Here is a 72,089-nt window from a genome sequence, read left to right as displayed (position 1 = left end):
TAGTACTAAAGAAATAATTTGTATATTTTTAACCAATTAAACTGATAGCATTTATGGTAAAATTACAAGGGTAATGCGAATGCCATTTTTTTGTGATATTTTAGTTATCCAGTATCTTAGATAATCACGCCTGCACAATCAAAGGAATGCCCAGGTCCTCACTGAAAGATGTGATGTGATTTTATTTATTCATTAGCAACAAGGAAACTCAATAAAACAACACTAAATGTTTAAACTGGTCTTAACCGTTACAAGAAATGTCCATAGAGTCAAATAGCCAAAATGTATTTTAAAAGCTAATGTGTGGAGTCTGCCAAAATCTACCCTATGGGTAAAAGAACACAATACCACAGCACTTTTTCAGCCAACTAAAGAAAATACAAAGTCGGGATGTTCTCCTTTGTTACTAACAGGCGTTTTGGCTCCCATCTCTGTGTCAGTTTTATAAAGCAACAAACAAGTGCTTCTTTAGGTAGAGTGAGTGTTGGCAGGGCCTCTAAAACATCCTGTTTTCAGCCAAGTTTGAGACCTGCAGGAAACTATTCTTGTCCTTTTCTTTTACCTCGGAAATTGCTGTTTCACTCTCAGCTAAGTGGATATGAAACACCCTGCTTTCACCTCGATGATCCGAGTTTGACTCTAATAAACAAGAGTCTAATAAACTCTAATAAACAAGACTCTAATAAACAAGAGTCAGATGAAAACCTGGCCAAGGCCAGGTTTTCATCTGACTCATTTTCTTCCCAAACAGACATTATAAGACCCACAATGCTCTACTGGTTGAAGGATAGGAATTAGGAATAAGCCACAATCCGCTTTCTAGGACTTCTAAATGCAAATAATTTAAATGGACCAGGCTTTAATCATTTTTGTTTAGACAATAGAAGTGTTCTTTGACCTTCCTCAAATCTTTCAAAACTGTGATGTTTTCTCTTTAAGGCTATATTATACTTCTATTTTTCTGAGGACATCAAAGTACATTTTTACAGTTCTTATTTTAAGAATTCAATTTAAATTATAAAATGACTCATGTGTTCTTTACAAATTTTGCCTATAAACATCCTTTGTATGAAAGGAAGTAAGATTTTATTTACAGTGCTGATTCTGTCTAAAAGCTTAATTGTTTTTCTTAAATACATAAATAAACACTTTTTAAATTGAAATAAACATATTCTGGAGTTTATATTAGAAAAAACTTACCACTTGAAATATCGAATTTATAATCCTAACTCAACCACAAAGTTTCCTTTACTTTAATGTAGCTTTCTGCATTTTTTCTACAGTAAATAGTGCTGGATTGCAAAGTGAAATAACAGAAACAATGGGTTCAAAACTTTGCAGGTTTAAAATCTGCAGTGTGCATTTGTATTCAGACCTTCCATATTTAACAGAAGCTGCAATGACAGATGCAAGGTGTTGGTCTCTATAGGATATCTACAGACAAAGCATTTTGGCAGTTCTTTTGCGAAGCAGCTCAAGCTCACTGAGAAGTTTGAACACCATGTGTGGATATCAACTTTAAATTCTTAACCAAGATTCCTTTTTCTTTCTCCATGCTAGTCTTGACTTTGAAGGGGCCTTTCTAACTCATAAATATCCTTTGATCTAAACGTCTGACTTGTAGCTCTGACTGTATATTAAAGGTTGCTCTCCTGCTGAAAGGTAAACCAGTCCTTTGGAGCCTCTATTTAATTTCCCTTCTTTTTTTTAGGTCATTCTTATATTGAGCTTCTTTCATTTTCCCATAATCTCTGCCCACCTTCCCTCTTTTTGCTAATGAAAAATGACCCCTCAGCCTAATGATGCCACCACTATACTTCATTAAGAGGACAATTAGTGCAATGTCAGTTTTTTGCCACAGGTTGTGTTTTTAATGTTGGCAATAAGCACATCTAAAGTTTTCTGCTTGTCATTCCGTTTGTGTGTTTGTTTTTTTGTAAAAAGAGTGTACCGTTTGATCTGATGGTTTTTTCGCAGCCCCTCCAGAATGATTATTGGTGTTTTGGTTGCTTCTCTTACATATTCTAACATATTATTCATAGAGTACTCCTTGAAATTCCACCTTACTTTGAGTTCCTCTGCAAAGTCATGGTTTGTTCCTTGGTTTTCATAATGCTCAGCTCAAATTTCAAGTAAGATCCTGAGAGCATTTATGAACATAAATGCACTTGAATTTGAAACAACTTGTATTTGTGGACATGCAAATATTTGTAATCTGAATGAAGATATATCATATAAATAGAAAATGTGCATGAAATTCTCAGCAAGATGCTTCATTCTGATGAAAGTGATCAACAGGCGCACTCTGACATTTTGTTTTGTGGTGAAAAGCTCAGGAAGTTGCAGCCCACTTTCTCAGCCTAGCTGCTGCAGGAGCTGCTATGCCTCTCCCCATCCATTCCATCCATCATGTGAAAATGAGTTCACATGCATCACTGCTAACATAATGTTCTTTAGAGGCTGAGAGAAAAGGCTCACCTAACATGCAGGGATGGCACAATAATAAAGAACCAACTGACATTAATGAAAATGTATACCATTAAAAACTAGCAGAAGAAATAGCTGAAAGGAAGATGGAGTATTATTTATTGATAGTCCGTGACTAAGTGAGTGGCTGTTGATGGTATGGGCTATTTTCATCACCTCTCCATATACTCGTTCTTTATTTTATAAATTTAAAATAAGATGTGGTGTTACATTCACATTAAATGTAGGTATTCTTAGCTACTTTTGTGGTCGGATTTGAATACTAATAGAATTAACAGAAATTTATTTTCTGTCATATTCCAAAGTACCAAAACAAACAGATTTTTTAATGTATTAATGGAAATGTTGTTAGAAAATGATTATAAAATCAGCTGACATGTCTCCCAAAGCTGTGCTGTTTAATAACTGTTAGAGACACATTTACATATGTTTGGCTCTTTTAGATGTCTTATAATGAGTAGAAGTTTAGATACAAAAAACATCACTCTGTCAAACTTAGAACAGTTCATCAGCTAGTAGAATAATCTGTGTACCAACACAGACTGATCTTCTTCTAAAGTTACCTTAAACAATTTTTTTTGTTTGTCAGTTTCTATACATAGAAACACTGAGGGCTTACTTAATTTTATTTTATAAACTTTTTTGTAAACTTTTTTGTTAATGAGTTGACAGAATTCCCAGATTGCTGCTTTTACTGCCCAAATATTAGTGTCAAGGTTTAGTTTTTTTGTTTATTATAAAAAAAGACAAAATCTTTACATACAAAAATGCAGAATAAAGCATAAAAGATAAGTAAGTGCAGTATTACATTGCTAAATTGACTCAGACTTAATGTGTCACATCTACTCCAGTGAGAGAAATATACTATGCTGCATGCCTTTTCTTTATCCTACCTCCTTATCTTCCTTCTCTGTTTTCCTTTCTCCTCATCCCCCTTAGTTTGTAACCTGAATACAGTAGCACAGTGGACCAATCGATCACAGGGAGTCCTCTTTTTTTTACATCCTCGCAATTTTCCGCAGAGGAAAGGAGGAATAATGTGAGCTAACAGTGTGGAAAATCAATGCTCCACTGGCATAGAATAACTTGGTGTCTGGCTAGCAGAGAACTGGGCTCCATGAAGCCAGTTTGGGTTATAAAGCCACCCCACGTCCAGCTTCTCATCCTGTATTATATGCAGCTGCGCCTGCAGATTTGCTCCTACTGTAACAAGAAGGTTAAGAGATTTATTCCTGAAATAAAAGGTGTACTCTCATACTATGAGTCCTCGATTTCATAAGTTTCACAAGTGAGAGTCTGTGTACTTGTTTGTGTTAGAATAAACATTGACTAGACTTAAGTTAATATATATAGATATGAATGCAAAACCATTACCATATGAAAATGGGTGTAATTGGGGCTCCTCAAATGCATTTAAAGCATTGTTGTTTAGGTGAGGAAGGAGTTTATTTATTCTGTGAACATAAAAATTCAGACAAAATGTGGAGGACTATGAAGCAGTAGAAGAGGATTTATATATCTCTACCCTCATCACTTTGAATGGGTATAAGATTTGAGCTGAGCACAAAAAGAAAGATAGTTGGTCTTTGTTTTGTTGTTTACCGCATTCTCGACAACAACTTTAGAATGTTGTACAGTCTGGTTATTTTTGAAGATTTGTTAGAAAAAATATTCATGAGCTGAGCAGCAGGGGGCAGTATGTGAGTTTTTCCTGAGGAAAGCTGGCACATTTTTCTCTGCTGATGCAAATTAACTTATTCTGTTTTTTTAGAGTAGCTATCGTATGGAACATTTGAAACTTGACGAAAATACACATGGGCGATTAATTTATTTTATTGAATCCATTTAACAACCTTAAACCTCAGCAATGCGAGGAGAATCAAACAGAAGGAGAATCGTACTTTCCTTGATAGTTTTATACTTTGGGTACCAGTACTGTTGGATGACATTCCTTTCTTCAAACAGCTTTCATTATAAATGTGCTAAAAAGGCTGTGCTAGTCACCAGCGTAAAACACCTAAGCTTACTTAACAAATCTTTTATGGGGCTGATATCAGTACTGCTGGTCCAATCCCAGTCCATCACATCCTTAAGCTAGTCTCTGAAAAAGTGTTTTCTGCAGGTAAAAGTACCAGAGTATAGTATACCAGAGTTTGTACAAGAGTGAAAAGATATGTGACTGATACCAATTTACGAATATTATCTAAATATCTGTCTGCAATGAGATTGCCTCTAATATAGACCAATCCTGTTTTCAACCTCATTAGAAGAATATTCAAAAGATATCCAAAAAAAGATAAAGACGAGGAGTACACTCAAATTACTTTATTCTTGTGCTTGCACAGAAAGAGTCTCACAATACTAAATATAGCAGTGTTTACTTGAATGAAATAATTAAATCTGATTAATAAGTTTTGGAGTTTGAAAAATGACTTAATTTGGAAAGCAAATTGACTTCTTGTTGCTTACTGATGTGCATAATAAGTTGGTTGTCATTTTGTCTTTATAATCAATACTTGCTGCATAGTGACGCAGTTTGTAGCACTGCTGCCTTGCAGCAAGAAAGTTCTGTGCTGTCATCCGGGTTCTGGGAACTAATTAACAGCGCAAACACTATCAGAAAGAGCTAGTGTTCAGAGTACTTCAGAGAGCGGTGAAGTGTACCCAGGATATACATCAGTACTGTAGCAGCTGCTGTATGGCAGCGCTGCAGGACACCTATACCTGCTGTGCTGCCACTAAGTGAACTATTCTCCTACACAGTAGGTCTCTGTTAAGTGGTCACAGTGTGTTGGACCAGGTCATTACTAAGGCCCTTGTCTCCTCCATGCTGTTACAGGTGAGTTCAACATGCCAGGCCCTGGCAGACTTCCTGTTTAGTGGTAAAGCCTCAGACATTAGCTGGTGGGTAGACAGTGGCTCAAAAGTTAGACACTTGCCTTGTTATCGATGGGTTGCCAGTTCAAGGCCCTGCTTCAAATATTTTAGTTGTTGTGTCCTTGGGAAAGCCACTTCACTTGCCTTGCCTGCCTTCGGTGGTCAGAGGGCCCAGTGGCATTGTTGTTTGGCCGCCTAATTTCTTTCAGCCTGCATCGGGACACCATGTAGCTACCATGTTGGGTTGCTACCATCAGCATGTGAATATATTTGGTTCAATGACTTAATGTAGCGTAAAGTGCCTTTGATTCTTCAGACTTAATGTATAAAAGGGTTATACAAGTACAGGCGGTTTCTAGTTTTCCTTGTGAGGTGGCTTTAAATCTTCAACCAGATTTAAAAGTCTTCATAACGTTACGTCATAGGTGTCTGCCATTTTTTTTTTCCATTATGATCCTGTTTGTATTTAGAGAAATAACACAAAATAACACAGAATATGGAAGAAAATAAAATACAAAAGAAACTAATATCTCTTAAGTAGAGACATGCAGATTGTTTCTATAGCATGTAAAAGGTAATAGCAAGCATATGCAGATGGACTGTTAGAAATTAAAAGAAAAAAAGTCTTTGCAAAATGAACAAAATTAAAACAGAAGTAGCCATGCTTTAAAAACTATTTTACTACTTGTTAAAAATAACACTAAATAAATAATAATAAAAAAAGAAGAGTAATGCAGAGGAGGTGATCTCAAGAAATGATCTCAAGAAATTTCCAGAGGATCCAAGACAAAGTTGTTGCTACTCATCAAAGCATCATTTACTAAATAGAAGATGTCAAAATAGTAGAATCATTGTAAAAAGATATAAACATATATATATATATATATATATATATATATATATATATATATATATATATATATATATATATATATATATATATATATATATATATATATATATATATATATAGATAGATATGTCTCTATATATATATATATATATATATATATATAGACAGATAGATAAATACATAGAGTTTAAAGCTCAGATAGCCTAAAATATATTAATTGAAATACTTATGCCATATCACTTTTAGAAAGAAGCCTGTCTTATTTACTAGGTTAAGCATATCTGTTGAATAAAATACAATACACAGTCAGATGTGTGAACAATTTTATATTTAGCTATAATACGTCTGTAGTTGTTGTTTGGGGTTTTAGCATAGCAAAATGTGAAAAAATTCCAGAGGAAGACTGAGAACAGAGAACAGACCAAATACTGTTGTTAGAATAGCCCACTGTACTGTAGAAAGTGTTGCAGAAGTGTGTCACTAAAGCACAAAAACAGCTGAGTATCAGCTTGAACTGTGAAAAGTGACACCAAGTAACAGTCCTGCCTCTTGAAGTATGGATATGCAAACTCTGGTCTCATACATTATTGTTTCCGTTTCTATAAAAGGTTTCACAATCAACAAGAAACAGTTCGAAACCCTTTTGTCTTTCATAACAGTTATGTTGCAGGTACAACCGCAAGCTGTGCTTGTCTGCAAATGTGTATGGGCCTTTTGAGCAGCATATAATCCATTCTTCCCACACTGACCCAGCCAGCTCAGACCCAATGATATTGGCTGTAAAGTTATTTCAAAGCAGAAGCTTAAAATATATGTGAATAATAACTTATGTAGTAATTTAACTGACTTGTACAGTCAGGCACTCAAGCATATGTTTTTTTTCTTTCTTCCAGTTGAAAATTATCAAGCAAGCTGTCGGTCTATTCATTAAGAACTGCATGTCGTAACAAAAGAGGGATCCACTAGGGAGACACCAGTCACATCTTGTCTTGCCAATTACACTTTGTATGATTCCTCCCCGAAATTAGGCAGAGCCAAGCTGGAAAATTATTCCTGGCATGTCGTGGGCTCTAATTATCCATTGAAAAAAAAGAAATATCATTGATGCAGTGTACTTAATACATCTAATGACAAAGAGCAAACAAAAGAGTCCTGACAGCTTTTTGGCTTATGGGACAAAATGTAAGTAAAATAGTTTGTAAGGATGAGTTTGTTCAAGCGCAAATTTAGCTATTAAGGGTCATTTAGGGCTGAAGTTTTCTTTATTTTCTTCCCTTTTCTTCCTGATTTAACTACATGATAATGACCTATAAAAAACAACAAAGACATCTGAGAGACTTAGTACCTCGATTATCTTTAGCAACAAAACAAGTAGTCATTTAAGGCAGGGCATTCTCAACTGTCCTCTTGTAATTGAAGAGTACAGCTTGAATCACAAGAACACACTCAGTGTGAATGAAGGAAAAACACAGCCTCTCAAAGCCAGAATGGAAGGAGAAAATATCAGCTATCCAATTTTCGAGCATCGCTTATGGAGCGAGAGACAAACAGATCTCTGGAGCACGTCTCCAAAGCATTTCACAAACACACATCACCAACGAGACAAATATTATTTCAAAAAGAAAACTTTTAGATATGTTGTGCATCTGCAAATTTGACTTTATAGGGGTAGCAGAGAAATAACATTACCATAAGCTTGGTGCAATGCATGCATAATAGATTGTTGTTTTCACTCTGCATATGGTAGGAGCTGGATTCGCTTCAAAGTGCACCAAATTTGCATGATTCGATGTGAGGGATTCTGGGATTAGTGAACCCCCCCCCACCCCACTACCCTCCTTACACCCCCCTTTTTTCACTCAGCTATAGAAAGGTATCACATTCCCACAGATGGCGGGTTACATTGTGAGAATTATGTTGTTTACAACTCAAAAACAGTAAGCACAGGGAAATTAAGAGAAATAAATGCAGCAAGATGTATTTCCAGATTTATTCTGATATATCATTTTAAATACAAAATTGCTTTACTAGGACTATATATATATTGATTAAAAGCATTCTGTATGAGACTGAGTTTAGATGCAAAGCATTATGTAAAAGCTCGTAGTCCTGCCAGGGGCCAGCATCAGCAGACGACACATACATTTCCTTGATTCTGTCATTCTTCACCCTTGTCTTCAATCACTAAAATATGACAGGACGAAAGAAAACAGCCTGTCTGACTGGAGCCCTAGAGGCTGCTACTGAACAATGTCTGGCAAACAAGAACAAAGCGATTCACAAACTATCAGCAGCCTTCTGAGCTGTTGTATTTATGAAAATTACAAAAAGTCCTTTTGACTTTGTTCTCCTTCTTTCCCTTTTTTTCTGCTTGTTGTATTGTCACTCTATGATTTTTCACTGCAAATTACTAAATAATGTGAACCAAGGACATATGTCACACGCAGAAGAGGATGGTGGAGTTCAAGTTAAAATGTACTTTTATTCAAATCACATTCCAATCAATGATGAGCTGTCTTTTTTTCCCCCTCACTAGATAACCTGATTATAATTTACATCAGGATGTCCATCTGTTACATGAACACCCACGCATGCCATCATGCATATAGAATGGATTTAATGTCTGCATGCTTTTCTTTCCCACAAAGCATGTTAGAGAATGCTATCAATAAGAATGTTTTTTTTATAACAGTTTCCTACAGTTTTACCATCTATTACTATTCATCTGTGACGTTTTGGCCCAGTCTGAATAGACTTGCACTGTTATGACATGGGGTTAAAGTAGCAGGCTGAGACAATTTAGTCAGACCTCAACAAGGAGATATTCAGGTCCTGAAGGAATAAAAGCAAGGTTCAAGGTTCAGGAAGTTCAAATGTGTTTAAATTCATGAATGTGAATGAAAAACTATAATCGAATTTTGTCTAAATATGCTTGTAACAATGTGGTGGTTCTCGAAGATTTATTGTACAACTTAAATTTTTTGAGAGAAAATGACTTATTTTTTACAATTGTTTTAGGGTCTAAAGCAGGTACGGATCATGATGGATTTATTTAAATTAATTTTGTGTCTGTTTAGTGCAATTCAGTTCCACTCAATTGAATTTGATTTAGTTCAGTTCAATTTAATTGAAATAATAAAAATAGATGCCCATGTTATCTCTACATAGCAGGGCGAAGACAAGCGCAGCAACGGTGGTGAATTTAGGCAGGAGAACTGCACGATTTTGGTGACATTGGTGACATTTGATAGTTCCTCGCTTGCAAATGCATTTGAAAATTGGGATTTTTGTTTAAATTCGCTCCCGAAATCTAATCAGGGACTAGATATGGTTGTGAGCTAAAGCTTACTTTATTAAAAAACAAAGATTGAGAAAATATTCTTGACAAAGGATGAAGCAGTATTGTATTAAGAGGATTAAAGGTGTCTTTTAAAAAAAAAAAAAACTTTTTAATTTCATTCTAGAAAGATTGTTCAATCATATGATGCCTTCTAATCCCGGGTTAGTGATGTTAGGCTTGAATCATTCTGCTTGACACAGCTTAGATCTTTTTGAAGCGGAAATTTCAAGTGCACCCTAGTCACGTGACCGCTGCTAGCTAGGCCTCACTTAACATCACACTTTGTTTCAAGCTTCACAGTAAACCTTTCAATACTTCTGAAGTATTTAAATGCATCAGTATCGGGTCTCAAATGATGGGTTTTCCCTTTTACACATTTATTCAAAGACGTGGAAAGAAATGTTATATTTAGGTCTAGTTTAGAATTGATTCAGAATAATTCACCTTATGCACATACTGTAGATCTAAAATAGACAGAGATACACAAATATTACAGACACACAGCTATATCCACCACAGTCATCTATTGATTCATTTATAACAGATAATTATTCACACGGCTTACCTTCACAGTCATTGATGCTTCTCCTTTAATATGAACATCTTCATCTGTCAGAACTGCTGCAGAAACGTGGAGAATTCTGGGCAGCAGAGTTGGTTTGAATCATTTAACTATCAGAACTAATTAAAATGATCATTAATTAATGTGTTTATATAGCTGTAGGTGCAGCCCACTCATATAATTTGCCACATGAGCCGAAAGGTGTCCCAATTAACATAAATTAGCAAATAAATCTATAAATATATACAAATACGCAATAGAGGAACAAAATTGGAGTCCATCCCAGTATCCCTCAGCTGTGAAGCATGCATGTTAACCCGGCCACCAAGCGGATATATATGTAGCTTGGAAACCAGGATGGATTAGATCTCTGAGCCATAGTTACAGGAGCACACCGTGATCTGACTGTTATGCATCAGAAGGGCTGTTTATCATACTGCAATTTCACAGGACAGATATTAGTTATTTTTATTATTTATTTATATAACTAGTATTAATATAATTATTAACCTCTTACACCCTAAGGGGGTATAAATAAATTTCTGCCTGACAAAAACACACAAAAGTAAATAACTTATAGCCTCAAAGCTATTAGATTTAAGAAGAAACTTTTGGTACCTCTGTAAAGGTAAGATGTCATAGAATGGTTTTCTGGTGTCAGCACCATTGTAGCTTTGACCCTGCCTGAAATATTAGGGACAAAATATTTTGCATTTTTTGAACCTCGCCAAAATTTTCTTTGAAATAAACATTGCAAAACACTACCAAAATATTATTTATAGCACAAAAAAGTAGTACAGACTTTCAAATCTAAATGTTGTGTAAAAATATACCAAATTTGGACTCAATCAGATGAATCATATTTATTTTAGAATGGTATTAGTGAGAAATTTCTTAGGCGGAGAGGCCATTTTGGCACAGTTATCCATAAATGTCACCAAACTGTGCCAAATATGTTTTTTACATCAATACTGGGGGTTTGGTAAAATTACGAGGTCACGTAGCAGCTGGACCCACCGGTGGGTCCGTAGGGTTCAAGGGGTTAAGGAACAAACCAAGTGTTAAATAATTCACACATTAGGATAATCACTAAATTGGATTTGTGATAGCATCCAGCAGATGCTGGCATTTAAAACTGTTTCTTTTGTTTCGAGCATGCTGTCGAGTGTTGGTCAACTGTGTCATATTGGTTCATTTGTTCATGAACGTTCGAAATTGCCATCACTACCCCAGGCCTGCCAGTGTCTGCAAGCTTTGCTGGTCCTCCGTGATACTCCTTTCATCTCCATTCCTTTCATTTAACCCAGAGGCTAGTTCCCGCCAGCCGTAGCCTCTCGCTCAACTTAATTAATGGAAGGGTATGTAAACTTTCAAGCACAACTGTATGTTTATTACTGCCATCTGAATACTGACCTGTGATGCACTGGCCTATGCATCTCAACGAAGCAGATTTCTTCCACCAATGGGCTCTATGTGCAGCTTCAATACTTCCTGAACTTCAGCCTGCTCATTTGTTTCCTGTCTTTCATTACTGGATAATGTAACGCTTAGGATCGTGTTTAAGGGACAAAAGGTGGTGGCAGACTTGTCAGGATGGTCAGAAACTCCCAACCACACTGGTACTGGGAATTCCACAGTGTTGTCCTTTACTAAACACACTTTTTACAAACCTTACAAACCGCTCAACGGTTGATTGGCTGCTATATTCTCAAACATTAAAAATGAGCAGAGTCAAAACAACCCGTAACATTAATAAACAGTAGGGAATTAACATGTCCATCTGAGTCCCTGTATCGATCTGCATCTCATGTCTCCCACGCTCTCTACTGGGAAGCAGTGGTGCATAGCAATAGCAGAGTATCTTAAAGAGACACTACACAATTACAATTGTTACAATAAGCTGATTAATCCAGGTGTGTCTGACTGGTTACTGAGGTTAATTTCCTTCTAGCTCTCTTCTGACTTCTGACTGCTTTCTGCTTTACTTTTAGATAGTGAGATTAAAGCAAGGGTAGTAAGGTAGTAAAGCTTAAAAAGTAAAGTAACCTTTACTCTTTCTCAATTAGATTTTTCTCCATTCTCTTCAACAGTTCTTTCCATCAGAGTTACTATTTTCCTTCACTCTCATATAATCTTCTTTCTATCAGTCTTCCTATCTTCTTCCTCTCTCCTCATCTATCAATTTTCCTCTATTCACACACGCCAACATAATATAATCCCAATCCCTTCCAAAGTTGGAAGTTTGTTCTTTTAGATGAGGAATCTCAAACATATTATTACTCTTGTTATTATTGTTGTCAATTCAATTAAAATATACTTTATTAATCCCCAAAGGGAAATTCAGTTTCCCCACAGGGGAAACACAAAATTTGCCAATTACCACACAATATTCGGAGCTACAGGCAAAAACAACATTTCATTTTCATTAAACATGATCTCTTCCTTCATCACTCTCAGATCATATAGATCTTGTCTAATTCAGTTTTGTCATGATGAAATTTCATATATCCAAACTGAGTAGTAGAAAAGGACACCGAACTTCTGCATCTTCTTCTTCCTCTGTTTTAAAAGTGGTGCGCTGCTGTTTCGTCATCTATACAGCAGCACAACCAGCTCCTGTAACAGCTTTTTTTGCACACAACTAGCTCACATGCTCTTTCTACTGTGATAACAGTCTATATGCTACATTTCCCCCTCATTCATAAAACGGTAAAATCAGGGACATTTCCGGGGACGGCTTTAGCCATGGACATGGGGTCCAAAACAGGGACTGTCCCTGGAAATTGGGTATGTCTGGTCACCACCTTCTAATAGCGTTTGGCTTGTTTCTTAGTGTTTAGTCCTATTTTTCTCCAAGACAAAGCTATGGACTCAGCTTTTACTGTAACTGACTGCACAATCTCTTTTTTATCCTTAACATGACACAGGCTCAGAGCATGTCTACTCAATTTTTTCATTCCAGACAAAACCACCTCCGGAGATAGTTTACAGTTATCTGCCTTAACATAGAATTATTTATAGATCAGTGCTTCTATGTTTTTGTCTTTTTGTATATTTCCCTCTGTCTCCTTGAACCCCAGTCGGCCTCGGCAGATGCCCGCTCACACTGAGCCTGGTTCTGCTGGAGGATTCTTCCTGTTAGAAGCACTGTTTTGACTAACTTGTTATTAAGTAACATGTTAAATTAAATGTTATTTTTACAGTAACTTGCACTGTAACTAATTGCTTTGTAAAAGTCAATAACATGTTAGTCATTACTATGCTTTCAATTCATTGATTTGTTATATGCAACTTCATTATTATAAGTAAGGACTGCACTTTCCTAGGGAAGCAGAATGTGAAAGCAATTCTGACTGACATGTTCTTTGCTTTCTCAGTACTATAGCAATTTTACTTGCAGGATTAATGTTTTTCATAATTTATGTTTTTTTTTTTTTTGCAACTGTCCTGCCATTGCAAATTTTTTTTGTTTAATTGCTTGAAAAGCATTATTTTTCATCTTCATATCTATTTTATTGCCAATTGTGTAAAATATAGAAATAATCATATTTTTCTTTTATTATAAACAAGAGACATGATTACATCTTGGTTTTCAGATATCTAGACCTCTGAAATAATTATTTAACTTATTAATTAATAACACCTTATATTCCATAATTGAACCTCTTGTTCTATTTAACATTTCAAGAAGAAGAAAGTTTTCAGCATTCTTCAACATTTTAAAGGAAAAAGTAACTGCATTTCAATCTGAAAAACTCACATAAAGAAAAGACATTTAGAAGAAATTTATTTACAATTACTTGGTCTTTGGCGCTCAGACCTTGGCAGGAAACAAATTTTGATAGATGATAGATGAAGATGGTCAGTCTGTAGACTGCTGTTAGCGAGACGGTTTGCTGAGCTTTATGGGGAGATCCAGTGGACCGCGTGAGCTGGTACTAGAGCTTCACTCAGGGTCCTGGAAAATGGAAGTCCAGTTGGATAACACAAGTTGAGAGAAGCTGTCCATAAAGAGCAAGCATGAAGCGACAGTGGAGAGGAAAAACTACCCATTGGGAAGAAACCTCTGGAAGATCCAGGCTCAACATGGCGGTCTTCCGCTGGACCGTTTGAAATGAGATGCGGAATGAAGTAATAGTCCAGGAGGAATGGCACTCTGATGAAGTTTTAGCTACGATGGTGGAGGAGGGGCTGGAGGTGGGTTGAAATGGGGTCATCTGAATGAAGACACATGGACACATGGCCTGTGCACTAGGTAGCAGAAGAGTTGCGGATTGGATGTCTTTTAAGATAAACTTTGGATCCTGATTGGCTTTCGTGGAGGCGTGGTTCAAAGCTGATTGGCTGTGTCATAGGCGAATGAAGGCGAATAATCAGTTTATTCTGTTGAACTTCGCCTAGGCTCCATATTTACTTTGGCTGGTATTTAGTTACTTTTATGAGAAGTGATTAGGTAGTTTTTTATAACAACAATTGAACTTTATTGACCTCACATTGGAGAAATTTATCTCTGCATTTAACCCATCCCCTTAGGGACCAGTGGGCTTCCATTTTGTAGCAGCCGGGGAGCAGTGTAGGGTTAAGGGTTTTGCTCATGAACCCAGAGTGGAGGCTGTAAGGATTGAACAGGGTACTTGCAAAATACTAGAAGTGCACTGCTCTAAACAACAAGGCCAAAACTCCCTCTAACACAGGTAAAGGGAAGTTTCCTCTCCACTGTTGCTGTATGCATGCTCGGTGTGAGGAATATCTGTCGGGTTAATGAGTCAAAGCAATCAGGTGGTTTTCCTTTGAAAACCTTGAACCAATTTGATTGTATGATCTGATTGAAATGTCTCTGTAAAGTGCATAGAGATGACATGGGTTGTAAATTGATGTTATAAATATATAAACTGAATCATTACAAAATAGTTTTTTTTTTCTTTGGGAAACACTTTTTGACTGGCTTTTGGTGAGTCCGCCCCTTGAAGCAAGCAGTTTGAACAGTTAAGACTCCATCCCTCTGAGCTCAACAAAACATCCAACAACCTCTAAAATTAAACGGGGTGAAACAAATTGAGCACGGAAAGATTGTTTTTTAATATAACTGCTCAAATACCTCTGCTTACTATCCATGCTTCAATGAGGCAAAGTTAAGCTATGCTAGGCTAAATTAACTGCAACTTTCTCTCATGCTGACCACACCCCAACTCATCCCCACTGCCTATCCACACTAATTTCTGCCCCCAGGATTTGTTGTCATCAATTAGGTATTAAAAAACTTAAATGATAGCATCTATTAAACACCTCAAGACCTGCAGCTGTTTTGCAAAACAGCTGCAGGTTGCTCCTATACAGCAAACAGACTTAGCAGCTTTACTTCTTTTTTCAAGAAATCAGTTCAAGATTCAGCACCATAATAATTTTAGAGTTATATTTTTGTTTAAGTCAGTAGGACCTCAGCACATCACCCATCACTTTTTAGGATAACCTTTTCTGTTAAGCTAGTTTAGTCAAAGAAGATAATGATGAGAATCCATTGGAGACAGAAAGATGCCCTTCCTGCAGGTGGTGAGTCAGGGGTGATGTGGGGGTTTGGGGGAAATGGGTCTTGTGATGCCCCTGCCTGACCTTATAAGGCCATGTTTGCTCTATCAGCTGAGAATCAGGTGGTTTGTGAAAATACGAAAGAATGAAGTTTTCCTTGCTGGGAAAGACATTAGCAAGGCCAAATCTTAGATATTCATATATTTGCTCTATCTCATTCATTCCCAGTGGCTCAAAAGCTCTGTTTACATGCAAAAATGGTCAAAATGAGATCAATTGTGTTTGAATTACATTTACACAATGTACATTAGTAATCAGAATACAACTGCATGTCAGATCTGTGACATAAACCTGTGAATCATAATATTCCAATAGCGTCTAGCTACTCAAAGCAGAATTAAATCCCGTTGACGCCAGATGCACATGCGCAGTCTGAGACCTATCTTTAAAAACAACAAGACAAGGGATTAAGTCAAGATTTCACAGTAATCAGAAACAATGAGTCAGTTTGTTTTTGTTTCTTAGTGTTTTTTTGTTGTTTTTTTTCCCCGAACTTTCTTTAAGAACTAACAGCAAATTCCTATTTACTTATGTTGGCTATTACCGGTATAAAAATTTAATTAATGAACTTTTTTAAATTTCTTAGTCAACATTGTTAGAATTTAAGTGATTTAGAAGACTGTTGTTTTTCCAAGTTTGATGAAAGGCCTTTAAAGGGCTGTGTTGTGTTAATGGACTACAGAAAGGGCTAATAAAGAATGAAAAATGTGTTTTCCATAAAGTCAGACCATAAAGTAGCTCCTGACACATGTGTCCTGACACATGTGTCTTCCTTCATAATAACATGCCCAAATTTGAATTTTTCACAACCCTTACCTGCACAAGTGTCTTTACATTTTTAGGAATGGCATTTTCTACCTGTGCAGACTGCCCAGTCTCAAGTACAGACTACCTAGTCTCTAGAACATGGCTTTGCTGTTGCAGCGATGATTTGTTTTTGGCTCAGATTTTTTGCTAGTGCTATGTTCCTATCTAGTAGGAGATGCTGAAAATCTTAGGAAAGCCACTATTGATTGTACCATCAGAAGTGGTTCTCTGGTTACAGAAAAATTAACTACATCAAGGAGGGATTGTACTGCATTGCAGGTAATATGATTTTGGCTACACATCACAAAAGAAACTTTAGAACAGGTAGACAGTTTTTTTCATTTTTATCAGTGGAATCTCTAATACTATTGGTGTGCTGGACTGCCCACATTAAGATAAAACAACTCTCTTTAGCACATGAAGGGGATTTTTTTTTTAGGTTTAATGCTCAGATTATCTTGTCAGGGGCTTAAGTGCCCATCGTAGGGTCCCACCTGACTAATTGGCAAGCCCTTGTGATGAAACCGAGTCACCACCATGAAACTGAGGCAAGCGACTTTGACAGGTAAAGAGGAGCCGGGACCTCACCCTCGAGCCCAGCCTGGGGTTGGGATTCATCAGCACGTGCCCAGTGATTTGATTCCTCCTCTGGGGGAGTAGAATATCCCCTCACTGAGGGGCCGGAGACTGAGCTTGTGTGGGAGGTAATAGAAATTACAGAAAAATGCAATTAAGAAAATGGAATCAATGACAAAACTCATTGATTTCTGATCAGTGTGACTGCTTATTGAAAAGATAAAGCAGCAGGATTAATTAAGCCTGGCTTTAGCCTGGTCTGGAGCAGGCTAGCTGTACAGAATAAATCACCATGGCAACTATGCCTTACTGCTTTTTTGAAACTAAGTGAAAGACCTAATTAACCCGGAGTATCTAAAAAAATCCCTGCTTAAATCAACACTAAGTAACTTTTCAACCTTCATAAGTATTTTTCATAACTTTCATGATTACCGTAGATGTCAACTTCTAACTAGTAAAATGACACCTCTGTCATGGCCTGAGGGGGTCTGTATCACTTTCACCGTCACTAAGCAACTTTGAGAAGGGTGGCAGTAACCCTGCCACACAAAACAACTATGTGCAAACTTCTTTATGGTTCGTCATTTCCCCCTTTCCCCATTCCTTATAAAGATGGAAGTTGATGTGACTAAACTTCCCTGAGAGACTCTATATTAATGTAAATTGTACAGGGTCGGTATTAAGGGATGAGGCCTCTTCCTGCTGGGATCCATACATGTGTTTATCAAAACATAAAATTAGATTTCAAGGTTGTTTCAAGGCTCTAAAAAAAGCATCAGAGACTGACGAGTCAGGTGAGGTGGGGGGAGTGTCGGCAGCGGTGCAGTAATAGGGTAAAAAAAAAAAAAAAAAAAAAAAAAATTTTCTTTATTTTTAACATCCTCCTATGACATTGTTTCTGTTACATTTAGATCCATCACCTCCCTATTCATCATTCAGGCAGTCACTGGAAACAGAAATGTAGTTCAGTCCAACTGCAGGCAACCAGGAGATCAGGATTTTACTAAACTATGCACTGGTCCTCATGGCCAGAACTGAAACTTTTTTAGAACTACTTTAATGCCTTATCGTGTTTTTGTGTGTGTGTTTTGTTTTTTTGCAAGATGACAATGATGCAATTATCTTTTTTTTTGTTTTTTGTTTTTTTGCAAATGATGATTTCTTATTATTGTTTCAATTAACCATTTGGTGCTGACAAACAGATATCTAATCTTTGAGCTGATCATTGATATTTAGATGACATTGCATTGACTTTGACGTGGATGCTAAACTTTCACCTCTGACATAGTAAATGCTTATATATATTTTTAGAAAAATAATTGCGTGCGAATAATTAACTGAATAATTAACTGAATAAAGAGCTAAAATCTCAGTACTTAACTTCAGGGGTAAATTCTCATCAAATGTTGGTCTAATGTCAGTCAAATATATAATGTATAATGTAATGTGTAATGTAATGGAAATTGTCTTTTTTCTGCTCCTCCTTCCTACAATTGTAATAGGAATCCTTTAAAAAAAACATATCAGGTGTCCTAAATAAAGCAGACATGAAGATGATATATGATCAACTAATTGATACCAACAAAGAGCTTTTCAATACATGTACTCAATATCATCTGGTCCTCTTTGTGTTAAGGAATAAATTATTAATATGCAAAAGGCTTTCGTTGATTTTTACTTCAAATGGAAACTAAACAACTACTGTGGGCATGGGATATTAAAGGTTTACTGGAAAAAAGCAACCCTTTAAAAATAACAACCCGAATATAGTTTCCTTTTTTAGAGGAAACTTTTCAACTTTTTAACATTGTGAAATTGAAGCATAAATTGTTATATTGATCAGCCGCCGAATTTCATGCTATCACATTTCAGGCTTTGTGGTTCAGTGGTAATTATTCATAATTCACCTTTGCAGCATCCTCAGTACTACAAAAGAAACAGAGAATACTGAATACAATTTTATGGATTACCATTTTTTATGTGCCTTATGACACAATTACCTTAAAGCTTATTTTCAGGGCGGGCTAAAGAGGATTTGGTGACAAAAAATAAGGCGGATAATGTTCTCCTTTGTATTTAACTTTGACAAACTTACAGGCTCAAGGTGTTAACCATTTCCTGCTCCATTCTTTCTCTCTGTCTCCTTCAGTCATGCTACATCTAAAAGGAGGGGCCATTTGTGGTGGAGCTACAGGTTACTACTAGGCTACAGTTGAAGGGAGTGACAATAATTGAGTTAAGAGGGGAAACAAATGATTTCATCAGTGCATATACTGAAAAGAGTGGACTGATTTATTTAGCAAAAATAATACATGCCAAAGAGAATACATTTTTTTAGGAGCAGGGGTGGGGGGTGTAAATCAAACATGTAGCTCTAGCTTTCATTGCATTACCATGGCTGGTGTTGGTAATGCTGGTGAAGACAGATTTTGTGTTGAATTTTTATTTGCATATGTATTAGCAGCACGGTAAGTTTTTGTTATTCCTTACAACAGTTATCTAAACAGACCTGCAGTTGTTGTCAATTCCTTAAAATCATGTTAGTTCAACTTAAATGTATCAAATTTAAAGTCAAGTACTTTGTAACCAGTGAAGCATTTATTTTGTCATAATCACAGGGCAAATTAGAAAGTATCTATTCATTTCAATTCTGCTGTACCAAAATGGATTTATGAAAATTGCATCATATATATTTAATGCTCCGAACTTCCATATCAATGCATTTTTTTTTGCAACATGTTTTTTTCCCCACTCTGTGTACATTTGATCACTGCTGCACTTGATCACAAAACGAAATTTCATTTTGTATACACTCTGTGTATACAACATGACAATAAAAGTTGTTTAAGTCATGTAAGCGACAAACCTTGTTCATAACAAACCTTTTTAATCATATTAAAACATCAATTATAACTATATTCCCACAGATTTAAGTAACACAAGTGCATAGTTTTGGGTCTGGGTGACTAAGCGGTACGGGTGTGCAGCTCCTTTGGGTGGGGCTGCCTGTGCACTAGGTCAGGATGTGCCCTCTCTGTTTCCCTAGCAAGATGGGGCCATGGTGGCTGGAGCTCTGTTGACTAGAAGTCTAGGGCAACTTGTGGGTCAGAATATGGGGACTGGAAAAATATCTGTGCTCCTGGCTGGGTCCCTGGATCTCAGTGTCCTGGGCTGTCAGCAGTGGGCTTTCTTCTCTTGGCTGGCCCTCATTCTGCCAGACTTGTCCTACTTGTGAGGAGGGTGCCTAGCCTTCATTGCCCCTTGATGGGTGTTGAAGCAAGGGCGACAGGGGCGTGGTGTTGTTTCACACTCATGGTTCTGGTCAAATTACCTGTACTTGTTCTGCTAGCTGGCTTATGTGTTGCGCTGTCAAGGGTGTGGAGTATGGCTATGGTTGTCAATATTCCCGCTTGACCTCTCAGGGCTGCCCCACCAATGTTGAATTTGACATACCCAACTCACATTAAGGCTGATTTATACTCAGAAACCAGGCCGTCAGCGTGTGTGTTGCAGTCAATGCAAATATGTGCCCGCCCCTTTCCGCAGACACTCTGGTGCACCTCTCCAAAATTATAGCTGACCACAGACAGGAGGCCCTTTGATTGGTCAAATCTACATCCGCTCTACACTATGTGTATTTCCTGTTTAGTACCTTAGCGGTTTGTTTGTTTGTATGACCGCTATTGTGGAAAACGGCTCGTTAAGTTAGACCAGCTAGAAGAGCGAGGTGCGCAAGAATGCTGGGACCCTTTTTCCACCTGGATCCCCACTCTTTTTCGCCCTCATGTCCCTCCATTGACGCACAAACCTGCCCCGACTTCCTCACTGCCTCAGCCGTATCTAGACCCACAGCTAGTTCGTGGTTGAGCCTCTTGGGTTGGGGGGGTGGCAAATTGGTGCCCCTCATCTTCCTTTGTGCCACTTTAGTGTGTAGGCTGCTGCTCTGTTGCCTTGCTAATGGCTAACCTATGTGCGAGTGGCATGGCTGCCCTTCAGTAATTCTTTGACAATGGTTGTATGGAGTTGTTGTGGATTTTGGAGCTGAGTCTATTTATCTGATGCTGCTCTTAAACGCTGGATCATATACAGTCCATTTACCTTCTTTATCACACTATGGATGTACACCTCCAAATAAAAAAAAAACTGGCAATGACATGTACTCATTTAAAATACACTTACCTACAATCATACAGATATTCCAGGTAGCAACCTGGTAATCTAGGGTACCATGATATCAAGATGGTCTGCCTGCTTTAATGGTGGATTTAATCTGGATTCGACAAACCCGGTGAAATAATAACAATATATCTTGTAATATATTTTTTGTGGAGTAAAACAGTTATAGACACACGTATTAATAAAGTATGGATTTAGATGCGAATTACATGTATGCCTGAAAGGTTTTTTTTTTTTTTCCAAGGATACAGCACACTATGTGAAGCCATTGCAACCTAAAGATAAGTATTTGTGATTTTAATCAGGTCAAAATAACATGTTGATCTTCTGACATTTATCTAAAAGAGACTCATTATGGAATGCTTTTACTGGTAAGTGATTTCTTTGCTGTTAACCTTTATAGTTCTCACAACTTTATGAAAAAATACTAAGTGCATGCAGAATGAATTGGCTTGCAATTATTCCCTTGTAGTCTGTTAGCACAGGTGTGTCTAGCCCGAAGCTTGAAATGCAATTTCCGTACGTCAAACTGTAACATTCAAAACCATTAGGCGTTTATGAATTATTGTTTTATACTGTGTCCGTGACAATAAAAAAAGCATTAAATGAAATTGTATTAAAATCAGTCACAGATATAAACATTATGCCCGACTGGAGTTCACAAAGATGTTATCAAACATAAAAGGTCAACAGCCTCTTTCTCACAGCCAACCCCATTTTTTATTTAATCCGATCTGAAATCTGGTCTATTGCCCTATCACGAGGAGTGATCGTCCAATGTTTTTAGTGAGATTCACTCTCTGGTGGTAGCTGCTGTGAAAAGTTTCCCTGATGTCTGTAGGTGTGTGGTAAAGCAGGGGCTCTTGCTGTGATCAGGTAGAAAATGACTCATAATCCCAGATGAGTCATGTGGCAAGTTAAAGTCAAACAGATTCTAATCATAAAGACTGCTTGTCATACTGATAGTGGACGACTACATCCTTGAGAGAGTAGAGCCTTCCCAACAATACATTTTTACTCTTTAGGGGGTTAGTGTTGTGAAGGACTTCTTTGGTTTAAAATTCACTTTTTATGACAAAACAGGAAAAATTATTATCTCAAACAGAGCCCGTGAGCAATGCGTGTAGCTGCTATTAAGAAGCTCTATTTAGCAAGTAAGGTCAGAGTTTAAAATAAGAAAAAGGGAAAAAATCAAACTTGATTATATTAATACGCAAAACATTTGAAATTTATTAACAAATAAAACAAAAAAAAAGTGTATAACAGTCCAACAGGGCACCATCATTTAATCATAAAGCCTTTGTATCCAACAAGGCTAAACTATTTCCTTAAATATTCCTTAAGTCATAGAACCCCTCTTGACCAATTTAAAAGGAAGTAGTCTTCTTTACTGTCGGCACATGTTTCATGTAGATGAGTGTTTGCTTAGTGGTGGGCTCTACGTCCTTAGATATTCACTTACACATTTTACTGAGGTTGACTGTGGTACCAGTCATGAGTTTTCTTTTTGAGATTTCATAGGTTTTATTTCCATTTTGTAATATTATAATTGTTTTTGGTTGTATTTGAGTTCTTATTTCTTGTTTACCCTCTGTTGGCCTCTTGTGTCAGTCTCCTTCTCCTAGCTCCGTTGTACATTGTTCTGTCCTAGGGTGGCCAGATGTCCGGCTTTAGGGCGGACAGTCCGGATTTTCATTGCACTGTCCGGCGTCCGGCGCCGCATCCATCCTTTTTGGCTCCGCTCCCGTCAGTCCAGATCAAGACCCGCAATTGCAATCGCACCAAACAGGATAAAGAATGTAGAGAAGACCCGGTTTGTCAAATTAAATTATAGTAAAAACAGGTCGGTTACTAGAAATTAGAGCATAGTTCGTATATATTCCCAAAATTAAGAGCAATTAATTAAATAACTGGATGCAGACTATTGGTGCTTCAACAGACCAAAAAATTCTTATTGCAGGAATGGATGAAGAGATGATGAGTTTGGAAGCGGAGAACAAACATAGTTCATACAAACTATGGATGATCCTGTTTATTCCTGTTACAAAAATCCACAACAGAAAGAAAATATTTGGGCAGAAACTGAACATCTGCAGGATGATGATGGGGATTTTTTTTAATATGTCATATTAAATTAAACGTTCACAGGGTTTATACCGGAATGAGGAACTCTAATTTAATGCTCTTTTAATGCTATTAGAAATAATTTTAATTTAATCAACAAGTATCATGTACACAAGTTATTAGTATACATGAAATATGAAGGAGCTGTAAGCACAGTTCCATGACTCAAGTTTGTGTATATATATCTATATATATATATAGATATATATAGATATATATAGATAGATAGATAACATGGTGAAATCATCTTTACTCTCGACAGGCTGCAGCCATGTCACGAATTCCTCTTTTCCAGCCACTTTTTGACATTTGTATTGTCCTATTCTCTAGCTCTCTCTCCGCCTCAAGCTTATTTTCCAAACAACTGCTTTATGATCAATTGCAGCAGTTCTGCTCAAATTAATCGTGTCAAAAAATAGTCACTTTTTAAACACCACAATGTATTAAATAAATACAAATGCTGGGAACCAATTCTTTTTTTACATCTCTTTAATATTTTGTTCTATTCAACTACACAAGCATCATCTTTAAACTACTAAGAATTGTACTATAAATGTGACTTTACCCGATTCTTATGTACACCGTAGTAATTTATTGATATGCCGCACAATGTCCTCCTTTTTGGTGCTATAGAAATGGCCACCCTACTCTGTCCGCACCTGCTCCCAATCTGCTGATTAGCCTAGTCTTTATTCAGTTTGCCAGTTCCTCTTTGTTTCTTTGCCCCTCATACGCGTTTTCCCCTGAGATCCTGGATTTTGGCTTTCTGTATTTTGTTTCTGGACTTTTGCTTCTCTTGCCCTTTGGAACATTATTAAATCAGCAAAATCTCCTCCTCCTTCTGTCCCTGCCTTTGGGCTTTCAATTAGCTTTCACCAAACCTGACAGTACCATAATTTTGCATATATTTTAACTGCATGTTTTTGGATCTGAATCTAACTAAGATATTAACTGAATTAATAACAATGAAGACATCAACTGAGGTGGCATACTCTTTGACTTGTTTCTGTAAAGATGCGGTTTCTTAGACAATATATTTAGGCTTATGAAAGTTCTTATATGTTGGTTTGATGGGCTAATATTACCATACAATATTATGTGTAATTCAGCCTTTCGATATATATTTTTTAGTTTTATCTTAAATTCATTATTTTTTCCAAGACAAGTTCTTATTCCCCAATCAGATTGCTTTTTTCATTCCTCCAATAATAACTGTTAATAATTTGATAATTATGCAATTTGAATAACAGCAGTAGTTCTGTTTTCATCGGCATAAGTGGAAAAGACATCACACCATTGTATTGTCACTAACGTCATCCATTTATATTTTCTGGTAATGTGCAAAAGGATTAATATATACAATGTTACCTCCACGTCTAAAGGACCTCATTCCCTCTGCTTTTTCAGGTCAGTGGCTTTCATCTGATGTAATGGTGGGGGTGTCAGTAAATTATGAATGAAGAACCACTTTGTGGACTAAGGGGATGATGCAGATTAGTCATCCCTGCTTCCTTCAGTAGAACTTCTTTAGCACACAGGTTTTACTCCACATGGTTGAAGAGAACCGTATTACTCAATCGTACATAGATAGCTTAAAGGTGAATTTAGGTAAATGCTTTCCATTTTTGGGAAGAAAAAACTAGATCTTTGTTGTTTTAGTTTGAAACAGTGAACAAGAAAAAAGAAAAAATTAAGAAAAAAAGAAATGTTTTATGTAGTTATATTTAATTATTGCATGTGCTTATATATATATAACTGAGTTAATTGTCTCATTTGTATCAAAAATCAATCAGCAACATAAAAAAACTATAATTCTTAACTTATATCCTAATAAACACTTGTTAGTAAACCCAGGAAGGTCTTTATCATATAATAAATTGACTGAACTTATATAGCACCTTTCTAGTTATATTGATCAGCTAAAATGCTTTTACATGTAAGAAAAAATATTAATGTTGCAGTAAGAAAGTCGCAGACATTCATAAACAGATGTGTTGGCACCTTGAGGTTAAGTGCCTCTATAGAGGAATGTAAATATGTGACAGAGAAGTAAGATGGACTTGCACCCACAGCTTTCTCATCCCATCACAAATATCCTTCCCACCAAGCCACACTCACCTCATGTAAATTATGGGGAAAGAGAAATAGAACAGTTGACAAAAAAGAACTAACAGTAATTCTATAGATTACACTTTCGGAAGAGAGGCTAAAACCAATACTCTTTATTTTCACTCGCACTTATAGAAATTCTTGATTATGGGCCTTCAGTCTTATTGCATATTTATGTCACTATTATAAGCAGGCTTTTTAGCCACAGAATAAATGTTTTTAATTTATTTTCGAAAACATGTCTGGCAATTCACGCTCAGAGGGGCGATATCATTGATGTGGCCTGGAAAAATGATCGCTGCTGATCACAATGTCTGTCAGCTACTGATGTGAGGAACAGATCCAGTTATAGATGATTCATTTTGATCCTACAGCATTGCTCACCATTTGACTTAGTAAACACCTACTGTACCTTACCTTATTGTTCATCAGTTGGTGGAATAAAATATGCTTTAGCAGGAAAGATACATGAGGATCCACTTTACCCAATTTTAAATTCATCCTCATTTCACTCCAGTTGGTGGCTAATAATCTCCATGAAGGTGCTGCATTTTATTTTTACTTTTTTACCAAGTTACCAAGGCATAGAATATCCCGCCTGTTTTTGTTTAAGTTTATAAACTTATAAATAAAGAATTTATCTTTGAGCAGCCAACTGCACAGGAAAAGTGATTGGTATATGTTCATTTCTGAAATGATCCACTATCCTGTCCTGTCCGTTGTCTGGTCGAGGTGCAGGAGCTGACAGAAAAAAGCGTCGGGAGAAACCAAGAGAAGAGGAGGTCTGATGAAGAAAAATAAAGAAGGAGGGGTGGGGTTGAAGGGAGTGAGAGACGGGGGTGAAAATAGGGGTGAGAAAGGTAATGTGGGGAGGGGAGGAAAAAAAAAGAGGTTCTGAGAGAGGGATCTAACTCTAGCATAAAAGTAAATTCAAATGCATTATTCATGGATCTCTATGTCAAAATATCATTTACGTGTGCTGTGTTGACTCATGGTTCGTAAAATGAGAAGGACATGAAAAGAAAGACAGGATGAAGGGAATAAACAACTCAGGAGGCTTCTCCTCTATTCTTGACCAGAAAATAAAAAAGAACCCTGGTGTTCTCTACCCTGACTTATTAGGCATCAATTATTTATCGTGGCCCCTGTTTATTATTCTTTATTCACCCAATAAGCAGCTACAGTACCTTGTCAGGGAAAGTCTATCATCTCAGTTTGCATATTTAAAAAGAGACCAAGGGAGTCTTGGTTTTATTTCATGAAAAAAAATACCTGAAGACTTAAAGCTCCCAGCTTCAGATTTTATTGATGAAATATTTCAAATAAGCTATAATTACATTTGATTGATGAAGTCTTCAAGTCCCTGCTTAAAAAATAGGCCAAGCAACCTGCAGTTTGTGAGACTTTCGGCTGTTCTAATCTTCCTGGATTTAATGCACAATGAGTGAAGCCACTACTGTACTGAAATGAGCCTCCTTGTCTCTCTGACAAATATAAAAACACCACAGCAGCCCCCACAGGTACATAGCTGTACTACCGACACAATCTGCTTTAGTCATGTTTAATTACAGTAATAGTTGTTTCCAAATTACAGGCCAGTAGCAGGATAAAGCCGAAAGGTCAAGAGACGATTAACTGGACAGAAATAGACCTCACTGTTCCAGTACATGAAAACAGAATGCATATTTTAAAAAGTCACCAAAATGTCAATTAGTAAAATAAAGTAAAGCATAAAAGAGAACCTTATAGGGTATCTATGTGCATATATGTAGAGGATAACCAGTACATGTGACCTGCTCCACTTTTATTTTGATTTATAGGTCTGCTGGAGAGCCTCATCACAGAATCGCTTCATCTTCTCTCCTTTATTACACCACATTTGTTTTCATTTTCCTCCCAAGTTGGGGGTGAATAAATTACAGATTTCCCATGGGGCTGCCGAACGGCCAGCTTTTCCACCACGGTAACACAGCAGGATTACAGGGAGGGATTTCTTGATGTGTTTTATCATTAGAAGCTTAATCATTATTTTTAGTCCTTAAACATTATAAGAGCATTACTGTTATTTTTGGTATTATCACAAAAAAAGCATGGTGATCAAGAAGTGGATAGACAGCAAATTTAGCTTCCCAAGCAACTAAATAAGGGTTGGTGAATGAGTAACAGTAGCAGAACTGAAGATAAAGATGACCGTGGTTTTCTCTAATTTTGTCATATTTTAAATTAAAAGGCCAACCTCAGTCATCCTTTTATGCTCGAGGGTATATGTTGAGAGTCCAAATCGGATTCAGAATTTGAAAGATAACTAAAAGAGAGGCAGGAGAGTGGAGGTAATCTGGCAATTGAGTTTAGCATATAGGGGTCAGTGGCAGGTTAATGCACACTGCGAATGGGGAAGGGGAGCTGAAGCAAAGGCAAATAAGAAAAACAAAATGTTTAAATATCACGGTGCAAAAAGTGCTTGCAGAATAAAATTTTAAAAAATCTAAATGCTGTGTGTGTTGTTACTATAAAATGTTTGAAAAAAAAATTATCAGAGGTTCATGTTTCGAAAATACAACATTTATATTGGAGATGCTAGAAAAATAGAATGCAATCAATCACAATGTTTTCTGAAACAGTTTTTCCCCCTATACACCAGAATATACATTTGCTCTAATTAGCATTTAGATTCTATTTACAATGACCTCTTTCTTAAGAATATAATGATATAATATGTAACATTTTGCAAGACCTTTAAGAAGTACTCAATACTGTTTGAAAGTGGTCATATTTTGGTAAATTACAAGCATTATTTTGAAGTAGGATGCAAACAAATAAAGCTTTGCATGCATTTTTGGAAATGCAGATGTTGTTTAACATGGAAAACGTATTCAACCCCTCTGAAGTTTGACCATTTACCTTCAAAGGTTCCCCTGACTGATAAGTAGAGTCTACGTTCATGCAATGTAATCTCAGTTTAATTTAAAATAATTTGTGTAGTCATCTGGGTTTTGTAAAGAACATTATTAAATAAAAGCATTATGAAGACGAATGAAAACAGTACATAGGGCGAGGTTGAAAGAGCATGTAGTAACTCTGGAGGAGCAACAGAGATCCATAGGTCAACAAATAGCTCTTTGTTTTAAAACCCATCTTTAAAAGAAGAACGGCCAGAAGAAAGCTTACATTGAGGTCAAGCAAGAAGTCATGTACTTAGTATGCAAAAAGCCATTTGGGCAACATAGAAAACACGTGGCAGACGGTGCTGTTGTTAAATGAGACCAAAATAGTTCTTGCTGGCATGTATGAAAATTCTATATTTGAAGAGAAGCAGTGCTAAAATACACTGATCCCTCATTAAACCATGAATCCCTCATTGAAGCAGAATGTTGTGAAAAAACAGCAGTAAAATGGAAGGGGGTCAGAGTTTGGACAGATCGACAAAAAAAAAAAAATCTTACAGAGGCAGAAAAATACCTTAGACAGTGGTAGAGATGTTGAACTCAGAAAGAGTATTGTTTAGCTTTGGGTATTGTATCAAGAAAGTTTAGTAGAGATGTACTGTTTCTGCAAAGCGTTGAACTATAGACCCTGGAGACATAGTCCTCCATACTGTGGAAATTTTTATATGTGTAATAAAAAGTAATCCGCCTCTTGCCACATATGTACTTCGTTCAGAGCTGTAGTTATAATTTATATATATTCCGGGTGTTTGAATACTTTTGCCAAGCAGAGCAAGCTCTACAGACTTTGACAAAAATTCAGACATCTTACTTTGTTCATTTTTGTAATCTTTCTTTGTAATATTCAAAATTTGCAGCCAGCAGTGAGAGTTGTAGCATCTACAATATTTCGATGGTATACACAGCCAAAACTTTTACCTAAAAATGTTTAAATGAAATAACAAAAATCTTTTTTTTTTTTTTTTAAACACAAATAGAGTGAAGAAATTATCAGATTAATTTGTGGACAGACACAATTTCAAAGGTTTGGTTTAACAAGAACACAACATAAAATAAATAATTTTGTTCAATAAAATTGGGCTATACTTTATTCGACTGTATAAGAGACACCCTTGAAAGTTTCAACTATCATTTACTGTATAGAAAAACAAAAACTATTGGGAACCAACATAATAGCCATTTGGATGAGATCTGTTTGAATATAACGTGCAATGAATTTAACAAGGCAGAATAGATTTTTACATTGTTAGTCCACAATTAAAGTTGCTTCTACAGCAAAAAGTCACATAATAATCCCTGATCCTATATCTCTGGTCTAAAAATTAATTAATTTCTTGTCTAAAATGCTCTCTCATCAGTTTTTGCAAACTTACCTTCATGAGGAAAGAACACACACAAAAAAAAGCTCCGACAGTAAACATTATTAATGAAAGAGTCCCACCTAGAGTTTAAAAAAGGTATTGCATAAGTACAGTATAGTACTAGAAATACACTACATTACTGTGCTTATCTGGTTAAGGTTTATAGCGAATACAGATTTCAGAATATATTGAAAAACAACACAGAATAATATAATTTTGTAGGATAAAAGTGCAAATATTTAATACAGAAGATGACTTTTTTCAGATCAAAACAAAGGCAGAATTTGTCTTTGTTATTTTATTTAATATATATATAATATATATATATATATATATATATATATATATATATATATATATATATATATATATATATATATATATATATATACTGTGACCTGCATTAGAAAGTAATATTGAATAAATAAAAAAATTCAATGAAAATTAACAAATGGAAGTCACACATTGCTTTTCAATTATTCCTCAATAAAATTATGATTATAGAAAATACAAATAAATAAATTAAACAGGTCCTTTTGAGGCAATTACTGCAATCAAAAATTTCCTTTTACTGTCAATGAGAGCTCTGCTCCTCTCACAGGTATTTTGGCCTTCTTCTCATGAGTAATCTGCTTCAGTTGTCTCCAGGTTTAAAGGTGCCTTTCCCAAATGACATGTTTCAGTTTCTTTTAGAGGTGCTCAAAAGGATTCAGCTGAGGGCGGATCGATGACGACAGCAGAATAGTCCAATGTTTTCCTCTTCTCTGTTCTGCGTGTTTTTAGCTGTGTGTTTTGGTCATTATGATTATGCTAGACCCACAGCCTCCGACTGAAGCCAAGTTTTCTGACAGTATGCAGCACATTTATCTCTGGAATCTATTGACGGTCTATAGGTTTCATTTTGCCCTGCAGAGATTCAAGACACCCTGTGTCAGATGAAGCACACCAGCACCAGAGAGCCCCTCAGGACTCTGGGGCATTTCCACACGTTTTTATCAAATAACTTTAATCTTTTTCCTTAGAAACAAAGCATGTAGAACACAACATTAACCTTTATGTAAAACGTATAATGCAATTCTCTTTTCTTCATTCTGGAAAGTAAGAGTGTGCTAAACCAAGCAGTGAAATTAATGATGCGCTGAAGACAGTGACTGCTGCTGTGGTAAGAAATGCTATTGGATTGAGAGCAAGATGCCAAAAAACTATAAGATATGAACATGTAGCGAAATCTTTCAGTTGCACCTGTCAGGTTTGGTGGAAGTTAGATGAGGACCCAAATGCACAGATGAGGAGGCAGAGATGAGTTATGCTGAGTTAATGAAAAAGGCAACAGAAACAAAATCCAAGTACTGAAATTTAGGAAACCAAAAACTAGGAGATGTCAGGGGAAAACACGCATGGAAAACCAAGTAACAACAAGAAACCAGCAAACGATAACTGAAGAGGAGGAGTGTATATGGGGGACAGGACAAAGAATGGACTAATCGGCTGATATGGAACAGGTGTGGACAGAAGTAACTAGCAGGGAGCTAGTGGAAAGGAGATTGGCACAAGGGGAGAGTAACTCAAAAAATGAAACACAGATTAAATATACCACAAAATGGAAAAGAACCAATGACCAACAAACCAGAATGATATAAATAACTGAAAACCTAAAAAAGAAACTAAAAAAAAAGTCTAAAAGAAGAGAAACATAACAGCACCTACAATATGTTTTAAGGACATTATAACCATTTATTTTTTTGGCATGAAACTAGAGACAGGTCAGTGTGTTCTGTGGTCACCATATCAGTGTTAAACTTCTGTAAACATGATCGTATGTGTGCTGACTTTGGATGATTACAAATGTTCTAAAGGTTGGGTTTAAAAACTCTGTAAAAAACAGAACATCTGGAACATCTAGCTGTTAAAATGAAAGAGATCCATATAGATTATCAAAATCTGACACGTTCTTGTCTTTTGGCGTATATGCTTTTGTTCTGGGGGCTGTACTTGAAAGAAAAGGTTGTTTCTCTGAAAATGTTGTTCAATTTAGAATATACCACGATACCAGATTATGAGGTAATAGTTTATGTAAGGTCATTTTGACCAAGTCAGTTTGACCATCGCATGCCTTTTATCTTATCTGGTTGGTAGATGACAAACAGCAACTCACAAATGTGGTGCAAAGGAAAATATTATGCGACTCTAAGAATTTTTTAATGAAATTAATAGATATTAAAAATAATTAACAAGAGGAAAATATTCCAACCTCTAGTTACATTGTTATGATAAAGCAATAACCCCTTCGTGTTTTCCTATCTTCTAAAAACACTGAAACCAAACAAAATCCAATAAACATCAGGGAAAATACACGTGTGGCGCAAGAGACGAGGAACCAACAAAACAACAACAAGAAACCAGCCATTAGGAACTGCATAACAGAAGAATATGGGGAAAGGGAGCTGAAGCAAAAAAAAAAAAAAAAAAAAAAAAAAAATATATATATATATATATAAAACTGTTTTCTCACCCCTCGTGGGGTGGTATGTGTCATCCTCAAGCTCGGGTCTTAGCTGTTCCTAGGACTGCGCTCTTCTGGACAGAGACCTCTGATGTTTTACCCGGAATCTGATGTAGCCACTCTCCCAGTTTGGGGGTCACAGCCCCCAGTGCTCCAATTACCACTGGCACCACTGCTGCTCTTACTTTCCACATCTTTTCTAGCTCCTCTTTCAGCCCTTGGTATTTCTCAAGCTTCTCGTGTTCTTTCTTCTTGATGTTGCTGTCGCTTGGGATTGCCACATCTATTACTACTGCCTTCTTCTGCTGTTTGTCGATCAACACGATGTCTGGTTGGTTAGCCATCACCTGTTTGTCAGTCTGGATCTTGAAGTCCCATAGGATCTTAGCTCGGTCATTCTCAACTACCTTAGGAGGTGTCTTCCATTTTGACCTTGGGACTTCCAGCCCATACTCATGCCAGATGTTCCTGTACACTATGACAGCTACCTGGTTGTGGCATTCCATGTATGCACTTCCTGCCTGCATTTTACACCCTGCTGTTATTTGCTGTATTGTTTCAAGAGGCATCTTTGCACAGTCTGCATTGGGGGTCCTGCCTGGTGTGGAAGACCCCGTGCCTGTTCTTGTGCTGCCATGATTAGTGCCTCTGTGCTGTCCTTCAGTCCAGCCTTTTCGAGCCACTGGTAGGATTTTTTGATATCAGCCACTTCTTCTATTTGTCTGTGGTACACGCCGTGTAGCGGCTTGTCCCTCCATGATGGTTCTCCTTCCTCTTTCTCGTCCTTACTTTCGGTTGTCTCCTGCCTGAGGTATTTGCCAAGCCATTTGTCTTTGGGGGCCATCTTCCTGATGTACTCCTGGATCTTAGTTGTTTCATCCTGGACAGTGGTCTTGATACACACTAGCCCTCGGCCTCCCTCGCTACGCTTGGTATACAGTCTCAGGGTGCTGGATTTGGGGTGGAACCCTCCATGCATTGTACAGTAAGGAGCTTTCTTGTCTTGATGTCAGTAGCCTTTATCTCCTCTTTTGGCCAGTTTATTATACCAGCGGGGTATCTGATGACTGGCAGGGCATATGTGTTGATGGCTTGGATCTTGTTTTTCCCATTCATCTGACTTTTCAGGACCTGCCTTACTCTTTGTAGGTATTTAGCTGTGGCACTCTTTTTTGCTATCTCCTCGTGGTTTCTGTTAGCCTGTGGCACCCCAAGGTATTTGTAGCTGTCCTGAACATCTGTAATGTGTCCTTCTGGTAGTTCAACCCCCTCGGTTCTGATCATCTTCCCTCTCTTTGAGACCATGCGACCGCACTTGTCCAGTCCGAATGACATCCCAATGTCGTTGCTGTAGATCCTGGTAGTGTGAATCAGTGAGTCGATGTCTCGCTCACTCCTGGCATACAGCTTGATGTCATCCATGTAGAGGAGGTGACTGATGATTGTTCCGCTTCGGAATTGGTATCCGTAGCCAGTCTTTGTGATGATCTGGCTGAGGGGGTTCAGGCCTATGCAGAACAGCAGCGGGGATAGTGCATCGCCCTGGTATATGCCGCACTTGATGGTGAATTGTGCTATTGGCTTTGCATTGGCTTCCAGACTTGTTTTCCACAGCTTCATTGAGTTCTTGATGAAGGCTATTAGAGTCAGGCTATTAGAGCATTCCAGTATCCATGTATGTGGCATTGAGTCGCAGGCTTTCTTATAGTCAATCCAGGCAGTGCACTGATTTGTCTGCCTGGTCTTACAGTCTCGAGTGACTGCTCTATCCACTAGTAGGTGCTGCTTGGCTCCTCTGGTGTTACTGCCTATTCCCTTCTGGGAAGGGTACATGTATTGAGCCATGTGCCTATTCATCTAAGCCGCTATGATGCCTGACAGGAGCTTCCATGTTTTACATAGGCAAGTTATTGACCGGTAGTTGGATGGGGTTGTTACTTCATGATCAGGATTGTCTGTCCTTGGGTTAACAATTCTGGGTGGGTCCCATCCATCCGCAATTGGTTCATTTTTTACTCCTGGATATATATATATATATACATATATATATATATATATATATATATATATATATATATATATATATATATATATATATATATATACATATATATATATGTGTGTGTGTGTGTGTGTGTGTGTGTGTGTGTGTGTGTTTGTGTGTGTGGTGGAGGGTGTGGTCTTGTTTTACCTACAATGTGAGGGAAGTATTTTGTAACATATCCTACATGCGAGGACTTACAGGTACATATGGGGACATTCAACTGGTCCCTATATGGTAAAGTTCTGTTCTTTGAGTTGGGGTTAGGTTTAGGACTAAGGTGTGAATTCAGTTTAGGTTAGGATTAGGTACATCTTGGTAATAGTTAGGGTTAGGGTAAGGTGAAGGGTCTGGGTTAGGCCATATAAAATGAATGCAAGTCAATGAAATGTCCCCATATGTCATGAAAACAAAGCTGGGTGGGTGTGTTTATGCATGTGCGTAAAAAAAAAAGGTAAAGAATAAGCCATTTAAGAGAAGCAGGTTAAAATTGACAGACTGAAAAATTCAATTGTTAGACTATTTAATCAAGGCAATTATTCATATGGCAGGGTTGTATGGCTCTTGGCAGAATAAGCCCCAAAAAGTGGGACAGCACTTCTGGTTTTCTGAGCAATCGCTGTCACGGAGGCAGGAGTTATAACACCAAGAAAACATCCATGGAGGACTGCAGCTTCCTGGTTTCTCTGCAACACAACAACAATTTTTTAACACAACAGCTTGGTGATAGCTGCAGTATGAGAATTGTATTTTTCTCCTTGTGCAGCATGTACCTGTACTAATGCACATCCGCCCACATCCATTGGAGCAGCATATCTCACCAGCTGGGCAGTCAAAGTCACTGGAACAGAGTTCAACGCATGGACCAATTTTTCCATCTGTGTTTGGGCAAGCTGGGTTAGCTGAGAGGAAAGACAAAAGCAGAGAAGAAAAGAAAAAACAAACAACGATTAAACTTAAGTGTTGAAAGTTAACTGAATTTGAAAAAAATCTAGAATTTTGATTGCTTAATTTATACCGGTGTGTCTTACTTATAATTGGAGGAGCACAGGCAGATCCACTGGCAAAACTACAACATTTTTCCTGTCCAGGACAGTGTCCATCATTCTGACAGGGTCTTGCTGGGAGAAGGGTTTGGAAGACAAGGGGGCACTTTCCAACTTTGGGGTCCTCTCCTATTTTGGGATTTAGAGTATTGCAAACAGCATGGCATCATTAAAAAGAAATAAACAAACAAAAGAAACTGCAATTCCATGGCTGCTTGTTCTAGTCTACATCTTGAACAATGTACACCCTATAGCAGTGGTCTCCAACCCTGGTCCTCAAGATCTACTGTCCTACAGATTTTAGATGCATCCCTGCTTCAACACAGCTGAATCAAATGAATGGCTTGAAAAGGTAATCAATCATTTGATTCAGCTGTGTTGAAGCAGGGATGCATCTAAAATCTGTAGGACAGTAGATCTTGAGGACCAGGGTTGGAGACCACTGCCCTATAGTATGACCCTGAGATTTGGAGAGGAATAGAAATAAAACATTATTGCTGATGAATGATCAAATGTTTACTTAATATAAAGTGACTGAATTATATTTTCACCAAGTATATGCTCATCACACCTTCCGTCTTTCTCCACTGTTTTTCAACCTGTTTCTGCACTAGGGAGAGGGGATCAGCTGGTGTAACATGTATAGTTAAAATTGAAACAAATATTTGAGGTATTAAAGAGTTCCCTAAAAATATGGTGAAAAAAATACTCAAGAATAAAATGGCAAAATAACTATTTAGTAAAATCATAAATGATGAAATGGATAAAGTAACAAAGGTGATCTATTTTTTCCCCCCAGTTAAGTTAGGGAAGCTCCATACCATATACTAATGACATGCCATATTTACAACATATAGGCTCATATTTCTTTTTATTTAAGTCAAAGTATACAGTTGTGTATATTAGCAGAAGTTAGCAGAGATGGGAAGTAACAAAGTACAAATACTTCGTTACTGTACTCAAGTACATTTTTCTGATATTTTTACTTTACTTTACTACTTATTTTTATGGCGACTTTTTACTTCTACTCCTTCCATTTTTACACAAATATCTGTACTTTCTACTCCTTACATTTTTAAAAATTGGCTCGTTATTTTAGTTTTGAATCATTTCAATGGAGTTACCGTTATTATTTTTCACGTCATCAATACCAAGTTCAATCTAATTGGAATCTACGTTGCATTTGACGCACCACTACAAGATGAATCGACAGATTCGGCGGTATTCATTCGCAGGAAATCATTGCAGCTTGGTGGCGGTGGCGTTAGCATAGTAGCATGGACGACGAGATGATTGAAAATGAACACAACGGAGATCTAGTCCTATTGGCAGACATCCATTTAAAATGTAGGCAACGGCATGAAAAAAGTGGTTTCTACTTTTACTTTTATACTTTAAGTAACTTTACAAGCCTGTACTTTGTTACTTTTACTTGAGTAAAGAAGTTTAATCAGTACTTCCACTTTTACCAGAGTATTTTTTAACAGAAGTACCTGTACTTTTACTCAAGTACAGAAAGTGAGTACTTTTGCCATCTCTGGAAGTTAGTGACTTTTTATTTATTTCATATTCAGAGAAAAGAAAAAACTTTTTCAGTTGGTGAAGCAATCTTGAATAATAATGAGAATTAATTAGTATAAAATGTTTACCACATTATAATCTGGAGTGGGTTTGGATAAATAGTTTGGCCAGTTTGAATTAGCATAGCATAAAAAGGGAGATAACTTGAAAATTCATGGTTTCTAAGAAACAATCCAAAGAAGGCACAACTGTCTAAAAGTTTAAGGATCAGCAGTAATTACCTTGCAATAAAAAAACGCAATTTAGAATCAATGAGAAGCACTTTGATACTTGACCGATGAAATTTATTTGTGACATTAATCTAAATGTTTATAAATTAATTGTGCTTATAGCAAGTCCATATAAGAGTACTGGATCTAAAATGTCCTCTATTTCAAGTGCAAACTGATGCATAATATACATTCAGTAAGCTATATTTATTCGGAACTATGGAGATAGGTTGACACAGATAAGACACATAAAGTGATGAAAATATCTGAATTTATTTCACCTGTAACTGTAATCAATACAACATTAGATGGAACTATAGACTTATTATAATAGCTCATTAGATAAAATACATATGGGGATATATTATGATTCCTGCAGACTTTTGGATCTGGTCAGGGTTCCCTAATACATACTCCCAGGGTGCTAACAACAGACTAGTAGCTAGTTCTGAGGATGTAAAAGGAGTTTTACATTCAAGCGGTGGACTTCGTGTGGATGCTATGTATAGAGGAGATGGAGAAGTTTTTAACAGTTTCAGGATTCAGAACTGTTGAGCCTTGTGAACAGAGTACCCTGTACGGGCACAGTCCTATGCTCTGAAGGGAGGAATATCTAAATATTACAGTCCACTTGCTGACAGAATCCAATTTTCAACACTCTGCTAGATTCGGCCTCTCTGTTATGATGCTTATGCCAAAGATAAAGACTTATCCAACAAGGTTTGTGGGGACACTCAGGCCTGATATCTCTCAGAAGGTTTTCAGATCCCTCTCATTAAGAACTTAAACTTAGACTTAGACAGATCTTATTTGTCATTTTGTTTACACAAGTGTAAAACAAAAAGATATTTTGTTTAGAACATATCCTAACATTGAAACTGTTTGGATGTGTTGGAGAGGATGAATGTTCCAAGAGAGACTTTCTTTTCCAGGACCAGGGTGGGTCCTGACCGGTCCCTAACATAGATCCACTTACGCCGGTTCACACACATATACCCCGGTGAATGAGAGAATGGCCTCCTTATGCGAGAATGGCGGACTGATTGTGTTTATTCGCCAAACTGCAGTTCAGATTGCCTACCCTTTTTGGAGTCCTTAGTACTGGAGAGTGCCCTACCTGAGGGGTCCCTTGTTCTTCTGGGGAACTCAGCGCTCATGTGGGCAATGACAGTGAGATATGAGGGCTTGTGGTTGGGAGGAATGGCCCAGCTGAACTGAACTCCAGTGGTGGTCTGTTGTGTGTCTTCTGTGCTCATCCATTGGCCATAACGATCACTAAGCATAAGGGTGTCCATGTGAGCTCTTGGCACCAGGACACCCTAGGTCGTAGTTCAATGATCGACTTTGTTGTTGTTTCATTTGACCTGCGGCCACATATCCCAGAGACCTGGGCGAAGAGTGGAACGGAACTTTACACCGACCACTACCCGGTGGTGAAGTGGCTCCAATGGCGGGTCAGACATGGTAGGCCAAAACGTATTGAGAGGGTTTGATGGGAACGTTTGGCAGAGTCCCCCGTGAGACAGAGCTTTAACTTCCACCTCCTGGATAGCTTTGAACATGTTCCGAGGGAGCTGGGGGACTCTGAGTCTGAGTGAACCATGTTCCATACTTCTATTGTTGAGGCAGCTAGTCAGAGCTGGGGCCGCAAGTTTGTTGGTGCATGTTGCGGCGATAACCCTCAAACACATTGGTGGACACCAGTGTTGAGGGAAGCTGTCAAGCTGAAGATGGACTGGCATGGTGTACTTCAAAGACCTCCTTATTCCCACAAACACATCTCCATTGAGGAAACAGAGCCTGGGGGCTCCGGGTTGGGTTTTCCCATCTCTGGTGCTAAGGTCACTGAGGTAGTTAAAAAGCTCCTCTGCGGCAACCCCCAGGGGTGGATGAGATTCACCCTAAGTAGCTTAAGGCTCTGGATGTTGTGGGGCTCTGTTGGTTAACGCAACTCTAAAACATTGTGTGGACATTGGGGGCAGTTCCCCTGGATTGGCAGACTGGGGTGGTGGTCCTCCTAAAAGTGCGACTGGAGGGTGTGTTCCAACTAAAGAGGAATCTGTAATCTGGAAAGGAGGGTTCATCAGATAGTGGAATATTAAATTCAGAAGGAGCAGTGTTGCTTTCGTACCAGCTGTGGAACACTGGATCAGCTCTACATCCTCAGCTGGATCCTGGAGGGTGCATGAAAGTTTGCCCAACCAGTGTACATGTGTTTTGTGGATCTGGAGAAGGCATTCGACTTTGTCCCTTGGGGGGCCATGGAGGGGATGGTCCAAGAGTATGGAGTACTGGGCCCTTTATATTGGCTGTTAGGTCTCTGTCACTGCATGAAAAGTGGGATTTTCGTCAATATGCGGCACTGTAGATTGTCGTGGAACTTCAGGTTAGCGGCAGTTTACGACAATTTGCAGGCTTCGCCGAAAACTCCCGTAAATTGTCAGAAATTGACGTGGACTCTCTTAGGCAGTGTTCCCCCCATGCCTCCCCCCCATGGAATTCTAGGGGAGGCTTTAACATGTAAATGAACATGCTGTGAGCTATACAAATGCAAACCAGGGTTGCAGGAGGGGTTTTACACCAAGTGACATTTTTCTGAAAGGTAAGAATACAAAGAGATCAGGCTCAGTATAGCCTCTTACATTTTAGCTTGAATTGATTTATTTAATTAAAGTATAGAGACCAAAACAGATCTTTAGCTGACAGAGCAATACATTTAGAGCAGTAATTATAAAAAAAAAAAAAATTGCATTTAAGATAAAAAATAAAATGTTGTCTGTCAATATGCTCAATTCACAATTACTTAAGTGGAAAAGTTTCAAGAAATGAGTCTGAGATGATTCACTTTATAACATGGCGCATTATCCTGTTGGAAGTAGCCATCAGAAGATTGGTACACTGTGGTCATAAGGTCCGGCCAGGTCAAGATCCGCAATTGCAATCGCACCAAACAGGAAAAAGAACATCGACAAATTCCGGTTCGTCAAATTAAAATATAGCAGCAACAGATCGGTGACTAGAAATTATAGCACAATTCTTATATATATATATATATATATATATATATATATATATATATATATATATATATATATATATATATATATATATATATATATATATATATATATATATATATATATAAACACCGTTTATTTAAATGATTGGATCCAAACTATTGGTTATTCACCAACGAGGAAGCAGATTTCTCATCTCCATCAAAATATTTATTTTATACCGAGGGACTTAAACTTTAATCAAATCCATTCAAAAGAAACTTCTTATTACAGGAATGAAAAGAGATGCTGAGTTTGGAAGTAGTGAACAAGTTCATTCAAAAAAAAGCAGTTTTGAATTATCCTTATCCCCGTTACAAAAATCTACAAAAATATATATATATATTTGGGCAGAAACTGAACATATGCTGGATGATGGTGGGATTTTTTTAATATGTCATATTAAATTAAGCGCTCACAGGGTTCATACAGGAATGAGTGACTCTAATTTAATGCTATTTAAATGCTATTAGAAATGATTGTAATGCCATCAACAAGAACCATGTACACAAGTTATTAATGTACATGAAATATGAAGGAGCTGTAAGCAGAGTTCCATGACTCCTGTATGTATGTAAACACACACACACACACATATACGTATATATATATCCTCTAGCTTTTTCTCCGCCTGGAGCGATATAATATATCTGACGAAATTGTTTTTATAAGCATTTTTTATTAAAGAATTATAAATACTTCGATAAACATATTTAAATAATTTTAGTGCCAATTAAGGCCTTGATTAAAAAAAAAAAAAAAGAATGATTTTTTAATTATTTTTATTGATCCGCGGAAACTCTGGTTCATCTCGCGCATGCTCTGTACGATCTCCAAGAAACTCAGAGTGGCGCGGCTGGATCCACAGTGGAGGATGGATGCTTTGCTTTGTGCAGGCGGTCTGGAGCGGAGAATGGGGGATTTCGGGGTAAAACTCCTCTTGGACGCGATGGCGACTCTGCATCGAACAAGACGAACTCAAAGAAGAGATGCTAGCAGTAAATATATGTTCGATTACTGCCTGCTAAGCTAAAAGCAGCCTAGCCTGAGCTACGGCTAATAGCGGCTAATAGTAGCCTTGCAAGAACAAGCTTTATTAAAGTGTATTTTTTGTGATTCACAGGAAGCAGTACGCCATCTTAACAACTCGGAGACTAATTGCAGGCGCTATGAACCGGAGCAAGGGTAAGATTTAAAGAATATGCTTTCATTCTGCGGTAAAAGGCAATGGATACGGATGGATACCGATCATAGCTGTACATTTTGTTTTCACAGACCTCCTATTTGCTCGGAGCCATAATCAGCAAGTCCAGATTTGCACGATGTTGATAAAGACGACATTGTGTGTAAGTGACTTGTTTTAATGTTTTCTCCTTCCTTGTTACTGTGACTTGCGTTTGATTTTATATTTATACCACTCTCATTTAATTGTTTTCCAGGTGCCTGTAAGACGTATTTTCAGACGGTACGCAGGAGCTTCAGATATACGCAGCCAGCCAACACGCTGTATGCTGAGGCAATCTGCTCGGAGTCGGGCCAGAAGAAAGAGGGTAAGACTTTATTTGGTGACTATTTTCCAGGTGCATTAATAGATGTGTTGTGCCCATACGCAGTGCGCTGATTCATTGTTTTTTTTTTTTCAGCTGCTGAAAGCGAGGCAGAGTGTGCTAGCAGATGAGGAAGTGGAACTCTGGAAGTCCGCCTTCCTCGGCGGTGTCTCTGGATGGATTGTACGGTCGCCGCCATTTCGTAGGCCGGATCTCACTGAACTCTGTGTTAAGCTGCAGTCCCGGTTAGAAGCGATGCCGAAGTACAGAGCCACACACAGTAGGCGTCTGCACATCGGACCTGCCTCCTAGGGAATGCTGCCAGTTACCTCCAACCCCGAGGAAGCAAACGGACCGTTCACAGACTTTTAATTTTTAGAAACTCATGTGTTTGGATATGCGTTGTATATAGTTGTGTTTGTTTTAATAAAGCTCTTTCTTTGCATAAACAGCTTCCTGGCAAATGTTCATTTCCTGTATAAATTCATTCATGTCCTTGATGGTAGCATAATAATCGTGTAGTAGTGTAGGATAACATAAATACACACCATATGAATGAATAAATATATGAATGAATAAATATATGAATGAATATATATATATATATATATATATATATATGAATAAATATATATATGTAAATTTATATGTAAATATATATATATGCCAACCAATCACGAGCGACTTTACTTGTTTAAAAAGAAGTGGTTCCGTCCAATACTCAGTAAGAAAATTAAAGCCTTGCGTGGCCACGTGTGGTTTTGCTGCCAATCACGAGCGATTTTACTTGTTTGAGAATAGTGGTTTCAGCCAATACTGAGAAGGTTATTCAAGCCAGACCTTGGCCAGCCGCGCGGGTTTGCTGTGTTCATATGCTAATTAGGGCCATTAGTACAGCTGATCGCTCTCCACATACGTCATGGTACGTTTCCGACAATTTGTGGCACGACAAACGCGGACAAGCACGGGTTGCAAATTGTCGGAAACTGACGAAAATCAGGCAGATCTGCGAGAGTTTACGGGGGTTTACGGGGACGAAAATCTCACTTTTCATGCAGTGTGTGTGACTAGAGTAAGAGCCTGGTCCACATTGCCGGCAGTAAGTCGGACTTGTTTCCAGTGAGAGTTGGACTCCGCCTAGGTTGCACTTTGTCAATGATTCTGTTCATAACTTTTATAGAAACAATTTCTAGGTGCAGCCGAAGTGTTGAGGGGATCCGTTTTGATGGCCTTAGGATCGTCTGTCTGTTATTTGCGGATGACGTGGTTCTATTGGCTTCATCAGGGTGTGATCTACAACTCTCACAGGAGTAGTATGGAGCCGAGTGTGAAGCAGCTGGGATTGAGATCAGTGCCTCCATACCCGAGATGATAATCTTGAAATGTAACAGGGTACATTGCTTTCTCCGGGTTGGGGAGGATATACTGCCCCCAGCGGAGGAGTTTAGGTATCTTGGGGTCTTGTTCCCGAATGAGGGTAAGACAAAGAGGGAGATTGACAGGCGGATTGGTGCGGTACCAGTCAGGTGTGGGGAAAAGAGAGCTAAACTAAAAGGCAATCCTCTCGATTTACCGGTCGATCTACATTCCTACTCTCATCTATGGTCTTGAGTTTAGGCTCATGAACGAAAAAAGGAGATTCCGGATACACAAGACCGAAATGAGTTTCTTCGTAGTGTGTCTGGGCTCTCTCTTAGAGATAGGGTGAGGAGCTCAATCCTCCGGGGAACACACAAGGTACAACCACTGCTCCTCCACATCGAGAGGAGCCAGTTGAGGTAGCTCGAGCATCTGGTTAGGCTTCCTCTTGGACGCCTCCCTGGTGAGGTTTTCTGGGCACATCCCACCGGGAGGAGACCCAGAAGGAGACCCAGGACACGCTAGAGGGTCAATGTTTCTCGGCTGGCCTGGGAAGCCTTTGGATTCCCTCGGAGGAGCTGGCCAAGTGGCTGGGGAGAGGGACATCTGGGTCTCCCTACTGAAGCTGCTGCCCCCCGTGACCCGACCCCGAATAAGTGGAAAAAGATGGATGGATGGATGGATGGATGGATGGATGGATGGATGGATGGATGGATGGATGGATGGATGGATGGATGGATGGATGGATGGATGGATGGATGGATGGATGGATGGATATACAATATTTAATAATATAATGTTATAATATATAATATAAACCGTTGTGTTTATCATATTAACATGTAATTGCAAAATATATAAATTGCATCTACCTAATTCAATTTGAATCCAGTTTGAATAGTTTTTCATCTGAATAAATATTTTTAATCTAACTGAAAAGTCATTATAATATTTGTTTTGGTCTTTTAAAGGGTTGTGACTTGTAAGAGATTATTGTAATATTATCTTTGGCGGCACAGTTGAAGCAAAAAGGTTCCGAGTTGGATTTACACACAGTTCTTAACACACATGAAGTTACATAGGCAAATTCAAAGTTCAACATGGTAGTTATTATTTTTATTTTTTTTATGCACTGACATTCAAAGCTACTAAGGTTGCTGAGGGACTTTTAAAGGAGAGAATCAGAATCAGATGGCCCATAGGGGAGCACTTTAAATTGAGAGTGAATACACTAAAATAAGAATGTGGTTATTACTTTAGCAAAATACTATGCTTAATTTGCTGTAGCGAGGTGTAGGGTTCAGAATAAAGTTAATTTTAAAACGTTCTTTTGATTATCCATGGATCAAATGTTAAATATATTTTCCCAAATATCTATAGGTTTCTTTACAGCTTCAGTGTAGACCCCTTAAACTGCATTCATCTGCATTAAAGGAATAGTACACCCAAAACATGATTAGCCTTCATTTTCTACTCACCCCCATGCTGAACAACACTCTGGAGTACTTTTTTGATATCTCAAATGCATCTGGAGATCTGGGAGGCTTTCTTGCTGTCTGCTGACATTCAAATAATGGAGGTCTATGGTGCCCGAGGCAGAAAGGTCCATAAAAGTCCACAAAAAACGTGTCAATATTCCTCCATACTGCTCGTCCAATGTATTCCAAGTGTCCTGAGTGGGTAGCGTCCATAATTTACTCGAAACGAAGTCATTTAGAATGTTTTTAGAGCATAAACAGTAGTGTATAGGATTTCCTGAAAGCGAGCGCCTGCGAGTTCATGACGCTACGGAAAACGCGGCAGACCAAACCAGATGAAAGCTTCTACACACCTTTATACCACACGGAGATCCAAAGGGGCTGTGAAGGAGACCATATGAGACTCCAATTGGTCAGTTAGCCTGATATTTGATAAGGACACTAGAGAAATTTGGGAAAAGACTGCTAAATGCTCAACTATCCATAATTAGCCTCTAACTCTGACCAGCTGTATGCTTGAATTCTAAGTCATTGTGATTCGTCTTTTTTTTTTTTTTTTTTTTATGATTTGCTTTTATGCAGGAAAATGGGAAAGGTAACTTTTTACTCCAGACCCACACCAACATCAGTTTTTAAGCAACTTATAAAATTAACCAGATCCTGATAGGCTTAAAAAGTCCTTAAAATTGGATGGTAATTGTAATTATCAGATTCAAAGCGGGGTCTTCTTTGACAGATTAGCATAGAGCATAGAGCTCGTCCATAATGAGCGGTCACACCTAGGAGGCCTCCGGGTGGGGATGAGAGTATTTAAATCTGGCCATATTAGAATATAGGGTTAGGTTACCCAGTCTAATGTAAATTAAAATAATGGGTAAAAAAAATTTATGGTTAGGTTACCCAGTTTAATGTAAATTAAAATAATGTGTGCGAAGGAAACTAAAGCAACCTTTATTTAATTAGATGAGACCCCAATTGTAGTTAATGCTAAAACTGTATGTATGTACCTATTCTAATGCATGTCCGCCCGCATCCATTGGAGCAGCATATCCCACCAGATGGGCAGTCACTGTCACTGGAACAGAGTTCAACACATGGACCAATTTTTCCATCAGTGTTTGGACAAGCTGGATTAGCTGAGAGAAAAGACAAAAGCAGCGAAGAATAAAAACAAAAAACATTATGAGTGAACATAAGTGTTGAAACTTTACTCGATATTAAAAAATGTAAGGTTTTAACAGTAAATTTTAAACAGAACTTTTATCAGTGTTTCTTACTTATAAGTGGAGGAGCACAGACAGATCCACTGGCATAGCTACAACATTTTTCCTGTCCAGGGCAGTGTCCATCATTAAGACATGGTCTTGCTGGGAGAAGGGTTTGGAAGACTAGGGGGCAATTTCCAACTTTGGGGTCCTGTCCTCCTTTGGGATTTAGAGTATTGCGAACAGCATGGCATCAATAAAAAGAAAAAAAAAACAATAGCACTTCTATATTGTTAGGCTTATTTTTTATGTTTATTATTATTCATATATGTGCTTATCAAACCCTAGTGATATATCTGTCTTTTACATCTTAAAGCTAATGTTTTCCCTAGCAGTGTATGCGATTAGGACAGTTCTTCTGAGCTCATTAATTCATCCTGTCCTGTCAGTCTCTGAGATTTCAGCTCCGCTTATCTCCGGCAGAATCTCTGGCTCCCTACAGCTGTGCACGTGTGATCAGATCCAAGTTTGGAAAAAGACTGTCCACAGTCTATTCTGTCCACCACCAAACCTTCACCCCTCGGATTCCTCCTGCAGAACCTCTGCAGTTCCCCTCCTGGGTTTCATCTCTCTCTTGGAACCAGTAAGCCATTGCTATCTCCAATGCAAAAGGATAAACAACTATTAAACTCTCATCATCTCCTTCCCTTCACAGATCCCCTCCAGACGAACGGCTGATTCAAATCAAAATTTTTATCATTAAATATATTTGTTAAATATTTCTTTGTCTTGGAGTCCGTAAATGTGCCTGATTACGGGTCAATCCAGAATCATGTCAGTATTAGTAAAAACAAAAATAACCCAGTTAAAAGGGATAATGTTACAAAGGTGATCTATTTTTATCTTTACTATTACCAAGTAAAGCTAGGGCAGCTCCTTACCATATACCAATGCCATAACTACAACCTATAGGCTGATGAATTACCAATGGCCCTCAAGAACATTTTACCAAAAGTTTTTTTAAACTAAATGGTACTGTGTCCCCTTTAAAAATGGTAATTGACCAATATTGTTGATGGGGTTAAACATAACTTGGAGACATCATTAAAAATAGTGATTTTATTGGTAATTCATGTATTTTTCCTCATATTATTCCTGATATTTCTTTTTAGATTTTTGGATGGACTGGTAAGTGTTTATATTATCAGATGTTTGTAACCTTTTTATTAGTTTTATTTTCAGAGAAAACCAAACATTTTTTCAGTATGCAAATATTCATTTTACTGACATCTTTGTTTCAACAACTAAAAATGTTAGAAAGATTATTATAAAAATATTTCTGTGTGTTATATTGCATGAACACATTGATATTTCCCTATTTCTCTTTTTTAAGCAATTTTTATGGTTTGCTGCATGGGAAGATCTTTGTGGTGACCTGTTGGAGAGGGGGTGCACTCTGTTTGAGATGTGACCCTGAAGCACTTTGGCTGTGTTGTTGTTTTGAAGTGAGCTCATTTATTTTGGCTATACCTTCCATGATAGAGAAACTGCATGAAGAAAATATTTCACAAGTGTTGTGTGCAGACAGGACAAAAAAAAGTTTAAGACGCAAAGACAAAAGAAGAAATTGAAGAGAGTGAAGTCCTTTTCCAACACAGTTGAAAGTCCAGTTTGTTCTGATCAGCTTCAAGGCTAAAATGACAGTAATTGTGGAAAAGAATATCTTTTTGTGGCCAGTGTTGTTTTCGTCAATGATGACCATGACAAAATTATTCCGTTGATGCTCCTTTTTTCAACGAACACTGACAAAAACAAAACTAGGTATAGGTTTTAGTTTTCATCAACGAGATGAGACAAGACTAAATAAAAGTTAGCGGGTGGTCCGTCAAACATTTAAAATGCATCATTATGCTGTAATCTGCTAAGCAGTATCAGTTGTGCTGCTGCATCCTGTTTGGTGATGCAGCCCACCTGGCGTGCAGTGGTGCTCGTTCTGCATGATCACAGATGGATCATGACAGCAGCAGCAGGGGACAAAATAACCTGGAATGGTCTGGTACTGCATGCTCCACTCTAACAAACTGCTCTTTCAACTGCACTTTATGCTCCACACTGATGGTTCACTCTCAGCAGTATGGCTTATTCTGCTCTCGCTACTTAATAAACTATGTGACTGATCATCCTCTGCCAAGCGTGAAAAATGCCTTTGTCCAACTATCAAGATTTTATCTTTTCAAGCTCACAAGAGGGGATGTTAAACTTTCTTGAATTTTGACCAAAAGGAATCCCTAAATTATATCCAAATAAATTATTTCATTGCATTCTGTTTATTTATTTTTATTTTTTATTTTTGGGTAAAGACCCAGGTGAAAAGGTACATAGATCTTGTAATATTTCTCTCTCATTGTTCTCGTTTCTATCTACTAAATATGATATAAATATTACCTTGTATATGTTCTATGTTTCCTTTGAATATGTCAACATTTTAGTTAGCACATTCGTTTAGTTTAGGTCTGGATTAGCATGGCATTGCAAGGCAATTATGTAGGTTCTCGCTGTATTTTATTTATTTATTTTTTGTTATCGAAACCCTGTGAATTTAAATCTACTTTTAACCCTGAGCAGTAGTAACCAAGGGTCAAATTTTCAGAAACAAAGCCAAAATTTCAACGTAGACAGAAGAATGTTTTTGTTCTTTGCTTTTTTGGAGCAATGAAGATTTTATTGATCTGTGTGTAATGCATTATTCATAGTAGATCTGGAAGTGTTTGCTTTTGAATGGAAACCTTGTACTGTATGTCTAAAACCATTCCTTTATTTTACATTCTGTTAGCTTATCTGATTGCTATATTAACCAATATGATGTTTTGAACTAGATAATCTTTTTTTCGCAACTTCTGTGAGACACTTTTTTTTATAAAGTAGAGCATTAATTCATAAAAAAAAGTATTTGAATTCTACAAATCAAAGTTTTCTGCCCAAAAGCAATGATGAACTGCACAGCAGCATTGTATCTCCAGTACTTGTAGTATCTACAGTCTTGTAAAGAATATGGTTGTTATTGAAATTTGTAAAGGTTAACTTTTTTTTTCCAACATAAAACTGAGTAAAACTAGACTAAAACCGTGATGTGACTAAAACAAATAAAAAAGGTTTTCATCCTGAAGACTAAGAATAAATCTAAGATGGCTGTCAAAAACAACACTGGCTGTAGCTGCACTCTAGTTCTGGGTAAATTATGAGCTACTCAGTAAAGAACGTGCTGATCTTGATAAGAACACTAATTGGATTTTATTGTGTGTTGGAGCATCCTGAATAAACAAATTATTGGACTGTGGGTTGTGGATTCAGCATCTACACGCCATCAGACCACATGGAGATCCAAAGAGGCTATAGAGGAGACCATGCGAGACACTGATTGATCAGTTGTGAAGTTAGCTTGTATGTGATAAAGACACAGGAAATTTAAAAACAGATTGCTTTATCATCAACTATTCATCATTTACCCTTAACTCTGACCAGGTTTATGCTTGAGTTTTAAACCACTGTGATTCAAGTGTTCCTTGGTTCTAGTTTGTATTTTGGGTTATATTTTATGCAGAAAAACAAAAAAAGGTACAATTTTACTCCAGACCCACACCAACATCAGGTTTTATGCAACTTTTGCTTTCTTCTTGTCCAGCATGTACCTGTTCTAATGCATGTGTGCCCGCATCCATTGGAGCAGCATATTTCGCCAGTTGGGCAGTCACTGTCACTGGAACAGAGTTCAACACATGCACCAACTTTTCCATCTGTGTTTGGACAAGCTGGATTAGCTGAGAGGAAAGACAAAAGCAGAGAAGAAAGAAAAAAACAAACATTGTAATTGAGCTTGAGTATTGCAACTTCACTGCATCTAAACAGTATTTATACCAGTCTCTCTTACTTATAATTGGAGGAGCACAGGCAGATCCACCGGCAAACCTACAACATTTTTCCTGTCCAGGGCAGTGTCCATCGTTCAAACATGGTCTTGCTGGGAGAAAGGTTTGGTGGACTAAGGGGCACTTTCCAACTTTAGGGTCCTCTCCAACTTTGGGACATAGAGTATTTCAAACAACTTGGCATCATTAAAAAGAAAAAAAAAATGCAGTTCCATATTAATTATTTATTATTATTATTAAGGTAAGTGCTGATCAAACCCCAATAATACCTGCCTGTTACATGTTATGGTTAATGTTTTCCCAAGCAGGTTATCTGATTAAGACAGACAGAAATGGTTATTTCAGTTCCTCATTTTTAAACACTTTATGTGGTTTGCTCTTTTTTGGGAACATCTTTTTGGTGATCTGTGGTTTATTGTGTTTGAGGATTGACCCTGAAACACTGGCTGTGTGGCTTTTTCTAAAGTGAGCTGATTTATTTTCGCTATATCTTCAGTGATAGAGAAATTTCACAAAGAAAAAAATTCATAGCCATTTTTTTAAGACAAGAAAAAAAAAAAGAAAGTGACAGAAAAGAAAGTGAATAGAATGCAATGCTTTTCCACCACAGTTGAAAGTCCAGTTCAATCTCATCAGCTGTCAAAGGTTTGGTGGATGGGGAGAGAAGTTGGTTTCAGATCCTACAACAAGCAGAAAGGGACTTTTGTTTCCTTTTCTGATTGCAAGAAATAAAGTAAGCTTCCTGAAATAGAGAGAGACAAGCACCCTGGCTTGGTAATGGAGACTATTTACTTTCATAAAACAGAGTAAATAATTTGCTGCCATGGGGAAACATTAAGTTTACAGCACCATGAGACTTCATAAAAGGCTAAAACTTTCCTAAAAAGAAAGAAAGACATGCTTGGTTTGAAAATGACCAACCTTCTCCTTAAAAAAAACAAAAAAAAAAAACAACAACAACAAAGAGGTCCAAAAGGGAAATACAGGATTTTCCAGATATTTTTTGTGGAATGGCCAGTATTCATTCAATTTTCAGTTTTGTTTGAAATAATGATCAGCTAAAAGGGACTAGGAGAAGGACTTATTTGACTGATGGAATAAGGAGTGAGGTCAATTGTTTAATTTCTGTTTGGACTGTGGTAAAATTATAGCCTGGGTGCCAGTCCGAACTTAGTCCCGCCCACAAGGTTTGAGTTCGGGAAGTTCGGTCTGGCTCTGCTCCATAGTAGCGCGAGTATTATCGCCCACTGTCAGGTGATCCAATCAAATTGTCAGGGCGGGCTTTATACGATGATGGACAGATGGTCAAAAGTAACGTTATCAACCATGTGACCAAAGCGCGCTTGGGTGACAACAATAATGGCTGCCGCTGGAGAGTTTGGGTGAGTAGATTCTGCTATTAGGTCTGTTCTAGAAGATATCGACAGCAAATTAATTTTAAAAGAGGAACAGAGAAACGCGATCAAGTCTCATCTTCTTATTCTAGGCGTGAAACTGCACGCTTTGATTTTTGTGGACAACAACTATGCCTCGCTTAACATACGTCACGCACTCCGTTGCTCTTATTGGTTGTAGGTCTATCCAATTGAGTACAGAGGCATTTTTTTTCCTGGTTCGTTCGAAACACGCCCCATAACCACAGCTCTATGGAGCAGTATCAGACTCATATTCTGACTAGAATTGAGTCGGACTACGTCAGGCTAGTAAAATTAGGGCACTGAAAAGAAAAATGAAGTACATCTAAACATAACATTCCACCAGCAGTGGAGAATCCCATTTTTCAATACACTGCCTATTCTGCCTCTATGACACTGATGCCGCAGCTAAATACCTATCTAACAGGTGGTGTTGGACACTCAGGCCCCAAAACCCTTGTGGTTAAAAGCTGCTGTAGTAAAAGAAGGTTGGCGGATCTTCCTCGTGATGAACTAATGCTAACATTGAGAAAAACTGTTTGGATCTGTTGGAGAGATCAATGCTCCAAGACAGACTTTCTTTGCCAGGACCAGTTTTGGTCCTGAATAGTTTCCCATATGTAGATGCACAGGTCCACATAGAAAGATACATCCACACAGATAAGATATATACACACAGATACACTGTAATTGTTGTTTATACTGTTTTATACATATGTTCAAATATGCGGCAGCAAAGTCAGACCAGATTAGCCGAGCGGTGAGAACGTGTCTACAGTGCATGCAGCAGCAAAGTCAGACAGAAGCAGGATGATATGCCACGGAAAGAAGTAAGAACACGCATCTAATCTTCAAGTGCAACGTTTTAAAGACAGAGCCAAAAAGAATTTCTTGTAGAAATTTCCACATTGAAACTTTAAAGTGTATTTTTGAAGGTAATAATTTAAGGTTTTTGCTATTCGATATTGAAGGTTGTAGTTTTCCAAGCAGTTCATATACTGTTTTTGGACATTTCCATAGTACTATGTTTTGAAATATTGACATGGAGCATATTTTGCCACGTGTAAACTGCAAGGTCATCTCATTTAAATTACATTTACATGGGATTAGAAAGTGATATTGATGTAAGTGTTACCCCACTATTTATGTTTACACATTGGTCGGTTTAAGACAGTGATTGAAAGATGTCAAATCCAAGTCGTTCTGCAACTCAGGAAAGGGGTGAGGTTAGCGAGAGTGCAAATTCCAAATATCCAATCCAATCTGAAGAAGCCCAGCAAGAGAAGCAACTGAGACAAAGTCAAAGAATAACTATTACTGAGAAGGGAAAAGAGATGCAAGTTGAAAAGATAAAAGTACTTCAACAAAGGTTTAACTACATTTATGACAAATGGAGAACACATGTCAAATCTGCCAAGCAGCCATTATCACTATCATCAGAGCCTTTATCTCAGGATCTGCTGAACGATATTATTGGTGATGTAACAGGTCTTTCTGCAGATGTCCAAAAAACTTAGGATGAACTTCGCAAAGTCTCAACTCCAGATCAAGAGACCTGTCAAAGAGTGGATCTGTGTGTAGAGATCTCAAAGTACATAGTTTACAGAGCCTCAAGTTGACTGGATGGAAATATTCCAGAAGGAGATTCCCTACTCCCAAGGGATGTTGTGTTTGGCCAAGAAAATCAGCCTTATGCACAACGCACTGACCTTGGATGGAGTGTTGTTGGTTATGGAAAATCCCTGTCTAGATTATGGTGATGCCTTTGGGATCAGTCATCACATAGTAGTGAGACAAGTGACACACTAGGAATTGAGCCTTCTGTCAAGCTTAAAACTGAAGTACACTATGTGAACCGAAACAAAGTGAAGGAGATCACTCCCTCAGACATCATAAGAGTCCTTGAGTCAGACTTCTCAGAAAGAGTTGGAGATGATGATCTTATGTCCCAAGAGGATTTCAAGTTTCTATTAACACTGAGAGAAAACATCACACAAAAGGAAAATGGTCATTCTGAAATGCCATTACCATTTAAAGATGGAAGATCAAACTTGCCTAACAACAAGCCATGTGCAATACATCGCCTAAATTGTCTTGAGAGGAGACTGAAGAAAGATGAAAACTACTACGGAGACTATGTTAAGTTTATGGATGACATAATATCTTGTGGTGATGCAGAGGAAGTTCCTGAGGAAGAAATTGACAGCAGTACAGTGTGGTACATTCCACATCATGGAGTCTATCATCCACAAAAGCCAGGAAAAATATGTGTAGTATTTGACTGTTCTGCCAAGTTTCAAGCAACGGCTCTCAATGACCATCTACTCACAGGTCCTGATTTGACGAATACTCTGGTGGGAGTCCTGTGCCGCTTCCGGCAGGGTTCCGTCGCAGTCATGTGTGACGTTGAGAGAATGTTCCACCAGTTTCACGTGAAAAGGGAGGATCAAGACTTTTTAAGATTATTATGGTGGGAGAATGGCAACTTGGAAACCACACCATTGGTCTACAGAATGAAAGTCCACTTTTTTCGAGCAGCCTCATCTCCCGGCTGTGCCAACTTCGGCTTAAAATATCTGGCTGCACAAGGGTGCGGTAAGGTCAGTAAAGATGCCATAAGCTTCATTCAAAGAAATTTCTATGTGTATGACTGTTTGGCAAGCATGCCATCGGAAAAGGAAGTAATTCAGCTTGTTGAAAAAGCAAGAGAACTTTGCCACACTGGGAAATTAAGACTCCACAAGTTTGTTTCTAACAGTGAAAATGTGATGGCATTCATTCCAGAAGAGGAACTCGTCACAGGCAAGAATCTTGACATATGGCTTTGAGTTCACCACATATAGAAAGTGCTTGAATTTTAACTCATTGTGGCTGAAGTCTTGTTTGATGCTACTGTAGTTTTTATTTTTATTTGATTTCATGCAGAAAAATGAAAATGGTAAAATTTTACTCCAGACCCACACCAACATTAGGTTTTATGCAACTTATGCTTTCTTGTTGTCCAGCATGTACCTGCTCTAATGCAAGTGTGCCCACATCCATTGGAGCAGCATATTTCACCAGTTGGGCAATCATTGTCACTGGAACAGAGTTGAACACATGGACCAACTTTTCCATCTGTGTTTGGACAAGCTGGGTTAGCTGAGAGAAAAGACAAAAGCAGAGAATAAAGAATAAAAAATATTATGATTGAACTTAATTGTTGAAACGTTACTGAATCTTATAAAATTAAAAATTTTGACTGCAGATAATAAACAGAATTTATACGTGTGTCTCTTACTTATGATTGGAGGAGCACAGACAGATCCACTGGCATAGCTACAACATTTTTCCTGTCCAGGGCAGTGTCCATCATTCTGACATGGTCTTCCTGGGAGAAGGGTTTGGAAGACTAGGGGGCACTTTCCAATTTTGGGATCCTGTCCTACTTTGGGACATAGAGTATCTTTATTATTACTATAATTCATATGTGTTTATCAACCCCCAATAATACCTGTCTGTTACATGTCTAATGTTTTTCTAAGTTTTTCATATATCATTAAATGCACTTTAATAGACATTAGTGATGCTTTTTATGTTTTCCACTTCTCCTCTTAACTTTGTATACAGCTTAGCAAACATTGGTCAACATTAAATGTCATGGGTATGAATCAGGGCTAGACTTGGACAAAACTTTGGCCAGGAGATTCTGAGGAGAGACAAGGCCTCCTGGTGTTGATGAAAAGATAGTAAAGCTTATGAATGGAAACCAACTTTCTTGTGAGAAATTTTTTCTCATCTCTTTCTCATATTTATTTGATTTAGATCAAAGTATACTGGCAAGTGTTTATATTAGCATAAGTGGACTAAAGTGAGACAAAATCAGACCGACCGAAAACAGCCCAGTTGTCAAAAACTATCTATGCACTAAATCAAGACTATGATGGCCTGACCAGACTTAGCCTAAAAGCAAACGTCTAAATGACGTCTGATGTTTGGGGGGAAGGCTACTGAGGAACTTTTAAAGGAGAGAATCAGAAACAGATGACCCATAGTGAAGTTCTTAGAAACTAAAAAACTTTTTTTAATCACCTAAAATCAGCAACGAATTAGAGTAAAATAAGAATGCAGGTATAACTTTAGCAAAAAAACTATGCTTAATTTGCTGTGTCAAGCTGTAGGGTTCAGTATAAAGTTATTTTTAAAATGTTCTTTGGATTTTCCATGAATCAAATGTTCAATTTCTTTTCCCTTATATCTATAGATTTCTTTACAGCTTCTGTGTAGATTCACAAACAACATTCATCTGTACTAAATGCAATGATTTGAGCTTAGATCAAGAATACTGAACAACATCCATAGGCTGGGAAGGATGATTGCATTCTGTTACAGATGACTGTCAACTTCCAGGCATTGAAAGGTAAGACATATTTGATGTTCTCTGATTCAAGATTAAAACATGCTACCAAATATACATTCAGATGTCAGATCATTTAAATGCAATGATTTTAGTGCCCTGCGATGGACTGGTGACCTGTCCTGGGTGTACCCCGCCTCTTGGCCACAGACAGCTGGAGATAGGCTCCAGCACCCCTCGCGACCCCAACTGGGATTAAGCGTGCCAGAAAATGGATGGATGGATGGATGGATGTTTTTTAGTGCCGGCTTAAAAGCTAAAATGACCGCGATTGTGGATAAGAATATCTGGTTGTAGCTGCACTCTAGTTTATGGCAAATGATGAACTACTCAGTTAAGACAGTGCTGAACTTGATAAGAACACTAATTGCATTCTATTGTGCATTGGAGCGTCTTTAAGGCACAAATTATAGGACTTTGGACTGTGATGAGAGCACATCATGAGGACCACCATGTGATTCAGCATCTACACACATCGGACCACATGGACAAGCAAAGGGGCTTTGGAGGAGACCATATGAGACTCTGACTGATCAGTTAGCCTGATATTTGATAAGGACACTAGGGAAATTTGGAAACAGACTGCTTTATGCTCCACGATCCATCATTTACATTTAACACTGTACAGGTTTATGCTTGAATTTTAACTCATTGTGGCTCAAGTCTTGTTTGATGCTAGTTTTTATTTTATTTTTATTTCATGCAGAAAAATGAAAATGGTAAAATTTTACTCCAGACCCACACCAACATTAGGTTTAATGCAACTTATGATTTCTTGTTGTCCAGCATGTACCTGTTCTAATGCATGTGTGCCCACATCCATTGGAGCAGCATATTTCCCCAGATTGGCAATCATTGTCACTGGAACAGAGTTGAACACATGGACCAACTTTTCCATCTGTGTTTGGACAAGCTGGGTTAGCTGAGAGAAAATACAAAAGCAGAGAAGAAAGAATAAAAAAAAATTGTGATTGAACTTAAGTGTTGAAACGTTACTGAATCTTAAAAAAAAATTACAATTTTGACTGCAGATATTAAACAGAATTTATACGTGTGTCTCTTACCTATGATTGGAGGAGCACAGACAGATCCACTGGCAAAGCTACAACATTTTTCCTGTCCAGGGCAGTGTCCATCATTCTGACATGGTCTTCCTGGGAGAAGGGTTTGGAAGACTAGGGGGCACTTTCCAATTTTGGGATCCTGTCCTACTTTGGGACATAGAGTATTTATATAATTATAATTCATATGTGTTTATCAACCCGCAATAACACCTGCCTGTTACATGTCTAATGTTTTTCCAAGTTTTTCATACATCATTATCATGAACTTTAATAGACATTAGTGATGCTTTTTATGTTTTCCACTTCTCCTCTTAACTTTGTATACAGCTTAGCAAACGTTGGTCTAATGTTTTGTTATCAAAAATCATAACAGTGCATCAAGTAAAAGGGTTGAACACAGTAATAGGGTTGAATGAATGGCAATATTTAATGAAGTTAGTATTGACTTCAATTATTTAAAACAAATGAGAGGGAAGGATTAATATGTTATAATTTAAGCATTGGGTACAAATAAAATAACGAATTGAACTGATCTGCTTAATGATTTTAAATGTCATGGGTATGAATCAGGGCTAGACTTGGACAAAACTTTGGCCAGGAGATTCTGAGGAGAGACAAGGCCTCCTGGTGTTGATGAAAACATAGTAAAGCTTATGAATGGAAGCAAACTTTCTTGTGAGAAATTTTTTTCTCATCTTTTTCTCATATTTATTTGATTTAGATCAAAGTATACTGGCAAGTGTTTATATTAGCATAAGTGGACTAAAGTGGGACAAAATCAGACCCACTGAACACAGCCCAATTCTCAACAACTATCTATGCACTAAATCAAGACTATGACGGCGTGACCAGACTTAGCCTAAAAGCAAACGTCTAAATGACGTCTGATGTTTGGGGGGGAAGGCTGCTGAGGAACTTTTAAAGGAGAGAATTAGAAACAGATGACCCATAGTGGAGTTCTTAGAAACTAAAAAACTTTTTTTAATCACCTAAAATCGGCAACGAATTAGAGTAAAATAAGAATGCAGGTATAACGTTGCCAAAAAAACTATGCTTAATTTGCTGTGTCAAGCTGTAGGGTTCAGTATAAAGTTATTTTTTAAATGTTCATTGGATTTTCCATGAATCAAATGTTCAATTTCTTTTCCCTTATATCTATAGATTTCTTTACAGCTTCTGTGTAGATTCATAAACAGCATTCATCTGTACTAAATGCAATGATTTGAGCTTAGATCAAGAATACTGAACAACATCCATAGGCTGGGAAGGATGATTGCATTCTGTTACAGATGACTGTCAACTTCCAGGCATTGAAAGGTAATGCTGCGTTCACACCGGGGGCAGCTGGCGCGACAGAAGCAGCGAGTTTACATGCAAAGTCAATGGTTGACGCGCATCAAGGCGCAGCAAAAGGTCCTGCGGCGCGTTTTGAGCAGCAGGCGCAGCGCGTCTGAGCAGCTGAAGCAGCGCGTCGGGCGCGTTTTGGCATCTGACGCGCGTGACGCGCCGCAAACGCGTTGCTGCTCGAGATGGAAAAATTGAATTTTTGCTGCTCGACGCGCCGCGTCAACCAATCAGAGAAGCTGATCTGGGAGCTGGCTGGGAGAGAGACACAGCGCTGATGACACAGACCGCTCTGATTACTCCTCTTAAACAGTTTATTAACGCATAATTAACTTAAAATATATACATCTGCCGGCAGAATATGTTCGCTTTTATTATTGTGGTGCCTGCAGATCGGATTATTTAGATGAAAAAACACCTACCAGCCGCCGCGGTAAACCGCGAGGAGGCGACCCGCCAGAGGCTGCTGATGAATGGATTCCTTCTGTCGGCGCACCGCCGGTATGTGGGGGTCTGAGCGGCTCCGACAGAAATAATATTGGGAGGCAGGATCGTAATCTGGATGAACTGACTGCACTGATGAAGTTTTCAGGTGTATTTTCTCACTTAAAAACATATTAAAACTACTTTATTCCCACTGATCACAGCAAATATAGCTGCAAGGCAGAGAAAGGATAGTGAAGCTCCGCCCAACGCGCGTCAGAGCCACTTTTGGACCGCGCAGGAAGAGCAGCAAAGCTGCTTCAGCCGCGCGTCAGAACTAACTGGTACAAGCAGCAAAAATGAAGCAGCAGACGCGATTTTGCTGCTTTTGCTGCCCCCGGTGTGAACGCACCATAAGAGATATTTGATGTTCTCTGATTCAAGATTAAAACATGCTACCAAATATACATTCAGATGTCAGATCATTTAAATGCAATGATTTTAGTGCCCTGCGATGGACTGGTGACCTGTCCTGGGTGTACCCCGCCTCTCGGCCACAGACAGCTGGAAATAGGCTCCAGCACCCCTCGCGACCCCAACTGGGATTAAGCGTGCCAGAAAATGGATGGATGGATGATTTTTAGTGCCGGCTTAAAAGCTAAAATGACCGCAATTGTGGATAAGAATATCTGGTTGTAGCTGCACTCTAGTTTATGGCAAATGATGAACTACTCAGTTAAGACAGTGCTGAACTTGATAAGAACACTAATTGCATTCTATTGTGCATTGGAGCGTCCTCAACGCACAAATTATAGGACTTTGGACTGTGATGAGAGCACATCATGAGGACCACCATGTGATTCAGCATCTACACACCATCGGAACACATGGACAAGCAAAGGGGCTTTGGAGGAGACCATATGAGACTCCGACTGATCAGTTAGCCTGATATTTGATAAGGACACTAGGGAAATTTGGAAACAGACTGCTTTATGCTCAACCATCCATCATTTACATTTAACACTGCACAGGTTTATGCTTGAATTTTAACTCATTGTGGCTCAAGTCTTGTTTGATGCTAGTTTTATTTTATTTTTTTTCATGCAGGAAAATTAAACATGTAGAATTTTACTCCAGACCCACACCAACATCAGGTTTAATGCAACTTATGATTTCTTGTTGTCCAGCATGTACCTGTCCTAATGCATGTGTGCCCACATCCATTGGAGCAGCATATTTCACCAGTTGGACAATCATTGTCACTGGAACAGAGTTGAACACATGGACCAACTCTTCCTTCTGTATTTGGACAAGCTGGGTTAGCTGAGAGAAAAGACAAAAGCAGAGCGGAAAGAATAAAAAACATTGTGATTGAACTTAAGTGTTGAAACGTTACTGAATCTTAAAAAATGTGAAGTTTGGACTGCAAATATTAAACAGAATGAATACATGTGTCTCTTACTTATAATTGGAGGAGCACAGAGAGATCCACTGCCAAAGCTGCAACATTTTTCCTGTCCAGGGCAGTGTTCATCATTCCGACATGGTCTTGCTGGGAGAAAGGTTTGGTAGACTAGGGGGCACTTTCCAACTTTGGGGTCCTGTCCTACTTTGGGACATAGAGTATTTTTATTATTATTATTATTATTATTATTATTATTATTATTATTATTATTATTATTATTATTATTATTATTATTATTTTTATTATTGTTGTTGTTATTGTTATTATTATTATTATTATTGTTATTATTATTATTATTATTATTATTATTATTATTATTATTATTATTATTATTATTATTATTATTATTATTATTATTCATATATGTGCTTATTAAACCCCAATAACACCTGCCTGTTACATGTTAAGACTAATGTTTTCCAAGCAGTTTATCTTATTGGGACAGTTATTCTGTCAGGATAAAAAGTAATCATCTTTAAATTTTAATAAGTAAGAAAGGTTTGGAAATTAAAAGGTTGCATATAGACATGGTTGGCAATTGTTAATAGAAAGCTCTGACAGTGTGCATTTGTATTATCCTAGATCTAAAAACACTGTGTATTATCTTGATAAGATTGGAGCCGGTGAATTATTTTCATTTACAAACTAAACATCTATGATGTAATGATGTGATGATATGAGATGTGACAATGTGGCAGTGTAAGTATAAATCTTAAACATTCTCAAAAAAAAGTCTGCCAGATGCTTTTTAAATACATGTACCTTTTATGAAATAACTTACTGTACCACATCACAAGAATATTTATTTTGATTATTTATTTATTTTGTAATTTTGTGTTGACTGTAAAGTAGAACAAGGTGAATTATTGTACAAGCTACATGCTTAAATCATGAAAATATCATTTAACATCAACTTTATTTCATGCTTTTTATGTTTTATACTTCTCCTCTTCACTTTGTATGCAGCTTAGCAAACATTGGTCTAACATGTGTTGTTATAACAGTGTATCAAGGAAAAGGGTTGAACATAGTAACAGGGTTAAATAAACGGCAATATTTAATGAAGTTAGGATTGACTTCAATATTTAAAACAAATGAGAGGGAAGGAAACGTAATATTTTAAGCATTGGGTTAAAATAAAAACGGATTGAACTGATCTGCTTAATGATTTTAAATGTCATGGGTATGAATCAGGGCTAGACTTGGGCAAACCTTTGGCCAGGAGATTCTGAGGAGAGACAAGGCCTTCTGGTGTTGATGAAAAGATAGTAAAGCTTATGAATGGAAACCAACTTTCTTCTGAGAATTTTTTTCTCATCTTTTTCTCATATTTATTTGATTTAGATCAAAGTATACTGGCAAGTGTTTATAGTTTATGGCAAATGATGAACTACTCAGTTAAGACAGTGCTGATCTTAATAAGAACACTAATTGCATTCTATTGTTCATTGGATCGTCCTCAAGGCACAAATTATAGAACTTTGGACTGTGATGAGGGCACATCATGAGGACCACCATGTGATTCAGCATCTACACACCATTGGACCACATGGACAAGCAAAGGGGCTTTGGAGGAGACCATATGAGACTCCGACTGATCAGTTAGCCTGATATTTGATAAGGACACTAGGGAAATTTGGAAACAGACTGCTTTATGCTCAACCATCCATCATTTACATTTAACACTGCACAGGTTTAAGCTTGAATTTTAACTCATTGTGGCTCAAGTCTTGTTTGATGCTAGCTTTTTTTTTTTTTTGTTGATTTCATGCAGAATTTTACTCCAGACCCACACCAACATCAGGTTTAATGCAAACCGCTTTCTTGTTGTCCAGCATGTACCTGTCCTAATGCATGTGTGCCCACATCCATTGGAGCAGCATATTTCACCAGTTGGACAATCATTGTCACTGGAACAGAGTTGAACACATGGACCAACTCTTCCTTCCGTATTTGGACAAGCTGGGTTAGCTGAGAGAAAAGACAAAAGTAGAGAAGAAAGAATAAGAAACATTGTGATTGAAATTAATTGTTGAAACGTTACTGAATATTAAAAAAATTAAAATTTTGACTGCAAATATTAAACAGAATGAATACATGGGTCTCTTACTTATAATTGGAGGAGAACAGTGAGATCCACTCGGAAAGCTACAACATTTTCCTGTCCAGGACAGTGTTCATCATTCTGACATGGTCTTGCTGGGAGAAAGGTTTGGTAGACTAGGGGGCACTTTCCAACTTTAGGGTCCTGTCCTACTTTGGGACATAGAGTATTTTATTTATTATTATTATAATTCATATATGGGCTTATTAAACCCAAATAACACCTGCCTGTTACATGTTAAGACTAATGTTTTCCAAGCAGTTTATCTTATTGGGAAAGTTATTCTGTCAGGATAAAAATTAATCATCTTTAACTTTTAATAAGTAACAAAGGTATGGAAATTAAAAGGGTGCATATAGACAGGGTAGGGACTTGTTAATAGAAAGCTCTGACAGTGTGCATTTGGATTACGGTATCCTAGATCTAAAAACACTGTTGTAAGGACTCCAGTTTTTGTGTTTGTCTGTTTGTCTTGTCTTTGTGTTTTTCTCCCTTCCACCACCAGGAGGCGCCTGGTTCCGGTCCGCCTCCTCACACACCTGCGGACAGTTACCTCATCACCAGACTGTTCTTAAGCTGCTGGTTGCCACTACCTCAACGCCAGAGTGTTTGCCAGTTTGGGGGTACCCTAGCCAAGCTTTGTTTATTCTGAGTCTAATCTGAGTTTTTGTATTGCGAGTTTTTTGTACTCTAGCCAAGCTGAGATCTCATTGAGTTGACTGAGTGCTTGTCTCCCTGAGATTCAACTTTGTTTTGTCTTTGCCTTTCGGCAGGAAGACTTCCTGCAAATTGTACCTTTTCTGACCGCCTCTCCCAGGAGGGATCAACTGAGCCTTAGACTGAGCGACGGATTCCAAACAGGAGGTTTGGATCCAGCCACCTTTGAGGCCCCGTCCACACGAAGTCAAAACGAACACGAAGCGCTGATATTTTCCAAAAAGTTTGCCGTAAAGACGGAGACGTAAAATAAATGTGAGCGTCCACACGAATGCATGAAAACGCTGCAAAATGTATGCAAGGCCTGTAAGTGGCGCTGTGGTGCCAAAGCAAAAATAAGCGACGAAATGTTGGGCATGCGCACTAATATTTATACATGGTTGCCCTGCGGGTCCATTTTCGTGGTTAAGTCAAATTCAGGTGCTGAACTATGTCGTCAATATTGCTCTGTTCTTCCTGGAGATATTCCAGAAGAAGAAGATTCTGTTGTAAGCCCGACAGCAGGGTGAGTAGCATTAGCAGCAACGGCGCCATTGTTGTTGTGATGCGTCGCGCATGCGTGTTTAGAGGCGACGCTATGACGCATGCGTGTAAAAAAAAATATGCGGTTAGAGCGTAAAGATGGAAACGCGAAAACGGCGTTTCGAAATCTTCCCACTCTGAAGGCTGAATAAAAAAAAGATCGTTTACAGACCCCCGAAACGCCGGCTTCGTGTGGATGAGAGGCTGGTTTGGTGAAAAATTTGTGCGTTTAGGCCAGGGTTCGTCTTCGTGTGGACGGGGCCTGAGATCGTTGAGATCACTCACTGAGTAAGGAAATCATCTTCACCACTACCCATTCAAGTACCACAGGAAATCTGAGTGGCAACCAGCGTCTGCATCAATCTTCATTGTCCGAGTTCTGGGTAAACCCTCTTCCGCCCTCCACCGAATCAGACAAACTCTGGAAAACCAACACACAGATTGGAGTCAAGGATTCTCCACTTCTCTGAAAACGTGAGTCGCAACAAATCCTCTCCTTCAAGATCAATGAATCATATTTCCCACTGAGCCTGAATCTAACAGTCTGTCTTCCCCTCGTCTTCCAGTTCCGGCTGAGCAGAGTTCGGAGAAACTCTGCACCGAGCTCATCTCATTTCAATAAAACCCGCTGAACTTTTACTCTGTGTCTCTCTGTTTGGCTTCACTGCATGTGGGTCCGAGCCTTAGATAAAATCATGACAACTGTGTGTTATCTTGATAAGGTTGGAGCCGGTGAATTATTTTCATTTACAAACTACACATATATGATGTAATGATGTGATATGAGATATGAGAATGTGGCAGTGGAAGTATAAATCTTAAACATTCTAAAAAAAAAGTTTGCCAGATGCTTTTTGAATACCTGTACCTTTTGTGAAATAACTTACCATATTACAAGCATATTTAGTTTGATTATTTATTTATTTTGTAATTTTTTTGTGTTGACTGTAAAGTAGAACATGGTGAATTATTGTATAAGCTACATTCCTAAATCATGAAAATACCCTTTAACATCAACATTATTTCATGCTTTTTATGTTTTCTACTTCTCCTCTTAACTTTGTATACAGCTTTGCAACCATTGGTCTAACATGTGTTGTTATCATAACAGTGTATCAAGGAAAAGGGTTGAACATAGCAAAAGGATTAAATGAATGACAATATTTAATGAAGTTAGTATTGACTTCAATTATTTAAAACAAACAAGAGGGACAGGAAGCTTATGAATGAAAATAAACTTTCTTGTGACAGTCCTAGCATACTGTTAGGTTTGGATGTACAGCATCCCTTAAGTTCTGTTAATGTATAATAGGCTGCTTGTTCTAGTTTACCTCTTGAACAATGTATACCCTACAGCAGGACCCTGAGATTTCGACAGAGAGGAATAGAACTAAAACATGATTCCGGAATGATGATGATCAAATGTTTAGTTTACAGAAAGTGACTTATTTATATTTTCCCCAAGTATATGCTCATCATATCTTCCATCTCTCTCCTCTGTTTTTCAACTCATTTCTCCAGGGAGACTGGATTTGCCTTGTGTAACATGTATACTGTAGTTAGAATTTACACAAATAATTGAGGTATTCAAAACTTCCCAGACAACATGGTGATGAAAATACTCAATAATAAAATGGCCAAATTACTATTTAGTAAAAACAAAAATGTAACAGATGTAAGTGATAATGATCTATTTATCTTTACTATTTCCTAGTAGAGTTAGGGCAGCCACATACCATACTGTATACCAATGTTGTCATGATCTTGGCGATGATGACTGGCTTAATTACTCATTTCATTCACCTGTCTAACTCTGGCTGGTTTCTTATCACTGCTCATCTGATCCACCTGCTCCTGCCACTATTAAAGGTGATCCAATCCAATCCAATCCACTTTATTTATATAGCACGGTTTAAATAAACACAAGGTTTCCAAAGTGCTGCACAAAAAGATAAAATAACTAAAATAAATAAAAGTAATAAAATAAAATAAAATAAAAGCACTGCCCGCACAGGATAAAAATATGCATGTGTATACATAAAATCAACATGTGTACATAAAATCAACATGTGTACATAAAATCAACACTCTACATGGTGTTAAAAGCCAAAGAAAAGAGGTGGGTTTTAAGAAGAGTTTTAAAATGAGACAGAGAGGTGGCCTGTCTAATGTGCAGCGGCAATCCATTCCAGAGTTTTGGAGCTGCAACAGAAAACGCTCGATCCCCTCTGAGCTTAAGCCTTGCTTTAGGCACTGTCAGGAGCAGCTGATCAGCTGACCTGAGAGATCGGCTGGGAGTGTAGGGGTGCAGAAGCTCAGAGAGGTAAATTGGGGCAAGGCCATTCAAGGCTTTAAAAGTAAATAAAAGAATTTTAAAATTAATCCTAAAATGGATGGGCAGCCAGTGGAGTGAAGCTAAAACAGGTGAAATGTGCTCGTACTTGCGTGTGCCAGTTAAAAGACGTGCAGCAGCATTTTGAACAAGTTGAAGACGAGCAATTGAGGACCCAGCAATCCCCACATAAAGTGCATTACAGTAATCCAGCCGAGTGGTCACAAAGGCGTGGATTACTGTCTCAAAGTGCTTTCTCTGAAGGACTGGTTTGATCTTTGCCAGCTGCCTTAGCTGGAAAAAGCTAGATTTCATTACAGCTTTTATCTGGCTGTCAAATTTAAGGTCTGAGTCCACTTTTACCCCGAGGTTTCTTACAGTTGGTTTACTGTATTGCGATAGAGAACCGAGATCAACTAGGGAGGGGGTCACAGATGTGCCACCAAAGACCATGACTTCTGTCTTTTCTTCATTAAAATTCAGAAAATTTAAAGACATCCAAGCTTTAAGGTCATGTAAACACCTTAACAGTGGTTCAACAGAGTAGGAATCAGCCTTTTTGAGGGGGACATAAATCTGGCTGTCATCAGCATAACAGTGAAAGGAAATGCCATGTTTCCTGAGAATGGAGCCAAGTGGGAGTAGATAGAGAGAAAATAAAAGAGGGCCAAGCACGGAGCCCTGTGGGACCCCACATGAGAGAGGAGCAGTGGAGGACACAGAGTCATCAAGGCTGACACAGAAAGTCCGATGTGACAGGTAGGACATGAACCATTCCAGTGCTAAGCCCCTGATGCCCACCCACTGTTCCAAACGAGCAATCAGGATTTAATGGTCCACTGTATCAAATGCTGCAGTCAAATCTAAAAGTACAAGGACAACACAGTGTCCAGAGTCAGTAGCTAAAAAGATGTCATTAAAAACTCTTAAAAGCGCTGATTCTGTGCTGTGCAATGTTTTAAAACCAGATTGGAAAATCTCAAGAACATTTTGTTCATTTAAAAAGTCCATGAGCTGAGAATAAACAATCTTCTCTAAGATTTTTGAGAAGAAAGGCAACTTAGAGATAGGCCTAAAATTCGACAGAACAGTAGGATCCAGCCCAGGTTTTTTTAATAAAGGCTGCACGACTGCATGTTTAAGATTTAAAGGGACTACTCCAGAGGACAGACTGCTATGATGGCATCCAGTCATCCGGGGCAGATTATTTTTGTTCTCTCTAGCCAGTCGTGAGAGTGTTTTTAGAGTGTCTTGGTGTTTCTGATTTCCTGATCCTGACCTCTTCTGCCTCTCAACCACTGAGCCTGCCTGTTCTCATCTGAACGGTTTTCCTGAACTGTCTTTGGACTCCTGGATCTCTGAGCCTGCCTGTTCCTGTTCTGATCTGTTTGTCTCACCTGGCTTTGGAATTTTGGACCTCTGAGCTTGCTGTTCCTGTTCTGAACTGTTTGTCTGATCTGGCTTCGGACACCTGCAAGTTTTCCGTTCTCCTGGGCTGCAGCATCTAGGACACTCTGGGCGGCACCTGCCGCATTTTGTCGGCAGCCCACCGACTGGATCCTGTCTTGTTATCTTGGCATGGACTGAACTTGTAAACCAGGTTAGTGACTCACAATCATAATCACTAACCTATGTTTCCTCTCTCCAGAGTTTCCTGCCTCAAACCTCCTAGCTGCTGCTACTGCATATCCGCAGCCCACTTATTAAAAAAACGCTTTTTGAGTAATCCCACTTTCTTTCTTACCTGAATACTAGGTCCTCTGTTCCGAGCCATGATGAATGCCATATCACAGTTACAAACTATAGTCTGATAAATTACCAGTGGGCCTGAAGAACATTTTACATAAAAGTGTTTTTAAACTAAACGGTATTGTGTCCCCTATAAAAATGGTAATTGACAGAAATTGTTGACGGGGTTGAACATAGCTGGGAGACATAATTAAAAAAGTGCTATTTCATTGTTAATTCAAGTACTTTTTCCACATATTTATTTTATTCAAATCAAAGTATACTGGCAAGTATTTATATTGGTAGAAGTCATCAACTTTTTATGAGTTTTATATTCAGAGAACACCAAACAGTTTTTGAGTGGTGACATGTTTATTTATTCTATGCCTCAGGAACTAGAAATGTTTGAAATATATATATATTTCTTAAATATCTTTATCCATGAACACATGGATATTTCCATTTCTCATTTTTAAACGCTATTTGTGGTTTTCTCAATGGGAAAATCTTTGAGGTGACCTGTTGAACACAGGGTGCACTTTGTTTAAGGATTGACCCTGAAGCAGTTTGGCTGAGTAGTTGTTTGGAAGTGAGCTGATTTATTTAGGCTATACCCAGTACTCGAGTTGAAGTGGGATGAGGGGATCAGGGAGGATGGCATTCCCCCATACCATTCCCTGTAACATTTTATCACTGAATGTGGACATTTCAACATATATTAACAGTTAGGGTAATAATACTGCCCTTTCAGCATTTAGCAGGCTGTGCGTTTATGATTAACCTGACCAAATGACGGGGGCCCAGGAGCACATGCGATCTTATTTTCGATCTCAGTGGCACAACCAGCGGAGCAGGAGACGGTGTTCTGAACAGCATCACAGCCGAGCGGCAAAGACAATGTGATTTGAGGGACTCCATTTTTCAAGTCAAGAGTCAGAGGACATTACCTTTTATAAACTTACCATTGTGTCACAGTCCTAATCTCTGGACATAGTGATAACATGCAAAACTAGGTAAACTAGTTTGAAGCACAAACATTTTTCTGTCTTTACAGTTTTCATGACACACAAGAATTAGCCTAGAGTGTATAGGCATTGCTGAACAGTCAAAATCTGCATTTTGGTTGTGAATCGAATATCAAATGTATCTGTAGAGCGCTGCTGTTTTGCTATGTGACAGACAGAATTTGGAAGACGTTGGTGAGACAAGTGGAGCTGTGGCCGAGAGCCGTGGAAGAAACTTGTTGAGAGAATCGAAGGTTTGAAAAATGCATTTTAATTAAGCAATTTAAGACACATTTTAAGATTATTATCTTGAAAGAACTGCCAAATGAGATGTAAATGTCTGGCCAATGCTCATAATTGAATGTTGACATCTGACTGCAAGGTCCCTCGAGTGACTGGCAGAATGCCTGTCGTCCGATCTATGGTAAATAGCTTAGTTCGACAGACCTGTTAGAATACTTTTAACTCATTCATTGCCATCCTGTAGTCTAGCTTACTTTAAAATAGCCAATAGAAGCAATACAGATTTTCTGATAAACAGTCTGTTTTATAAAATAAATACCCTAAATGAATATTTGAAAGGTGACTAAAAATATTTAAATTTGTTTAGGCTTATTTTTTATTTTCAGGCTAATTTGAGTGTATTTGGATTTGTAAGTAGTTTTTTTTTCAGATTTTGAAAATTGTTTTAGATGTTATCTTATTCATTGAATTTGAGTTAAATAAATACTTGACTTAAAATGATTCAGATATTCATTTGCAATGTTTTGTGAGGTTTTGTTCCAAATCTTGGTAGATTCATCGCCAAAAGTAATTTCCAAAGTAAAATCAAAGAAGTGGCCTACTGTAACTTTGAAGCTGATCCCAGTGGGAAATTTGTCCTCTGCATTTGTCCCTAACTATGTAGGGGCAGTGATAGCCATGCCAGCCAAGGGACTGACTGCAGTTCTACTAAGAGGGGTCTGGTCAAGGTCAATGACCAATGCATCTGCTTGTACAGATTAGCATAGTAGAGCAATGAGTGGTCCATGATGAGTGGTCACACTTTGGAGGCCTCCGGGTGGGGATGAGAGCATATCAATCCGGCCATATTAGAATATAGGGTTAGGTTACTCGGTCTAATGTAAATTAAAATGAAGTATGAGAAGGAAAATAAAACAGCATTTATATAATTAGATGAGGCCCAAATTGCAGATAAATGCTAAAACTGTGGTCTTGAAAGACATGTGGTCTTTGAAGTTTTGATTCTGATACATTTTGATCGCTGATTATTGTAAATGTTTCCATCCTTTTGATAGATTCATAGTACTAGTAAGGGTATTTTTCTTGTCCAGCATGTACCTGTTCTAATGCATGTGTGCCCGCATCCATTGGAGCAGCATATCTTGCCAGTTGGGCAGTCACTGTCACTGAAACAGTTTTCAACACATGGACCAATTCTTCCATCTGTGTTTGGACAAGCTGGGTTAGCTGAGAGGAAAGACCAAAGCAGAGAAAAAAAAGAAAGAAAACATGATTGAACTTAAGTGTTGAAACTTTGGGAAATCTTAAAAAAAATGTACAATTTTGACAGCAAATATTAAACAGAATTTATATCAGTGTCTCTTACGTATAACTGGAGGAGCACAGAAAGATCTAGTGCCAAAGCTACAACATTTGTCTTGTCCAGGGCAGTGTCCATCATTATGACATGGTCTTTCTGGGAGAAAGGTTTTGTAGACTAGGGCACACTTTCCAACCTTGGGGTCCTCTCCTACTTTGGGATTTAGAGTATTGCAAGCATAATGGCATCATTAAAAAAGAAACAAAAAACAATTGCAGTTCCATATTCCATACTTTGTTTTATATTTTTTTTATATACTTATATGTATTTTACACTCGTTTTTTCTCTATTTTACAATTTTATTGTATTTTATGATTGTGTACAGCACTTTGGTCCTGTCTGGTGCATAAAGTGCTTCATAAATAAAGTTGGTATGGTATGGTATATCTAATTGGTTATTTCCCTTTATCAACATATTGACATACAGGTCTATAGCAAAACAAAAGCAAAAAGTAAAAGAGCATGCTTTTCAATTTATAGGAAAATAAAAACTTACCTAGTCTTCCTTCTCTTGTGTAACCCTGTACAAATAAGCCCAATGCAAAAAAAATTGCTGCTTTTGCAAAAAATTTCATCTCTGTTGCAGTTAGAAATCCAAGTCCTCCTTTTGATCTGCTTGAACAAATATCCCTTTAAATAAACTAAGGTCTTGTGGCAGAAGCCTTGTGTCTACAGAGTTACTTTTCCAAGTCTACTGACCTTTCACTGTGCAAACGTTTTTGATAACCGGTGCAACTATGTGACATAAGCAGGCTCAGACTGGTAATCTGTGATACCGGGCATTTGCCTGGTGGGCCGGTCCTAATTTCAGCGTGCGAGGGCCGGCCCTCCTTAAATCATACCGGCCCCAACACTTACTCTTCTGCCGAAGCACCTACCTGTGACAGTAAATAACTCAAGAAGCTCAAAAAGTAATACAATATTAACTATTTAAATGATGCATGCAGCATACTGTATATAGCCCTTCCTTGTCATGCACATCATTGAGACAGTTGGCATATGGTGTAATTTTCTATTTCTTCAAACTGTAAAATCCTTGTTCCTCCTATATTTGGTGAATTTATATTTGAATATTTTGCACAAATATGTAGCGGTGCATGATGGGGTTTTGCATCTGTTTACATTATTCCATTTCATTGCCCTCATGCAACCTAGACTCGCAGTGAATGCTTACACATCACTGAGCTTTCATGTATTCATTCTTGAAGAATTGCCTGTCTGCCTCTACAGTATATTGCATTGCTTCATGTTGGTATTTTTACAACACTCGGCTTACGTTGTAGACCTATAATGTGTGAGTGGGTGTCTGGCTGGCTTCGTGCAAGTGTGGACATTAAGCATCAGCAACAACAGTCACTGTCGCGTCCGTGTTAATAACCAAAGCAAGTAAAACCTCATGGTAGAAGTTTTGGGGATGGTTTTCTTGTGATGCTTGAAGATAGATCGGTTAACCGACAATATGAATTTGTGTTGTGTTTTACATTTGAGACTCACGCGTTTGAAGGGCCGCAAATCGTTCCAAGTCCGAGCCTGGACATAAGTAATGCTTACTGTTAATACAAGCTCATCAGATTAAGAGTTTTGCATCAGTGCAAAGATATACATTTTAAACCTGTAAAAATGTAAATTATTTTTATATGTATTTAAAGGGAGATATGAACAAAAAAAGTACAAAAGCCTGACCAATCTTACAGACAATTATGCTGCAAAAGCATTTCAAGATTACTTCACACCCTCTGCTAAGTTAATAACAATACTGTAAGTCTGATTGAGCTTGTATTTGAAAAGAAATTGTCCTTTAATATATTTAATCAGAAACATTTAAAGATAGAAATTTAGAATTTGTGATTTTAAATCATTACAGGGGCCTAGTCATGTTCCTTGACTTTCTAAACCAGAAGCTTATTCTGATTCCATACAAAGGCGTTCTTATCATTATTAGTTTTGAAATCCTTTAATTCTTTATACTTTTTTTTATTTTTATTTTTTAGTAAAGTATCAGAATCTTGACAAACTGATGACTGGAGGTACAGCTATTGGTATACAGTGAGAAGAGCAGAAGTGAAAGAACACAGCCCTGGGGGGAAGCAGTGCTGGTTAGGCTTGAGACATTTTTCCAAGCTTCACGTGCTGCCTCCTGTCAGACAGGCAGTCTGTAATCCACCTTCAGGTGGAGTGGATGCAAAGCTGTCCCTTTGTCTGTTGAAATGACAGTAGA

At 38.0% G+C, this 72,089-nt stretch overlaps 1 protein-coding gene across 7 annotated transcripts; it reads right to left on the bottom strand.

Moving 5' to 3' along the window:
• Positions 1–34,853: 34,853 nt before the first annotated feature.
• On the bottom strand, positions 34,854–70,595 carry LOC119782188 (tenascin-like). Of its 7 annotated transcripts, none has more exons than XM_038283028.1 (17): positions 70,368–70,595; positions 69,878–70,024; positions 69,610–69,738; positions 61,704–61,832; positions 59,859–60,005; positions 59,591–59,719; positions 56,630–56,776; positions 56,359–56,487; positions 54,450–54,596; positions 54,182–54,310; positions 49,757–49,903; positions 49,518–49,646; positions 45,901–46,047; positions 45,631–45,759; positions 35,379–35,522; positions 35,121–35,249; positions 34,854–35,033 (listed from the first exon to the last, which is right to left on the bottom strand). In XM_038283028.1, exons 1-17 carry the CDS (start codon positions 70,444–70,446, stop codon positions 34,888–34,890), a joined length of 2,283 nt encoding a protein of 760 aa, XP_038138956.1. In that variant the 5' UTR covers positions 70,447–70,595; the 3' UTR covers positions 34,854–34,887. The 7 variants fall into 7 exon arrangements, with proteins under 7 accessions (XP_038138956.1, XP_038138957.1, XP_038138960.1 ...); XM_038283029.1 differs by having other exon boundaries at positions 54,450–54,593; XM_038283032.1 differs by having other exon boundaries at positions 56,630–56,773.
• Between the last annotated feature and the right edge of the window lie 1,494 nt (positions 70,596–72,089).

Source organism: Cyprinodon tularosa, unplaced genomic scaffold, assembly GCF_016077235.1.
Source record: "Cyprinodon tularosa strain WSP-4 unplaced genomic scaffold, ASM1607723v1 ctg19, whole genome shotgun sequence".
NCBI lineage: Eukaryota > Metazoa > Chordata > Actinopteri > Cyprinodontiformes > Cyprinodontidae > Cyprinodon > Cyprinodon tularosa.
This window is presented reverse-complemented; position numbering and strand designations above follow the sequence as displayed.

What these genes read in the sequence shown, in the direction of transcription:
- LOC119782188 (XM_038283028.1), bottom strand. Translation starts at nt 70,446, where the DNA reads ATGAAATTTTTTGCAAAAGCAGCAATTTTTTTTGCATTGGGCTTATTT. An exon ending in GCACACATGCATTAGGACAG is followed by an intron (nt 60,006 to 61,703) that starts GTACATGCTGGA and finishes TATGTCCCAAAG; the next exon opens with TAGGACAGGACCCCAAAGTT. An exon ending in CTGTGCTCCTCCAATCATAG is followed by an intron (nt 56,488 to 56,629) that starts GTAAGAGACACA and finishes ATTTTCTCTCAG; the next exon opens with CTAACCCAGCTTGTCCAAAC.